The 72,089-nt window shown below is 36.9% G+C and overlaps 2 protein-coding genes across 3 annotated transcripts; one reads left to right on the top strand and one right to left on the bottom strand.

Moving 5' to 3' along the window:
• Positions 1–14,316: 14,316 nt before the first annotated feature.
• On the bottom strand, positions 14,317–19,889 carry gask1b (golgi associated kinase 1B). Of its 2 annotated transcripts, none has more exons than XM_079249767.1 (4): positions 18,987–19,889; positions 17,728–17,945; positions 15,509–15,735; positions 14,317–14,770 (listed from the first exon to the last, which is right to left on the bottom strand). In XM_079249767.1, the coding sequence occupies exons 1-4, from the start codon at positions 19,864–19,866 to the stop codon at positions 14,563–14,565; spliced, it is 1,533 nt and encodes a 510-aa protein (XP_079105893.1). In that variant the 5' UTR covers positions 19,867–19,889; the 3' UTR covers positions 14,317–14,562. The 2 variants fall into 2 exon arrangements, with proteins under 2 accessions (XP_079105893.1, XP_079105894.1); XM_079249768.1 differs by having other exon boundaries at positions 14,603–14,770; positions 17,828–17,945.
• A 1,823-nt stretch (positions 19,890–21,712) lies between these two features.
• Positions 21,713–25,840, top strand: tmem144b (transmembrane protein 144b; the record flags this gene model as incomplete). The annotated part of the gene is made up of 11 exons (XM_079250056.1): positions 21,713–21,884; positions 21,992–22,114; positions 22,582–22,681; positions 22,823–22,903; positions 23,034–23,112; positions 23,293–23,372; positions 23,796–23,914; positions 24,118–24,237; positions 24,904–25,001; positions 25,449–25,502; positions 25,757–25,840. 11 exons carry the CDS (start codon positions 21,713–21,715, stop codon positions 25,838–25,840), a joined length of 1,110 nt encoding a protein of 369 aa, XP_079106182.1.
• Positions 25,841–72,089: the final 46,249 nt, after the last annotated feature.

The following is a 72,089-nucleotide window of genomic DNA, read 5'->3' as shown; positions in this document are numbered from 1 at the left end:
GTCTGTTCAACACCTCTTTCTGATTTTGTATCCAGGCCATGAGTCATGATCTGTATCACTGCTGTGTAATCATGGTTAGCATATCATTTACTTTTAGGATCTCTGAGTCCTCTTGGCAGGGAACTTTGGTAGAAGCTCATGTTTCAAGCTAAAATTTATGACTTTTTTTTTTTTGGTTAATGACTTGTGTCCTGACCAAGGTCACAGTTTCCAAAAGCATTTCCCCCACATGACTGTCTCCTTCTGCATGACATTGCCAGAAGATCACCTCTTTCATAAAGACCGACTGGTGTTGTCATGGAGTTGAGCAAACATTGCATGAAAACAAGACAATAAATCAACATCATAAATAGCGGTTTATATATTATGATTTAGCTCTGTTTAAAGTTGAAATTGGTGTTAATATATTTTTTTTTTAATATGAATATACCTTTTTTTTAAAAATGGAACAAAAAATAGAAACTAAATAGATCTTTTACACTCTCTGACTGTGTTTCCTTGGAAATGAAAGTTGTTTTTTTTTTTTTGTTTTTTATTTCTGCTCAGGATAAATAAGCAATTTGAAAGTTGGGAAATTAAAGTCTTGCCCAGAGCCAGAATGAGCAGATTTTCATTCCAAATAAACAACAGAGGGAAAAGAGCAGGAAAAGAAAGGTCAAACATGTTGCTTCTGCTGTCTGGAACAAGCTGAGACATGAAGTTGGACAGAAAGAGTTGATCTCACTACATGCTTTTGAGGAGACATTACATTTATGGTCAAATGGTAAATTAGAGTATAGATGCTTTGTTTAACGTGTTGTTTTAGTTCCTTTAATACATTTTATTTAGCTTTTATTGTGTTTCAGTTCATGTTTTATGTGTGTGTTTCTGTTACGATGGTATGTATACATTTTTAGTCTGTTGACAGTAGTTGTAATTTCCATTGCACTGTTGCTACCTTTGTCAGGACACTCTTATTAATGAGTCACTTAGTCCATATTCCTAGTTAAAATAAAATGAAATAAAATAAAATAAAATAAAATAAAATAAAGAAAACTGTAAGAATAGGCTCCTGTAATTCACTGTAAATTTAAAAAAAGTTGGAACAGAAAATGAATGGATAAAATGAACAATACCACTCATATCTCCTTGCAGTTCTTGCAGGGTTATTTGTTGTCTTAGCTGTGAAACACGTAAAGTAAAAGCTTTTTGTATGACCTCCCCTCTTCTATAGGCCATGAAAGAGCACAATCCAAGTTTAAAGGACTGCTGCTGGGACAGTTGCCACTCCAAATAGATGAGTTAGGAATGAAGTAGGTGGAGCAAGGGAGGAACGCTTGGTGTTTCTCTATTTAGGCCTTTTACAGCTTCAGTTAGTTACTGCACATTGTCTCAGTCCGACTGTTGTACAGTCAGTTTCGGAATTTAGCTTTTTTGGTTTATTTTAAACTGTTTTTTCTTTTCTTCTGAGATCTTATTTGGCACATGGGATGTTTTTCCACCGTAAAAATTGGGACATATAGGCAACGTATTGCACTTATTGCACGTACACATCCACACACACACACACACACACACACACACATCGATCAGTCTGAAGCAAGTTATGTTTTAACTCCTATGAGGCCAAATGTATCATACCTGATTCATAGTTTTTAACACATTTTGCATCATTGTATGGTAAAAACTTTGCTCAAAACCCTGTTGAACACAATCTGATACTATTTTCTGACCCTTGAATAGATACCAGGAAGCAGAAGATGGCACCATGATAATTTTGACATATCACATGGTAATAAATGGTAAATATCCCCTTCCCATTTTCTTTTTCTTTTTTTTCTTTTTTTTTATTATTGCTACATGTTGTTAAAAGGGCAAATAAAGACCTTAAATAAAAATAAAAAAATAAACTTTTTTTTACAGGTTGTGTCGCAAAGGGTCAAAAGTCTCATAATCACTAAAAATTGGAATAAAATGAATGTATGCAAAGAGTAAGGTAAACATTAACCAAGTGCATGTGAAGATTAAACCATTTTCTGAGCATGTGACAAATGCTCAGCTTAACCTTTTGAATGATATGAGTAATGAGCTTCAGTGATCTCATTCAGAATTTGCTTCATACTCTGCATGCCACATTTGTCTCATCATAAGCCCTCTAAATATAGATTGAGACATATTCAGTCCACAACTGCTTGATTGCCCCCATTTATTTCTGGGAGCAGATATTTCAAATGCCAGTCCACTGAGATGCCCCTCCCTGTTTTATTTAGTATGCACCCTTGCCAGATTTGATATACCTCCATGGTTTCAGATGTCTTTACTCTAGTATACATTTCCTCTGTTTCATCTGACTGTATGAAGTTAGATGAAAAGGGGGAAGTGGGGTGTGTGAGCATGCGCGTGTGTGTGTGTGTGTGTGTGTGTGGGTGGGTGGGGTGGTATGCCACCAGTACACAAAGTTCAAAAACATACTCCTCAGTGGCACAGATAAAAAATACACATTTATTAAAAAAATAAAATAAAATACATTTTACATATGGATTGTACAATGTATAGTTTGTTTTGTTTTTTTGTCCAGCAAGTAAAGCAGCAAAGTTGGGACTTTACATGCTCTTGTGACTTCATTTTTGTCAAACTAAACTTAATGAAGGTAATTAAGAACCACACACTTGTCCACAGAAAGTCTCACAGTTAAAGGCACCAACCTGAGAAAGAAAATGTGCATCTCTGACGGTGCATAAAGGCACCATAAAAGCCTTTCTATCAATAATATAGAGAGAAAAGGTTGGAACCACCAACAAGGCCCAATTACCAATAAGAATGAGATTCAGAGCTCTTTGTGGAGATGAAAAAATCATCAGTGCTGTGCTGTGTCATTCGGGGCTTCATGGCAGAGCAGTTTAAAGGAAACCATTCCTCACTAATGGCTACATAATGATAAGCTGATGGTTTTGGCTGAGTAAACCATACACAGACCATTGTCTCATCAATATGATTCAGAGTAATAGCATTTCGATACAATGGTTGTAGAATCCCTCTGTGCTGTTTGACACTGGGAGACTTGTCAAAATGGAGACAAAATGTAGATGCAGAAGAATATAAAGCAGTCCAAGTAAAGAGAGGCTAGGAAGCCTGACCTGGGTGAAGATTTCCATTTTTTAAAGACAACAGCCTGAGGTGTGCCACCAAGAACACAAATGTGTGGCTTCATGGAAATGTTTGGGAGCTACTGATTCAGAAGGGTAAGCAGAAGAGAAAAAGATGTTGAAGGAAGAAAAAACAGAGGCAAGGATTTAGCAGACAGAAATTAACAGCATGAGCTGTTTAATTTAAACGAGAAAAAACAGGCAACCAGCTGATACACCGGTAGGAGAATAAAAAAGCACCTGCAACATCTTCAAGAAAACAAAAAAACTGCCAATCAACGGGAGCACCTTGAAAAACACTGACAAGCTGGGAAAGGACATTATTAATCACAACAACAAACACATCAGCAAAGATAAAGAACATGAGCATAAATGTATTTGTTGTTGATTAAACACACAGGATGCCACAGTGGCAGGATCAGAATGCAGGTTAGTAAATGTGGAGGCAAATTAATAGTGATTAAAGTTATTATGCAAAGCACCTGCAATTCCAAGTTACCTAAATGTGAACCTTCTAACAGAAATTAGTGTTACTGTACCTTTGCAGAGAATAGTACATACAATGATAAGTTGGAGCCCTGAATCCGAGATAAATCTGAAACATAAACTGGGGATTACTCTGAAGGGTGAAGAAATACCTCAGCCTATAGAGCACTCAGTTTGGAGGAACTTCGGTTATAAAACAGCTTTAAAACCAGTGATGTCTCTTTAAGTTTCAGGGTCATCTGTGATGAATCTCTATTGTTATTATGATGTGTATGTTGATTACTGTATGTAAAGTGCCCTGTGACAACATTGTTGTGAAGTGGCGCTATACAAATAAAGTTGAATTGAATTGAATTGAATTGAATTGAATTGAATTGAATTGAATTGAATTATTATTATTATTATTATTATTATTATTATTATTATTATTATTATTATTAATATTAATAATAATAATAATAAGAAGAAGAAAGACAAATGTTGTAAGGCTGAATGATCATCACAAATGCAGTGTGTATTAAACCCACAGTTGCATGACTTTAAATTAATATATATTTTCCTTTCTTCATCCTGGTTCACAACCTTGTCATCCCTTGCATCAATGACAACAACTCTCTTCTCTTCAGTCACCCTCAGAAATGTATCCACGTCCTTTTGATGGTCTGGAAAGCCGCTGTTGACATTATCATCAAAACCCACGTCTTGGTGACATCACCCTGATCCACAGCAGCTGTACTGGCTTTTAATTAAATCTTCATTCACACATTCAAGGCCTAGACACTGTGCATAATAAATGTTTTGTAAATGCATAATAAATGCATTATAAATGCATGATAAATGTGACTGTTCCATCAAATGAGTCAGAGATGCATAGCTTTAAATGTTAGATAGTGGTTTAGTGCTACTTTAAAGTATAACATCTCCAGAGTCAGGTGTTCTTGTTTTCTGTAATTATCATAAAACTACATGAATAAAATACCTCGAACTTTCCCACTGACGTTCCAAAGAAACTCAGGAGAGAAAGATGTTATACTTTAAAGTGTAATTTAATAGAAACAAATACAAACTCAATGTTCCTCACCCCTACTGACGAGAAGGAAGTCTTAGAGGCAATACGAAAATGTAGTAATAAAACATCTCAGGATTTTAATGGGATCGACATGAGAACAATTAGGAATGTTGCAGAGGCTGTAGTTAAACCATTTACACATATATGCAACTTATCATTTGAGCATGGACAATTTCCTTCTCAAATGAAAATTGCAAAAGTAGTTCCATTATTTAAAGCAGGTGATAAACACACCTTTACAAACTACCGTCCTGTCTCTCTCTTACCACAGTTTTCAAAAATACTAGAAAAATTATTTAATTCAAGATTACATACTTTTATTGAAAAAAATTAATTGCTCTCTAATAGCCAATATGGTTTTAGACAAAATCGATCAACATCACTTGCCTTAATTGAATTAGTGGAGGAAATCACAAGGTATATTGACAACAATAAATTTATTATGGGAATTTTTATTGATTTACAAAAGGCTTTTGATACCATTGATCATAGCATATTACTAGATAAATTGGAAAAATATGGCATTAGAGGACTACCACATAGATGGATAGGGAGTTATCTGAGGGACAGGCATCAGTTTGTCCAGGTTGAACAGTATAAATCTAATTGTAAGAATATAAAGTGTGGTGTGCCTCAGGGCTCTATTCTCGGGCCAACACTATTTTTACTTTACATTAATGATATTTGTAAAATATCTGAAATAATGAAATTTATACTTTTTGCAGATGATACAAATATTTTATGTTCAGGGCATGACCTGGAGAAACTTCTGAAAGATGTTAATGAAGAAATGTATAAATTAAAAAACTGGTTTAATATAAATAAGCTGTCATTGAATGTAAAAAAGATGAAGCTTATACTGTTTGGTAACCGGAAAAAGGATATGCCAATACAAATAACCATACAAAATACAGTAATAGAAAGAGTACAGCAAATTGTGTTTTTAGGTGTGGTTATTGATGAAAAGATGTCTTGGAAACCCCATATCTGTTACTTGCGCTCAAAAGTTGCCAAGTGTGTGGGTGTGATGAAGCGATGTAGTCTGATACTGAATCAGAGTGCTTTGCTTATCCTTTACCATTCCTTCATAATGTCATATTTAAATTACTGTATCGAAGTGTGGGGAAATTGTTACAAATCAAATTTGTTACCATTGATCATTCTCCAAAAAAGAGCCATTAGAGTTGTTCATAAAGTTAAATATAATGATCACACCAACCCACTTTTTCTTAACACATTTAACTTAAAATTACATGATGTGGTAAATTATAAAATGGCACAAATCATGTACAGAGCATCAACAAATTCTCTGCCTGTCAATATTCAAAATTTATTTCAAGATAGAGATGCTCATCATGCATATAATTTGAGAGGAAGTCATAAACTATATCAGACAAAAGTAAGGACAACTCTAAAGGCTATGTGTATTTCTGTGAGGGGAGTCACTCTATGGAACAACTTATCTGAGGAAATGAAAACTTGTAAAAATCTTTTGTTGTTTAAAAGTATGTTTAAAAGGAAGGTAATGAGTGAGTACCAGGAGGAGATGAGGCAGTGAAAACTTCATGGCCAGGCACATGCACCGAGTGTCAAATTTCTGTCTATGTATTATGTGTTAGAAGTGTATTACCTGATTATGTTTGCTGTGTAAAACACATGGTTGATAACAACATGTTAAAATGTATTGAAGTCATGTGATCGGGAAGAGCGGGGGGGCGGTCGGGAGTGCGTTGGGCCTGTCTTTGTCATTGTCTTGTCTTGTCTTGTCTGAGGTTTTGATTATTGTGTAAATTTTGTAATTCTGTTTTGTGTTATGCTGCGTGGTGTGTGAAGGGGGTGGACTAAAATAAGCATTGCTTCTCCCATCCCCCTTTTCAAACCAAAATTGTATAAAAATTTTTGTAAAATTGTTTTTGTAAAATTGTTTTTGCAAATTGTGAATTTGGTTTGAAACAAATGAATAAACAAACAAACAAACAAAGACTCTTGTGTAACTGACACCTCGGGTGTCTTACTTAAGCGTCCTTAAGCAACACGTTGAATTAAAACCAACTCCATGGAGAAACTGGCTGTTCCTCTAAAGCTGCTTCTGAACTGCAGACCTCTTCCAGAATCAGAGATTTAAAAAAATAGTAAGCAGGAAATGTGGAGCTCAGATCTGCATGCCACAATGGAATAGTTTTTCCTACAGCTGGCGGCATACACTGTGCATATATTCCCTGTAATTCTATCTTGGATGTCATCTGTGATGCATCCATTGCCCTGAGGTAAGCTGCAAACATATTCTTGGGGTTCATCACAGATGACCCTGAAACTTAAAGAGATATTTAGGTTTTTAAGCTGTTTTCTATCCAAAATTCTTCCAAACTGAGTGCTTTACTGGTTGAGGTATTTCTTCACATACACATTTATTTAAAGTGGTTTTTAACGATCACTCACATTGAGTGCCAGTGCAACACCTCTGGTCCAGCTGCTTCCTTACCTGAGTACTGTTTTGCTCAGTGCTTTCAGATTTGAGCAGCAGCTAAATGTTAGGGAGCAAAAGGAAATCCCATTTTACATATTTTCCTTTGTAAATGTAGAAAATAATGTGGAGCCACTGTGTCACTTATTTTACACAAAAAGAGAGAAAGATCTTTCAGGCCTACAGGAAATATTTTTAAACAAGCTTATAATAGCTGTGTGCTTTGATTCCACAAGATTTCAAGGTGTGCATTATGCTGCATTTTAGTGAAAAAGACAAGCATTGGCATGACTTTATCTCACTTATGTTGACATTTTTTCAAATTCTCTTCTTAAGTTCTTATCAGCACAAGGAGAGCCTCTTTCTAAAGAGTTAGAATAAACATGGCAGGACACTTTGTTGTGTCTTGTGGCTTTTGTTTAAACACACCACAGTCAGGAATCATTTTTCAGATTTTTTCCCACCTGTGGAGCGTTCTGACAGTGACCACCCAGGTGCTGTCTTGTAATAACTTCCCTCCTCTGTGAACATAAAGGCAGTGTTATGTTTCAAAGACTTTAAAGGGTCCAGGAATGATTAGGGATTTTTTTTTTTTTTTTTTTTTTTTTTACAAACTAGCGTATTCTTCTAAGTCTGAAGGAATAATACAACTTTCTTTGGGTAAAGCACTTTGGTTATTGAACTGAATTCCCTAAAATTCCCCAAAATAAAAGTTTGGAAAAGTAGCCTATGCGCTTGTCCTGCAAAGATGAGACGATTAGAAGTCAAGTTCTAACTTCAACTTAGTGTCATCTAATACGTCTAATTTCAATTATGAGTCATCAGAAAAAAGCTGAAACTTGACATGTGTTTACATTCTACTTTGTGCCAACTATTTTGCTCATCTTCTTTTCTGCTCTGTGACTGTTTTATTTCACACAACTCTCAAATAACAGTGTTGTCACTGACATATTTCAGTGTCCTTTATCAAAGGTCAAACAAATCTGAGATTTAGTTTTTAAAAAAATACCCAGTTAACACTACATTTCAACAAGTGTTTGTTATTTAAGCATTTTAAGGCTTTCTATCTGTTCAAATAAAATCCTGATATTATTTATGATCATTGACTGACAAAATCACAAACCAAAAAGTATTTGTAACTAGAACCAGCTACTATTGAAATAATAGCAAATATGAATGCTCATTTATGGAACTATGCTGAATGATTGAAATGAAATTGCGTAAGTATAAAAAAATGAAAAAGGAAAGCACAACTTAAATTTTTACTAGTTGGCCCACATTGGGATTTGAACCCATGACTTTCTGCCCCATGGGCATTCACATTAATAATAAGATATAAAGAACAGGAATTCAATAATGTGAATGCCCTATGGGCATTCACATTAATGATTTTCATATACTTTTAGGTACAATGACCTCTCAAGCTTAAAGTTAAGGTAAGAGGAAATAAACATTTTTTTCACCCAACCCACCACCTGCTAGCGCTGTAAAAGTGTCAACAGCTCACAGATGTTTTGGTCTTTCTGAGAGCAGACGAGAGGCAGAGCAAGATGTTCCTGGAGAGACACCTCCCTCTTGCGCGATATAACTAGGAACGTTAGCCCAAAGTCACAAGTTTTGTGACAAGTTGCAAGTCGACAAATCAAAAAATAACTTAATCTGGCATCACAAACTGCATGTGTGCCATGAGCCTGTGAGAAAAGTGTATATCGTGTGAGCCCAATGTTTTATGCATTACACTTGAAGATGCATCAAACAGCTCATTAGCTTAGTTTATTTTATATAAGCAACATCCTCTGTCTTGGCATAATATAAAATCACATTTTTAGTGTTCTTTTTTTCTTTTTGCAAAGATTAAGAGTATTTATTTAGGTGTGCTGAAGCAGGAATACACTGAAAACCTGCAGGACTGCGGCTTTCACGGGACTGAGTTGAATAGTCCTGCTGAGTTGCTGGTCTTCATCTGTATCTCTCACACATGCAGGGCTGCCAGCTATCACACACTGAGTGTGAGATTTGTGATTCACATTTTTCTCACTCACTCACATCACAGAAGCATTGAAAACTGATGACTTGTGTCTACCTAATAGCCTTTGGGCGCAAAAGTAAAAGACTGACAGCACATTTAGAGACAAGACAGAGCAGCCCTGCGCAGCACAAGTGAGGTTTTTGGAGCAGTGATGATGAGTGAAAGTGAGAAATCCTCTGTAAATGGTTGCTGGTTCATTTTGATGTCAGAACTATCAGAGCTGTGACAGAAACTTATCAGCCCTGTGCCAGTGGCACTGCAGCATCTTCTCCCTTCTGTCTCTACCACGAGTGTGTATGATCTGTGCATGTGAGTTCATATGTTAATACCTCATTGTATTTTTACATTTTTCTCAGTTTTTTTAAATATATTTCTCTTCTATTCATTTAAATTCTTGGCCAGACTGGTGACCTTTCCACGATGGACCTGGCCTCTTGCTTAGCAGCTCTAATGACTGCATTAAAATAAGCATAGCATAGCCAGTGTGCGATGGATGGACTGTCATGGCCCTTCTATTAAACACCGACAACAATACTTTCAGTATAAGTATATGTCCAAATCATATACTGGTAAGCATAGACTGTATGTAAAAAGACGGACATAGCCTCCGAGATGTCACCTGTGGGTTTCTGAAGAACTAAATTGAAGCTCGTGGGCAGGTCCTACTGTTGCCATTTTGGCTGCGTCATGGATGCCGTCGCTCTCGGAAAATACAAAAATGGACTAAAAATAGGTGGAGCTGAGATGGGGCCTGTGAGTGTGGGCGTAGATGACTGACATTTATTAAACTCCAAGCTGCCTGTAACTTAGAGCTAATCCACAACTAAGGCTAAGGCGTTCTGTTAGCCAGCTAAAATATGCAGTTTGCAACACTGCCTTCTCACCACCATATATTAAGTAACTGTCAATCAAAATAACACATCTCTGTTTATGCCTAGGTTTAAGATTAAATAAAATCTAAACGGATGAGTTATAATAAATAAATGAATAAATAATTAAATCACCCACTCACAATGTTTTGAACCAGGCTGTAAACATGTTTATCTCTGCTGTGAAGTTGGTCTTTTTAACATTGGCATCTATGGGGATTGACTCCCCTTTGGAGTCCCCAGTGAATGAGGAGTGAACTGAAATTCTTGGCCTTTCCACAAATGCTTCGCTTCTAACGGCCAGAAGTTGCTGCTTGGTTGTCAGACATTATTTAAAAAGTACAACCAAGGCTACAGCCTTAAGTATCTTCTGAATTAGCCTGACAAACAGCGGAAAATGAGCAGAAAGCAAGAATAAAGCCCATTTTAAGACACAGCTTTTGTCATCTACATAATAGATCAATATCTAACTGTAGGATCATCAGACCAAAAGAAACTTTCCTAGATTCCCTAGAACTTCTGTGGTTGATGCCTCGCGAGAGGATATTTTGGCAAATAAAAACTGCACCATAAAATAAAATATAATAAAACATATATTTAAAAAAAACAAAAATAATAAAAAAAACAAAAAAAAAACATCTTGAATATAAAAAAATAAAACAATAAATAAAGATGATTGATTAAATAAACGTGTTAAAAAATGTTAATCACTAAAAAAAGTACATTTTATTAATTCATTTTATGCTATTTTATTGTTTGGTTTTTTGTTTTTTTTTATTATTATGTTGAATGTTGGCTTCTCTCTGGGTACTCAGGCTTCCTCCTGCCATCCAGAGATGTGCCTATCAGGTTAATTTATCCGTTTAAATTCTACCTAGGACTGTGAGCAACTCTGCAACCTGTCCAGGGTGCACCCTGCCTCTCACCTGCTATCATTGCTGAGATTGGCTCCTGCCTCCCCTCCACCCTGAATTAGATTACGCGTAGAAAAGCATGTGTGGAATATTTTTTCAATGCAGTATTTATTTATTTCAGTATAAAATGTTTCTCCATATTTTACTCAGTATTAGTGCAGTATTACTAATATGCAACACACTGAGTGGTGGGTTGTTCTCAGATGTGTCAATTATTGGTTAGGTTTCCTCTGGCACAGAAAGCATAAAATTTAAGGGGACAAAGATCTGTTTTTGTTGAAATGTCAGTGATTGTCATGCGCAGCTGTTTGTGTTTTTTACTAGTCTATTTTTGTTTTTCATATGCAGCCATTTGTCTTTTTCATGGTAAAATCTGTAGAGTGTAATGTGGATCTGGGTTCATTTGATTTAATGATTTACAAGTCAACACTTTTGATCCAAATTCCAAGGTACGGTACAAAGATCCTGGAAAAAATAGTTCAAGCAAGCTACATTTTGAAAATACACAATTTAAAAGTCCAAACCCCTTTCTTCAGACATACGTGTGAAGAAGATGCATAAGTCACCTCCAAAATGCAGAAATGTGTCATGCTTGTTCCCGAGGATTCACGAACACGTGCACCATATTTTGATGTAATGCCATTCATACCTTAACACAGGGTATGAATGAAAGTTCACAACAGCAGCCCACTGAAAAGCCAGTTGTCCGACTCTAACATGCAAAGTAATGAAAAGAACCATCATGATCCGTAGGAAACATCACATCACAGATCTGTTGATACGACACCATCATGGAAAGCTGTCTGACCAAGGCTGACATTTGACAGAAGGTGCTTTGAGGTCTGGAGGATATTTAATGTTTACTACATTAAGTCTTTACTAGACTCGTGGCAAAGATTACAAAGATCATGAACGCACAGCCACTATTTCTGACATCAAGTTATCCAGAATCATCATTCATTCTTAGACAGCTACCTTTTTTTATTAAAAAACTTGGACAACTCATCTGCCTTTGAGAGGATTTAAAGAGAAATAGTTCCTGTAATGAATCCAAATTGGATTGTGGCTGAATTTATGAGATTGAAAAACATGAGATCATTGTCCTCTGAATCCATATGGCAACATAATGAAACTGGGTTTAGATGTTGTCATTTGTTTTTGTTAACCCTGACTGGCTCTAGTTAACTTTCAACCAATTAGCATCCAACTTCCATGTACAAGGATCTCTGCACACATCTCATTTGTTTTTGCACACAAGTACACAAACGTTTCTAAACAAAAAAAATAAAAAAAATAAAAATAAAAATGCTTCTACCGGCTTGGGATAATAGAGGATATTTATCTGCAAACATGTTTTTTCAGTTTCATTTCAGAAAGATCTGCATTTTAGTCTTTTTTTTCCAAGCTGAGCTCAATAACATTCATTAGTCGGGAAATGGAAAGCATGATGTAAAATTGAGGCAAGAGCCACACTTTCAGAGATTTGCAAATTTGTGTAAACTTTAAAACTTTGAAAAACCATTTATTCTACCTAAATATTACTTTTCAATGTTTGACATAATAGCCCCTTTACTCATAGTATGTTTTACATGTGGGAAATGTCTGGAAAGACTATTTGAAAAACAAGACAGTATGACACGATTGCTGAGCTTTTAAAGTTATCTTTGGACTGAGCAATGCTGGTCATTTCCTGTGTTTTCAGACTTTGTGAACTTCAGGAAATGGAATTTAGAATCAGTCAGCATAGCTATAAATCTGTCTTCCAGTATTCTAGCCTACATGTTTAGGCATGTGCTGATTGAGAGATTGAAATTTGCTGTTTATAAAGACTTGTTTGTCCATTTGGAGTGAAACCATTTGACCTGCAAAACGGTATAGATATTTTTTACAACATTGCTATTTTACTGAGTGGAGCTGAATTTGAGTGGAGGGGTCAAAGGTCAGGAAAGGTCCAGCTCCAATGCTTACCTATGTGTCTGCTTGTCTTTGTACAATTATCTCAAATGTAGAGATCATCTTTAGTCTGTGTGTGTTTTTGTGTGAGAATAAGCATACACATGTATGAGAAGTTCCGGTGTGGAGCAGGCTGGGAACCGAAGGGGTCTTTCTAACACACACACACAGACATGGAACCTACTGACGCATTAAAGTGAGTGCATAGAGGTTAAAACAACAGCCCAATGAATGTTTGGCAGGAACAGGAGACAATAACCCCCCAAAGTCTCGTCAACTCCAATCCTCAAAGCCCAAAGCAGACTGTTTACGACAGGATGAGTCAGACAGCTCAGATATCCAAACCAAAGACTATTTCTGACTCTGTCATACCAAGTGGACATATTGCTTGTAATATTTCCAGCTATTTGATAGCAACATTGTCATCTTAGTAAGAGTAATCATATAATCACCCCGAGTATAAAACACCTCCAGGTTTCAACAAGAGCTATCAAAAATTTGGCCAACAAAAACTTTCATTGATCATTTTAAGTTCAAACTTCCACAATTAATAAAAGAAAAAAAAAAAAAAAAAAAAAGTACAAAGCAAATAAATATGAATCATAAAACAGCCAATAACGACAAACATTATTATAGTGAAAATAAAAATGAACTCATATTGAACTCTTTTATTTTTTTAAAGTTTGTCTTCGTTAATTTACAATAAATGTGTCCGGACTCGTAATGATAAGTAACTCAATCCCAAGCAGACCATTAAACATAGCAGGAGGTGCAATTGTAAAATGTAAAATGTTTGCATAATATTGTAATATGTTTACACAAAAAATAAATAAATAAAGGAAGACACAGTGTTAAAATTTAAATCGGGTTGCACAGTAATACAGAATGAAGTTTATGCCCAATAAGCTTCATTATTTTGACATAAAAAAGATTTTTAAATAAATCTGCTGCACACTCAGAGCATGGAAGACAATGGCTTATTATTTAGGGCATTCCATTCATCCAATATGATTGTTCCTGCTGGAGGGTTTAAGGAGGAGCACAACTTATAAATACAGCAGATTCTTTACATAATGATGACAGCCCACTGGCCTCTGGGAGGAAAATGAATGAAGCCACAGTCAAAAAACATTAACCTCAGTTGTTTTCTTCTGCAAAAGAAAGTAAAAGTATCTGGATGCTAATTTTTGTTTTTCAATATCCAATGCAAATAACAGTTTTCCTTCATATATGAGTGACATGGTTTCCAAGTAATCTGCAACACTGTCAAAAAGTTAGTTTAATCTCAGCAACGTCTGATATGCCTTTAAGTAATACAAACATAATATAAATACTGTTTTGGGAGGAGGACGGGGGGGGGATGGGGGGGGGGGGGTAGTTTGATTTTATACTTACATTTATTGTGTTCATATGATAAATGTTTCAGGTTTGGTTCTTGTATATGCAATTCATGTGTTTCCTTGACAACAAAAAGGAAAACAAAAATATCTGTCGACCATTTCTATGTAATCATACACATTTTGGTGAACCGGTGCGTGAAAAGATTAGTCCACGTCTCAGTTTTTTGACATGTTTAATCATCAAAAAAACAATGAGTAAACCATTTACTTTGTATGTGTCAATGATTTAGCCACTTAACTTGTATGAAGTTTGTCAAGAATCCATTGTGATGATTTTGATCCCATGAGCGTTGATGTAAGTGAGGAGGACCTTGGCTCGCCTTTCAATGACATCGATCAGCTTGTCAATGCCCTGTCTGCCACCCTGGCTTTGCCAGTACATTTCATCCAGGAACAGGGACTGGAGAAGTTTCTCTCTCAGCTTCCTGCTCTTCAGCACAGAGACGGCCTGCTCTGGAAACCTAAAATGACAAAAAGAATCAGGTCAAAAATAAACTTTTAAATCATGTACACGGGTACAATCAAGGCAATGATCTTCAATGATGCTGACAGATAAGGCCATTGTGTGCAGTGGCATAGCAGCAAAAATGTGATGCATTTTACCTCTTCATAGTAAAAAATGCACAGGAAATAATAATATTAGCAGATGTTTAAGAGCAACAAGATAGATTGATTGGACATCAATAACCTTGGTTAAAATATACTGTAGAGTCAATGAAATGCAGACTAATTTTAGATCTAAAAATGTCCAGTGTGTTGCAGTTGTCATGACATTCTTTGACTTGGTGTCATCATTACTAAAATTTAACATTGACCTTCAGGCTTTCGGATTTAAATGTCAGAACAGGAGAGCTTGTTTTGCCAAGGATCACAAGGATCAACAAGAAGAAACAAGCATCCTTGCCAAACCACAGATTTCCTGCTGACTCCCCAGTGGGGTGACTCACTGGTTTATTGATCAAAAGATGGATGAAATGAAAGTACTATATCTGTGGTGTGGAAGATCAACAGGAAAAAAAAAAAAACATGATTATTGCACACACTCTCCTCCAGAAATACAAATGCCAGATCTAAATCTAAATTAAATGGAGATTCTCTACTAAACCGCAATTAATGTCAGACTTGTCATATATGTACACATCATTTTAAAAATATCCTAAAGATGAATTTATCGCATGATGGATGTTTTGCAGTCTTACTCCTTGATTCCCTCCAGCAGCCTAAAGTCCAAATTGTCCTCGTTGCGGTCAAAGAATCCCTTGTTGTTGGTGAACACCAGGTGTCTGGAGTCATACTCCCTGTGGATGACGTTTCCCAGGTAAATGTTGTTCTGGTCCCCACATGCAGCACGGTGGCCATGCTCAGCACACTCGTCTTCCTGCCGAGGTCTGAACCCACAACAGCTCTTATCCAGGCGGTTGTGAATCTGAGGAGCAGTTCACATTTCTTCAAACATATTATCAGAACTGATTTTTTTTTTCTGTTGTTGTTCAGAATATTACTAATGTTATCCTCTTCTTTTACCAGATCTTTCTTGCTGACAACAGAATTGTTTTATCTCAGGATGAGGCAAAGAAAAGGTAGCAAAGAAAACATCTAAACATCTTCGGTGTGGTCTTTGCAGTGGCAATTTGGCACTAGTGCTAGCACTTTATTTGACTGAAATCAATCTCTCACAGAGACCACCAGAGTGCTGAAAAAAATATTAGACAGGGAATTCTCTTAATCTGAATAGACAGCATCTCTTCTAGAATAACACCTGCTTCATCAATAGGGAATAGTGACCAAAGATTCAATCAGAAACTACAATTTTTGCACTTAAATCAAAACTATCTAATTTGAGGAGGAGATTTCAGATGGGGATACCAACATAGGAGAAAGCAGTGCCTCAGAATTTACTTGTAGGTTTCCATTTAAAGGCTATTTTAAAAGAACCCAGTAAGAGTAACATGCATATGTTTTATCCATGGCAATAACAAAAGAAAGTTAAATCCATCCATCCATTCATTCTGACATAAATACTAGTCATCATGTTTCTATACCTACTTAATCAAATTCAGGGTTATAAGGGGGGGCTGGAGCCTATCTACCAGTTGCTATCACATGAGAGGAAGGGTACAGCCTGGACAGATTGCCACTGTCAAGTCCATCACAGAGCCCAAACTAAATCCATCCTGCTGATCCAGGCCGCATTTAAATCAAGACAACATTTATCCAGCAAGTCCATCCTCTTAATCCTGCATCCATTCAATGATGCTTTTAGCTGGACATGAGGTGTTCTGGTCTTGACATATTCACCATTTTTTTATCATAATGGGTAAGTCAAACCCAAAAACATTGTGACAGACAAAACCATCCAACAATACTCCTTCATATCTGCTTTATTCATTTTTGCTTTTGTTTTTCAGTTTAACACCAGCTTCTCAACTTAAATTAGTGTTTCTTTCAAAAGAGATTTTTCATTTAGAATGAAAAAGATTTGAAAGAGTTTATTATTGGAAGCATCCTCTGTGTACATGGATGGAGGCTGACAGCTCAGATTAGGGCGACTTCTAGTGGCACTCGGTAACTTGTGTTACATGATGATTGGCAGTGAATTATGAATCAGTTCTGAAGTATAAAAGAAAAATAATTTCAATAAAGCTAACTGGATGCCTCTCAAAATGAATACGAACAAGGGCCAAAAAAATAAACTTTGTATCCTGGTTGGTGTCTGAAGTGTTCACACTTTGTTACTTGCAAACAGTTCATTAAAAAGTGTTAAAATGTACATTTATTTTGGATTATGTTTATTTGTTCAACAACATGAATATGTGAATAATACAGTCCAACAAGATCTTTTGCAGTTCATGTGACTCTGTTCCTCTTATTGTGAAATATTATTCTCTCAATATTTATGTGTCTATTTTGCAAAAACCCTGAAATCAAACAGAAGTAATCTTCACAAATCTCTGGTTTACACTAAAGAACACTGTTTATAACCAATGTAGCATGTCTTAAACTGTTCAGGTAAATTTAGTAAAAAAAAAAAAAAATGCAGTCAACAGTGTCCTTTTTGTACTGAAAGGATTGGGGGGGAAAGAGAAAAGAGATGTGCTTTCATTGCCAAAAAGTGATCTACAGCGACCTCCCACATGGGAACCAAGACATCCATATCCACTCAGCATGTGGAGAGTATACTCGGGAGAGAATTCAAATAGTTTCTTAACTATTACCAGCAGTAGGAGTACAGTGCTGAGGATGGACAGCAGGGTGAAAGTTTTCAAAAGCCACATGTAACACCGTTGGAATTAAAAAACCCAAACATGTTAAACTGCAGCTGCAGTTTGCTATAATTTGGAGAGATGTGGAATTTATGACATTTTCCTGTGATGTTAAGAGGAAAGTTTGATTTTATATGTCAAACAGCCTAACTTACCTGTAGCAGGAAGTCAAACAGAGCCAGTTTGCTCCACTCATAGTGATGAATTGTTGAGCAGCCAGAGTCAGGCTTTGGGCTGATGTTTTTATGCCAGCACCTCTGTTTAAGAGCTCTCTGGTACTCCCCCCATGTCAATCTTACAGTTGCCATGGTTGCAGCAAGGCCTTCTGGATACAGGGATGCATCCCATGACACTACTGGGCAGGGCTGGCCATCTAAAGAAAGGAAATAGGGATTATATGGTCAAGTTTGAGCAACTTTTAAAAATCGAAACCCAACTGGGTCGTGGACACACTTTTTATTCAATTTAACACAAATATAGACTCATTTTTCTGCTCTGAGAAATGGAGCAGAATAACACAGAATGTTTCCCAAGATAACACGTACATGTTTCCACAGCTCCTCTCCTTTGGTAAGGGCTTTCAATACACCAGTGTAGTAATTTTGCTCACATGATGTATCAACAAAAGAAAAAAGCATATACATAACATTTCCTGTAACATTTTTTTTTCTGATAAATGGCCAAAAAAGAAGCAAAACAGCAGACAAACTTAGATTTGTCAGCCCCAGGCCCAAGGTTGGAATGATCTATATTTCCTGTTTCTCTGCTGTGTATTCATAAATATTTCATATGAGTATGATATAAAAGGCATATGCTGACATTAGTTGCAGACGGTATGATGGTGATGGAAGGGAGAAAAAAGAAGAGTAGTCTTACTGCCACTTGTGCTGTATTGTTCACATACAAATCTCTATCTTTTGGAAAGCATCATAACGTATTTCCTCTGAGGGTGGAAGTGTTTCTATTTTGGGTTGCAACGGTCATCCTTTAGGTATTTTTTTTCTGTTTTGGAGGAACATCACAGCTGTTATATGTTAAGTCTGGTTAAACAGACCTGAAGCAGTCCTAAAGCACAGTGCCAGGCTTAATAATCATTTAGGATAAGTATTGGTTGCAGTAAGTTATTTAGGGATTACCACAACACACAGAACAATTATATCATGTGATCAGTCTGTGGGAAGAATATTAATGCCCAATGGCAAATCTCTGCAAAGAATGTATTAACTTGGGCATTATTGCTCATTATCAGTTTGTTCCCCAATATCAGAATCTTTTAATGAGTTTATTTGCCAAGTTTCCCACAGCCTGAAGAAATCAAAGGTTCGAGCTGGAAAAGGTCATTTATTACTCCAGACTAAACAGACAGTCAGACAATGAAAAAAAACTAAATTTGGCCTTGTGCCTGATGACCTACCGTGTAAGAGGCTGAACTTTCTGCTTACCGCGGGCAAAGTCCTATTAAGCCCCAGCACCCTGTCCAAATGGAAAGCGAGTACCTCCGTGTTATCCACGGGGCTGTAGATGATTCCACACTGCCCTCCGCATACATCTCTCCTTTTTGAGTGTTTTTGGTTGGCCACATTGGCACTAGTCTCACCCTCAAATATCAGAAGTGATGGAGCGTCTCCACGGAAGAATTCTTTCATGCGCAAAACTTTGGCATCTGCAAGAAAGCGCATGCTTTTCAGATCATGCGCGCTGAACCATGGCGGTGCCCTTTCACTGTAAATTCGAATTGAACTCATCTGCGAGTCTACAGTATTTAAATAAGAGTTATGGATTGCACTCAGCGAGTTATAATCCACATCACCAGTTTCTTTCCAGGACGTCTCAGATGCAAAGTTAGTTTGGCTTGTGTCCCGCTCTGAAGTGCGAGGTTTGTTTTGCCTTACTGACTGATTGATCCTTTTTGGTCTTTTTACTTTTTTTCTCAATTTTGGTCGGATTGTTCCTCGTATATGTGCTGGTTTGAGACGCTTAGATTTCAGCGTTATGTACACCACATTAGATCGAGTCGGGACAACAAAGTTAGCAACTGTCTGCAAGTCAGCAGAGTCTGGCAATGCGCCGTGAGTGTCCAAATGATAAAATCCATGCGTGTGCAGGTCCTTGTATTCATCGGTTCTTCTGCCACGGTGTTGCTGCGAGTGTCCAAATTGAGAAGGCACGAAAAACAAGTAGACCAGACAAATAATCACAAATAAAAAAATTTTTTTGGAATGAAAGCACCTCCGAAAGTTGCTTGTTAGTTTTAGAAGAATGCTGCACAGCCAGTGAATGCGAGACTTCCCCATTTGAATTCATGTCATTAGATGAGCCGAGTGTCTTTTTTTTTTTTGACCACTAAGCCCGAACTGGGGAGGAGCACATTGCTTCCTAAACTCCGTTTTGGTAGGAAGGCTTTGTGACAACAGAGTGTATTGACATATGCGCAGAGGATGGACCATTCTGGGAAACTTCCCTTCACATCTTCACAAATAAAAGCCTAAGGAGACTTGATTAGGCTTGTAACTATACATATATATACACACACACACATATATATATATATATATATATATATATATATATATATATATATATATATATATATATATATATATATATATATGTAAATATATGTATACATATGTACATATATATGTATACATATATATATACATATATATATATATATATGTAAATATATGTATACATATATATATACATATATATATATATATATATGTAAATATATCTATACATATATATATATACATATATATATATATATGTAAATATATGTATACATATGTATACATATGTACATATGTATACATATATTTACACATCTATACATATATATATATATATATATATATATATATATATATATATATATATATATATATACTGTACGATGCAAGAATATAAGAGTCTTAACACACTAGAATCACTTGCATGTGTATCTTAATGCTTTTCATCAGGCTTTAAAACTAAAAGCAGGGCTACAAAGGCTAAAAATCGAAAACAAAGTATGCAACTTTAAGGATCGAAGATAACTTTTCCGATTCCCGCGTTTCAGGCGACATCTGGTGGTTCCCTTCACCTCTTTAATGAGCTGATGGCAGGACGGTGACGTCGGACGTCGTGGAGAAGCTACATGATTTAGGCAGTTCATTAATCCACAGAACTGAATAGAAAGGAAGAACTATTAACTGGAGGAAACAAATATTTCCTCTTGGGTTTGGAAAATACAGATAAGGGGGTAACAGCACATACAAAGGATTTCCTGATCTCCCTAAAAACAAGTTAAATATAGACCTATTGTATTGTGCCAGAGTCATCAAACTTTTACAGATAGTTATTTTAGGAGTGAGAAAGTAGTTTCAGAGGATCTAAACATTAGACAGTGTACATTTAAACATTATCAAGACAACTCATTAAACAACAAATTCTTTCAAAACCACCAATTATTTATCTTTGCATTTGCTTCGTGCGTCCTCTGCTGGTTTACATGGCAGATTCACTGCGCTGATTAGATAATTAGAAGCACCTGGGTAGCCTACGTTTTCTCCACGATTCAGACGCACGCGGCTCCTGGCAGTTTTGGGGTCTTTTTTTTTTATGTATTATTACTATTATTTTTATTTTCCCATTGTGGACCGGTGACACCTAACGATAAATATTTCATTCTGTCTTTCTATCCCCCTCTCTCTTTTTAAAATGCTCCAAGTAAACAGCTCACGTCTGATTTTATTTGTTGGGTCGTTATTGATGCTGAGTTGCCATGGAAGTAAAGGTAGGCTCTTTTCCCCGCATTTGTCTTTTATTTAGCCGGATAAACTTAAAGATTTATTTTTCAAGAATGATGTATGTGCATTAAATGCCTTAAAACGCACAGATTTAAAAAAAAAAAAAAAAAAAAAAAAAAAAAAAGTCAATTTATGCATGTGAGTGATTTCCATAACCAGTAATAAAACACAATGCTAATTGGTATGCAGTACGTAATTTGATATACTGATCAAAGACTTACAAAAATAATGATAATCACAATCGCATGTGCATAAATAATACCATAACTGATGTAATGAAAGTGGGGCTGAGGGGGTCTGGTGTCTTTTTAATTTAACTCTTGGGTGTTAAACTCCTACAGAAACCATGAATGCAAATGATGGAGGCATAACTACTGAAAGTTACTCTGTGGAAACACTTCACTTCTACAACAGCTCCAATATGTCACATTTTGCTTATGGGTTGACAGCCAACATTGCTGCCGTAGTGTTATATGGCAGCAACTTTGTTCCTGTCAAGAAAATGGAGACTGGTGATGGTAAGCATTCAGCAATTAGTGGTTTAGTTCTTGCATATCTAATTTTGTTTGTCAAGAGGTGAAATCTTCATGTGGTAAGATCTCTGTGCTTTTCTTCTTTTGTTTAGGTATGTTTTATCAGTGGGTAACCTGTACATCAATATGGGTTGTATCTCTGGTTGGAAACCTGTTGCTACAGTGTCCCAAATTCTACCCTCTTGCAATGGTTGGAGGTGTGATCTGGGCTACAGGTATAGTCTCATTTGCAAATAAGTCTCTCTCTTTATCTGCCATTTTGTCATAAAGTGCAGCAGATGGCTAAAAGCATCAATGAAGAAGTCATTTTGCTGCAGTCCATCTTCCATTTCCATTATAAATCATTTAAAAGTGGATGAGATGCAATATTGACGTCTAAATATTAAGTTAATAATTTCACATAGCTGGATAAAGTTATTTCTGTGGTTGCTAAAAGTATAATGACAAAGTGATTATCTGTGCTGGCCAGGCTTGAATGAATCTGCAACAGCAAATTGATTTCACGGAAACTCATTCAAATTCTATACAAGATCAATTCAGGTTGATTGCTGCAGCTTACACATCAAAACTGTTTATTGCTCCCAAAGTATACTAAAACTTGATGGCATATAAATGTGGAGTTCAGGAATTGACATTTCTTGCAAACATCAGCATGTTTCTTTTTTCTACCGATGTGGTTCAGGGAACATTGCAGTAGTTCCAATTGTGAAAGCCATTGGCCTCAGTCTTGGAATTTTACTCTGGGGATCCTCCAGCATGTTGATGGGCTGGGCCAGTTCAAGGTGAGTCAGATTTATGCTTGATCTCCTATGGGTTAATGTTTCTTGTCTTTTTGAAGGCAATTCTTTTTATAAAAGAGATGCAACCTATATAATTAAGTTTTTATATGAAAATATCAAACTGGTGTCAACTGTCTCTCTCAGATTTGGCTGGTTTGGGGTTGATGCTCAGGAGGTTTCTCGACCACTGTTAAATTACTGTGGAGCTGGGTTGTGTTTGCTTAGGTAAGCTGTACATTTTAAAGCATTGGCTCTCACATATTCATTGTTGATTTGTGTTTTATCTGTTAGTCTTGTATTTACTGTCCTTTTAAAATGTAATTTCATGTTATACATGTTGGGTTTTTGTTTTCAGTGGCTTGGTCATTTTCTTTGTGAAACCTGATGTGGAGCTCCATCTTGAGTTGGAGTCCATTCCTTTGCTCATTGACAGAGTGAGTTTAAGTGAGCCGAGTCGATGTTCTTTAGCTCTCTGTTTGGTATGCCATCATCTAAATGTGAAAGTTATTTTGTTTTTTGCTTTCTTAATTTTTAATTTTGGGAGCTTTGACTTCTTTTTATGTGTTCTGGCATGTTTTCAAATACACTGACCACTAACTGGGCTGTCTTTGCAGAGAACCAATTCAGGAAGTTATGCACCACATTCATCTGTGTTCTGGTTAGATGTCATCGGACCAAAGAATAGACAATTTATGTGAGCTCTACTTAGTGGCTCACAGGGCTTTATGCACAAAAATAGTTTGAAAGCTAAATTGAATTTTATGGATATTTTTTTTCTTGTCTCGACATTAAAATTTAAATTAAGGCTTGCTTCGTTAACTCCAGCTGTCTGCCAGCTTAGTTTTTTAGAAATAAAACGTTTTAAGACTTTTTAAGGCATTAGTTGTTGAGAAAAATCTGAATCAAGGAAATGTACTGATTAATTTTAATTTTTTTTTATAAGTTGCACCAGCAACTTGAGTATGTTAAGTTGTTTTTGTCCTAAATCTTTGAAAGGAAATGTTGAAATTAACATAGAAATTGAAAAAGGTTTAAGCAGACTTAAATGCATCTTTTTGTTCAGTTTTTTTTTTTTTTTTTTTTTTTTTTTTTAACTGCCTTGTTTTCCTTTCAACAGTGGTTGTCTTCTTGCTGTTGCGGTAGGCGTTCTGTATGGTTTGTGCTTTGTACCTGTTCTCTACATAAAGAGCCATTCATCATGCCATGATAGCGTTTACTATGGAGCCAGCCTCTATGGTATGATCTCATTCTTTGATAACTCTTATTTTCTGGTGAGCCTTCAATGCATCATTATTCTCTAATCAAGCAAACAATGAAAATTAAATTAAAATGTCATCTCTGCTATCAGAACAGTTACCACTGCTTGTTGATAACATAGGTTATTCAAAAGCCTTATTTAATAAGTTGATTAGTTTTTTTTTTGTTGTTGTTGTTTACAGACCTGGATTATGTCTTTGCGCAGAGCTCTGGCATTTTTGCTGCAAGTACGGTGTACTTTGCTGTGTACTGTGCTGCCATGAATAATAAGCCCAGGGTTTACTCCAGAGCCATCTTGCCAGGTACACTTTCATACATGATTCTTTTATACATCCATCAAACTGTATACATCAACTAACCATTCTTGTTCAAGGTATGCCAGAGTTTCATGTACTCAGTGTACAATAAATAGTCAGAGATTAAAGGGAAAAACAAAATTGTCATTGAATTAGTTGCTTCATATTTTCCTATTTTCCCAGTGATCTTTGAATCTGTGTAAGACGGGAACCATCACTTCTGTTTGCAGCAAAGCTGTCATTTCACTCTGTGTAATTCTTCCATTATAAATTCAGATGTGTTGTACACTGCATAACCCTACACAATCCATCTTAAGCAGTTTTGAAACTGGGGATTCTCTTCCCATTTTCAACCAGATCATTATTTTTTTCTGAACCACTGATTTGTTGTACCCTGAAGGCTCCAGACTGTCTAATAATAGCTCCAGTTTGACCCTTATGTATACAGGAAGAATCAACTGTTGTGGAAGAAATATAGTACAGCAGCTTCCTACAGCTCAGCTGCAAATGCAGTAGTCATGTTTTCCAACTTTACAAACTGAGCATACTCTTTGGCTTTTAGATTAAAATTTTTGTATTTATGAGCAACAAGCCATGCACTAAACTGCTCAAATGGTTACACACACACACACACATACCCCCCCACACCCTCCTTTTTCTCTTCCTCTTCAGGGTTTTTATCTGGATTGATGTGGACACTGGGCACATACTGTTGGTTCCTGGCCTGTAACTACTTGAGTTCTGTCATTACCTATCCTATTGTCACTGCAGTAAGTAAAACATGTTCTGAAATGGGTCTGTATGATGAGAGATGGTAATATAAAACATGAATATACTGGCATAAAAATCTCCAACAGGAAGTTTCAGACTTGATTTTTTTTTTTTTTTTTTTTTTTTTTTTTTTTTAAATGTTAAAGCATTTTCTGAACCTTTAATATGTAAAGTTCACTTGCATTTAAGCATCCTAGTTGTGTTCCCCAAAATGTCCGCTTATAATTGAGCTTTGTGCACACCTGTGTAAACTTATTACATCCATATTTTCAACCTGTCTTGATGAATGATAGCAGTCAGGTCAAAGTTCTGCTTTGTTTTATAAGATGCTAACTTTTGCAAGAATACTTGGTAAAAGCAGAGTAGGTGAATATTTGCGATTCTTTGTCTATGATCCATAAACTGCTGATTTTTTATTTTTTTTTGTTTTTAAATCATCTTTGTAGGGCTATGGTCTGGTTGGGGCTCTGTGGGGATCTTTGGTGTTTAAAGAGATTAAGGTAAGGATTATTCCAGATCCTCTTATTCTCTGATTGTGTAATGGTGATAATATGGGCCAAATTTGAGTCAAGTGCAGTTTACCATTTTGTTGCATTAGATTCCAAGTAATTTTAAATGTATCTCAAGAGAAGGGCATTTCCTTTTCTTTATTCTTTTTATTTTGGCCTTCTGTTTAGAGGAAATTGGTTTAAATACATGTTATTGATTAACTGGACAGAAATCCCTTGCATATTCTATTTTTTTTCTCCCCTAGGGTTTAAAAAACTGCTCAATCTTTTGCTTGGCGTCATGTGTGGTGTTGATCGGCTCCTTGCTGACTGCTTTTTCAAAGCTGTGATGGAGTACAGAACTGTTAAACCAAAACTTCTTTGTGGAAACTGTCATCACAACAAGGAAACTTAAGAGTGCTGTATGTTCTATCTATATTTGAATCAATGAAAAGCTAAATATAATGCAGTGACAATTTGAAGGTTGTCCTGTTGGAATATCGCCACAATGAATGCATTAGATATATTGTATAGAGTTAACAGAAAGGCACTTGTTATTAGGATATTAACACCCAAATCAATTTTTCAAATGCTGAAAGGAAATATTTAATTTTGATATGTTTTAAGTTAATTATTTTTGCAGTCGTGTGCAACAATTGATTTGCAAATCAACCTGAACCACATGAATGTGGCTTTGCCATCCAAAAAAACAAAAGCTGAATATGTTGAATATATATTGCAATGAAATGAAATAATTTTGCCAGCAGCACCTTGTTACAACACACAAGATGTCAGATTTGAGGTCTGTCTTTAATGTGTGAAGTAGATGATGTCGTCCAATTTAGAAAAGAATAGTAATAAAAGTGTATGTATAGAGGGAGGTGTATTTCTGTAATATGCTGTATTAATATATTTGATTTTGCCTACAAAATTATGATGCAGATAAACTTGATGAGCAGCAATTGTTTCACTGGCAAATGATGTACTTGTGCTTGTAGTGGACCAAACTACTTTTTTGATGCTGTTTCGTATTTCCTTTGTCTTGCTAAAACATCTTTTACTGAGTCATTGGCAATAAACCTTTTTAAGATGCCATCTGATGTGTACTACTAGTTTTGTATTTTAGGTTTAATACCACCTACATTATTACTAATGTTTTCTTAGAAGCCAAAAAACAAAGTGAAATGATGTGGGTTTGTCCTTAAAAAACCTAAGATTTCAGGAGCCCATATCAAGTAATCGTCACAGAAGCATTAACCCAAACTTATACAAATGCTCAAAGTCCTACAAAACATAACTGAGTTTTACTATTAAGCAATGTAAAGTAGATGTCATACTGCATAATCAGTTAGGTGCAGGAAATAAAACATATTTAGCATTAAGAGGTGCTCTGTTATTTTTATATCCTGCAAATGACAAACAAAACCCAGTCACAGTTCACTGTTCTTCCAAAATCCTTTCTCAGTTGTTGAAATTTAGAAAAAAAAAAAAAAAAGCTTTTTTGTGACTTTTGATGAAGTCTTAGGAGAAAACTAGTTTCCAACCTCAGATCACCCCGTGGAATAATATTTCTTTTATTGTTTGGCATTTACGCTTCAGTAGACGGGGCAAAGAAAAGACACAAACCAAATGGAAATCAGAGCTGATAATGGTCCCAAGGATAAGGGGTGATGAAATTTTCTCTGCTGGTTGGCATTTAGCTGGGATGCCTTTGTGTCTCACTCTTTTATAACCAGCACACTTTTATCGTTTGCTGATGGCATATCTTTGACATAATTCTGTAGGAAAGTATGAAGGGGGTGGAGTTTGCTGAGATGATTTGAAAATGATCCTGAAAATCTATTGATATGGTATAGATAGAAATTTATTCTTCCCTAAAGGTTTTGGTTTTTATCTAAACAGATGTGAATGAAAATAAATGGGAACATATCTTTTTTTTTTTCGGTATCATACTCGGATTTCACTGCTTACATACACAAATTCAAAACTTCTGAAGGAAAGGTTTGCTGTTGTGATTTTTTCTGTTATAGTTTCAGGAGCACCATCTCAATTAAAATGTTTATGGTCTATTTAAAATTAAAATATCTACTTAAAATTAGCTGTATACTGTTAATTATAACAGGAAAAAATTCATATACTAGTAGTTTTTTTTTTCCAATTTTGCTCCATAAAATCAATTTGCCATTAATCTAAATCTGCACTGTGGTTTGTTTACCAAAGAACATAGAATGGTTTCTATGGCAAAGTATTTTAAGTTGCTATTAGGCTTGTTCAATTGTTGACATGAAATTTTCTATTGAAAAGTTGTTCCAAATATCAGTATTTCTATCACACACACGATTAACTTTCCTCATTGTACTTCAAAAAGAAATGTGGTCTTAATAAGCTTTAGCTCACCAACCAAAAACATCTAATGAAACAGCCTATACAATTTTGCTGAAAAAAACTGCTCTCTCCATGGAGAATGAAGCATGAAATTAAAACAACTTTGGTAAAACTAGAGCATTGTTTGCCACACATCATGAAGTTTAGTGAATAACTGAGTTGAAAACTATTTTAATAGCGTCATGGTTCTTTAACAGAAACATGATTATCATACACATAACACTCTCCCATCTGTAAGCTAAGGACCGCTGTAGCAAGAGCAGAAGTGGAGGAGCGACCGTTGGGGTGTTCCACTCCAGGAAAGTCCAGTCAAAGTTGAGTGGCAGTCCCCTGGCTGGTGTACCCAAGCATTTGACTGTTGGCAAGTGTTGCCTTTGCATGAGCTTTATCCGTTTGTTCAGAGCCAGGGAGCAAGACTTCTGAGAAAAAAAAAAAAAAATATATATATATATATGAATAAATCCTGTGATAAAATAATAAACAGCATTAATTAACCTTTGTAGTAGACAGGGTATCCAAGACTGTAATTGTTAAATTGCAATGTGGTGTTTGACAAGATTGCAAGTAGCTCATGTTCATCCCAAATTTCCCAGCTCAAGGTCAAGTTTAAAATCTTCCATCACTATGCAAGAATTTGTAATTGCCTTTCACCCGTAAATGTTTATTTCTAAAGCCACAGCAACTCCTTTTGTCTGACTCGCTTTGAAAAAAATTTGACTTGTATTAATTTCTTTTTGACTCGATGCATGCACGCAGACAGCAACAGATGCAAGACTCGCATGCAGATTCTGCAATCAGATATTAGTTTTTGGATCATTTTGCATCAAAACTGTCTAAGCTTAGAATTGGAAATAGTTTGAAATTTTCATTGTTCATTGAAACAATTCTCCTGTTTTGACCAGCTATGAAATATCAAAAACCTTGCTGTGAAGACCTAAGAAAGCTCTTAAGGTCTAACAAGGCATCATAAGAGGAAGATTGCTTGACTTCTCAACTTTAACAAACTGCTTGCTGGGTGACATTTGATGACAGCTGGAAAAACATTGATGGGCTGTCCTCTCAAATTGCACAGAAGGAATAAATGTAAAGGTAAGCGGTGGTCCAGGTCAGCTGGGTTTAAACATTTAAATGGTGGCAGCCAACTGGCAGGTAATGACAGATCTAAAGAAAAATGCTGGCATCTGTGAAACAGGCAAATCAAAAAGACATGAGGATGAAATGGCTCATGCTGTGACATAAATAAAGATGCTAATGCTTAGATCAACTTCTGAGCAAAATGAATAATTAATGGAAAGCATTAGCTACAGCCTGTGTGAAAAATTTTAAACTGTCAGTGTTAGACTGTTGATGCTTCTTTTCGACATTTATAAACACTTTCTAGCAAGACGCAAGTCTGGGTCCGTATTAAACAGATTACTGCCCGATGCTACATAAAAATGTATTCCCCATTAGCAAAAGAAATTTGGTATTGTCATTGTGACAGGTGGGTTTAATACATGCAAAAGTGAGCTCAGGGTGTCTTTACCAAACCTGTCTACTACTGACAACCAAGAACCCCACATGCATGACAAAAATGAAAATGATAAAATCCAATTTTTCAAAAATCATGGTGGGTAGGTTACATCAAAATAATACAACCAGTTTTATTAAACTTTATTGTTCATTGAATATTAAGATAAATAGGTAGATAGAAAATTATGTCCATTAACCAAACGTGCATGCCACTATTTCTGCATCACCCAAACATTTCAGTGTTTTGTTGAAAAGAAGCTCGATATTTCAAATCAATTCTTAATCAAGCAAAGCTTTGAGTAGGCCCTATGTGAGATTTCTTACAGCATTGTAAACAAAAAAGGAATAAGACAGACTATAACATGATTACATTTTATTCTAAAGAATATTTCATTGATAATTTGAACATTTAATAGGCATTAAACTAAACAGTAATTATAGGGTAGATGACATGAAACGTGTTTAATGTGTTGACCAGTTCCAGTTCTGTATCACAGGTTACAAAATGATGAATGCTGCACTCCTCACTCCTAATATCTGTATGAAATCTTCCACTTATTAAAAACCGTGCAGACACTTAGTTAAAAGGTGGTTTGTCACTGCTGGCTGCTTTGCTGAACTGAGGTGTTTTGGTTTTTTTTACCACAAAAACAAACATGAAAGTTTCATCAATTGGAAAAGAGTCAACTTAGGTGCCATCACTAAAGTAAGACAACATATAAGCAAAGAAGAATAAGATCATCTGCAGCCTTTTTTTTTATTGGAAAATCCCTTGTCCACTAATTAAACACTCCACAACTGCCAAGTTCCCCTGTGCAAACCAACCAGTGTGCTGAGCAGCACCTCCTATACATTCCCACCCTCTCAATTCAACAGGCCAATCACAACAGATTTCTAAAAAGAAAAAATTAAAAGAATTAACAGAACACGATTATATTGAAAACAATTCACATTCAGATATCCAGCACATTGATAAATCATTCATAGATTCATAATAACATTCATTCAATCCTCAACACTCACCTTTCTGTCCCCAATCACCTCCACTCAGTTATTCAGAAAAGAACAAGACGACCACACACACACTCTGCAACAGAACTGATTGTCGGCAGGTCATCTCAATGAATAATCTTCTTCCACAGAAGAGACATTATGGCAGGAAATGACTGACTTTACTAAAAGTGTAAACATAAACAGGAGGATAATAACCATGAGTCAAATTCACACACAAGCACCGCCACCACGCTTAAGGAGCTAGCTGTCTAACTACCCGTTTTAGTAACATTACCACAGCTTAATCTACTTAATGATTTACATTTATGGTTTTCTTTACAATCAAGTCTTCTGAAACACCTTAAATACTTGTAATAAGTTTGTTGTCCTAATCCTGGTCAGGAATGGGAGGGCTGACATGTTGAAATTGTGAAATTCATTTGGAGTGCAATGTTAGCTGTCTAGTTTTCCACTGGACTGTGCAAATAAAACAAATGGTCTTTTTAGAGGTCACCTTTCTGCAAACTTCAAAAAGGACAAATTTAAATGAACAATGTAATTACTGTTCTGCTCATGTTTATGACATCGTGATTAAAGGGCAAATGTCTGGTGTGGGCATTGCCTTGAGATTTTAATATTCTTTGTGTCTTGGCTTTGAGAGTTTGGGATTCACTTTTTGAATACTGATGTGAAACATGTCGAATTCTTTTTTTGGTCTTACCTGTAGACGGGGCGCTTTGTTCATTTTCATGCAGTTCATATAAAACAAAGAGTCTTTTCAGGGTACCAAGGGACTTGAAGATGTTGTTAAATCTACTTTTTAGTGGGAACAGCTGATGCACCCAAGGGTTCATTAAAGTGTTATTGTGATATCACCCTTCTATCATCACATTGTCTTTTTTGTAATTTCCCTGAAAGACCAAAGCTGGTGTTCCACTGATCTCCTGCAGGAAATTTTTCCTGTGGTCTCACTCGAGTGGGTTTCAAATTATGTCTATAAAGTAATTTCTGTACCCAAAAAATTGTTATTTCGTTAAATATTACATTTACTGGAATAGTTTAAATTTGTAGTAACATCACCAGCAAATCACAATTACTCTTGTTTAAAAATATGACAGGCAGGATATTCTACACTTCGTTTCTTGTTTTATTACCAAAACTCTTGTTTTAAGGACTAAAGCCTAAGTTCACATACCTTTATATAGAAGACAAGTTGAACTAGAACCAGCTATTATTGAAATAATAGCAAATGTGAATGCCCATTTATTGAACTATGCTGAATGATTGAAATGAAATTGCATAAGTATAAGAAATTGGGGAAAAAAAAAAAAAAAGCAAAACTAACATGTTTACTAGTTGGCCCACATTGGGATCCAAATCCATGAATTCCTGCATTGAAGCACGCTAACTTAACTCACTACACCACTAGCAGTCTTACTTGGACAAAACAATTTTTCCATTTGCCTTTTTTTTTCACTTCCAGCAGGGTGTATTTAGAGGGATTGCAAAAACGTGTGAGGTTGAACTAAACTCCGATAAAGATGTGACAGACTTTGTTCAATGTGAAAAGCCTTCTTTTCTTGTGTTTAAGATTTATCAAAGTGTTGAAATGTTGCAGGGAACATTGTTAGAACAAATCCTTCATACTTAACTTTGACATTTGCAAATAAATTAATTTGCTCCTTAAAATGCGCAGCTGAGACCAACAGTTAACATTGAGCAGCCTGCAGAACTGCATACCATAACACAAGCAACAGCTTACAAACAACAACAGAGCTTTATGTTAAATGCTGCATTTGAACCCGTCCCTTGTATGTGTACCTGAGTATCAGTGCACAAAATGGACCAATCGTTGAGCTGACTTCCGTTTTCTCCAATCACCGGAGAGGATTTTAACATTTGGAAAAAATGTGAATAACTTGAAAGGTTTACATGTTAGAAAGACCAAAAGTCACAGTACATATCTCCTGAATGAGCTGAACAGTTTGATATTTGAATGGTTGAAGTGAGGCAAAAGGTGTCGGAGGAGTAACGTGCCAAACACTTTGCAGGAAAGACAATGGGGACAGGAACTTGATGAACCAGACACTGCAAACTAGTGCAGAGCTCCGAAACCCCCGAAACCAATCGCAGAGCTGAACTTTTGCAACGTCCAATGCACAGTGGGTTTGAAAGACTTTCATCCAATCACAAGGCCTAATTAATTTTTTACAAAATGCTAAATATCTAAAAAACTACAAAGATTTTAAAACGACAAAAGTCGTAGCACACATCTCCTGAAGGAGCTGCAGGGTTTGAGATGTAAACGACTGGAGTGACCTGAACGGAGCAGGAGGAGTAGCACGGCAAAGTTTGGCGGAATAATAATAAAAATGGCTGAACAGGATCTCAATAATGTGAATGCCCCCATGGGCATTCACATTATTCATTGGGATATTATAATACTACATTAGTTGGGTTGGGTATAAATACTTATTTCTTGAATCTATTAGATATTGATATTGGTTCATGTTTTTTCTTGGATACTACAAAAGTTTTCTGGTAACTAAATTTATGAACCACTGAGCCTGTTATCATGACCTTAAAAATCAGATATCAGAGAATAATCAGATAATTGTAAATATTGGATCAGACACTTCTGCATGCACTTCTGAAAAAGGGTGCCCCAAAGATTATTGTCTACATCAGCAATTGTTTCCCCCTAAAAACAGCTGAGGAAAAAATTAAACTTTTTATATTCCTGAGCAAAGATTCACTTGAAATATTCCAAAAGTTCAAATTTCAGATAATGTGTTGATGTTAGTGAAGCCTCTAAAGAATATAGGATCTTTTGCAGATGCTGGGTTGGGATCAGTTGGAGACTAGTTGATAAACAGGAAAAGCAGAGGAGTTGACTATAAGCCAAGTTTGCAAAGTACACTGAGCCTAAAGTCAGAGTTCTCAGACTTGTAAAAGAGGTTTCCTTTTTTACCATGACAGTTCCATCGTGGTTCAGATTCACATTTCTTTTTTAATTTAAATAGGCCATACAGAGAACCATAATTTTAGCAATTTATTTCCCGTTTCCCCAAACACATTCTGAATCAAGGGGAGCATGTTACGTTATCAGTACCACTTGCCTAAGCCTGAGAGCTGTCTGCAGCCTCTGAGACTCTACTGTACACAGATTTAGTTGATGATGCTTAAAATATATAAATCTTTCTGTTTGGTCTCAATTTGATGCCAAATCTCTTTTATGCTGTTGGTATTTGTGCAAAAAAAAAAAAAAAAAAAAAAAAAAAAAAAAAGAGCGAGAGAGAGAGATTAGAGGATTCATTTGCTTACTGGTATTTATTCCAGAGGTCCATAAAATTGATTTATGCAGTAGAGCAAATCTTGAATTCTTTAAGCACAACATTTAGTCAGAAATGTCTGACATGTAAGAAATAAGTGGCAAATTATGAACACGAATTATAGTTCTCACACTTACAGCAACAAATTTGCATTTTGCCTTAATGTTTTCAGTTCTTCACATTTGTCGACTACAAAATGTTTTTCCTCCTCCATAAAAATAGCAGCACAGTGCGGGCAAGATTTACCTAGAGACTGGGGTCAATCTGAGTCATTTTCTGCTCTTATTCCTAATTAAAATGTGGGTGGTTTTGTTCTTGAATTATTATTGATTAAACCAAACAAAGGGATCACATTTGAACTTATTATATCTGATTAGACTGCTAATGTAAGGAAGGCCAAGATGTGATGAATCAGCTTTGGATTGGTACTGTTTCCCAAAAACCCACGGCTGCAGCCTGGAGAAAGGGGTCGGGCCTGGATATTGGGTGGAGTTGGATGTAAAATGGGCGTGGTTGGATGTAAAACGGGCATGGTTGTGGTTAGGGTTAGCAAATGCTATGCAAATGCACAGGGCCTCATACACTAGAGGGCTCAAAGCTAAACGTTTAGCGTCATAAAGAACTTTAATTTTAATTTAACTTTAACTTATTTGTCATTACATCTTAATACAAATAAATGTGGCATATAACAATGGAATAAGTTAAAATGATCAGCTGAGGATGGTGTTTTCACAAGGTGAGTCAAAATGCTTGGACTCCAATATCATGCAAGGAGGAACATCTGCTTACTGGAATGATTGACAGGTACCCATTTTTCCTGCGAGTGAGCATACAAATGGAAAATTTACCAAAAATAAGAACTTCCACAGAGAAAAAAATATGAAAATGGAGGGAGAAACACAGTCAAAGGATAGATGTTAAGGTTATTTGTGATGTGAGGTGGCGGATCTGGCAATGCAGATGTTTTATAAGTTTGTCAACCACAAGTCTTATGTTGGAATGACTAATGTCATGTGACCGTAGAGCAAATAAATATTACAGCAAGGACAGGAAATGTCCAGACTTAGGATAACAAGATTTTAGATTTATCTGGGTACAATTAGTGTCAAAGAAATAATCAGAATTCTACAATTATCACTACTGTCACATCACTTTTCTTATGTAAAACCATTTGAACACTCCTACATGTGTTTGAGTTTTATTTATTTCTATTTTGTTTATGCCAACTAAATCTCCTCTGTTGGGCAGCATAAATTAATCCTACGTGTTATTCTGGATAACTCCCACACCTTCAAGACGTGAGGCAAAGCGTCCCAGTTAATAGTGCAGATTGTCATTCCAGTAGAAATATTCTTGCCTTCCTTCTACATGCATGTGCTGCTTTGAGCATGACAGCGTTGTTCATGTGGTTCATATGTGATTCAAGAATATTTGTGGCCATTTTCCTTCAAAAACTTGCTGGACATTTCTCTGCTGAGAAAGTGCAGTTGCTTCAGAGACACTGTCCAGTTTTCTGGGTTTCAGTGCTCTTCTTGATTGTGTAAACATTTATTCCTACAAAGTCCAGTATGGGTAAAATCCAGCATGGAGCCATCTCTACATACCACCCTTTACACAATAAACTTCCAGGTGATCTGATTCAGAAAGACAGGAATCTAAAAATATAACAAGGTATAATTTTGTGCAGTCAAAAGTTATTATCTGTAGCTTAAAAGCAAAGAAACACTTATTTATCCTTTGCTGAGTGTCTGATTTGAAAAACAATAGGTCATTTACTTATGGGATGAAGCAAAGTAAAGGGAGGAGCGACTCCAGGAGAGGCTGAAAATCCTGGTAATTCTAGGGTTAAACGTGCTTGCTTCTTAACAATTGCATGCTGATGACTGAAAACCACAGTGATACTGTCCGTTACAAAAGACATATTTTGTTTTTTCTTTCTCACCTGTCTAATATAGTGTTCAGTGAATGCATCACGTTGCTGTAAGACCAACCTGAGTTGTACAAAATTACAAAATAGCAAATGACATGATAACGTTCAATTTCAACATCATATTAAATAAATATTAGCACCATTTAATTAAACTGCTGAGCATTGACCTTTAGCATAATAAGCTCCTGCAGGTGCTGAAAAATATCACATATATATCTTCCTTTTTCTGCTACTTTTTATGTTCTGCGTTACAGGCCAATGAGATCACTACTACTACCACTACTACTACTGCTATCAAGGATGACCTAGTTTGGAGGGGATAACTCTTTCTCTGTCTTAGTGTCCCACTCTGGCAACCTCATCTGCAAATCACAGGGAACCAAACCAAATGACACCTGCAGCAGCACCAAGTGGTATAACTTAGTTTCTGTTTTTTCTTTTCAAAATCGTTCCAGTGAGTATTTTTGCTTTTCAGCCAACAATCCAAGTTGCATCTCTGTGAATAAGACGCCAGAATCAAAGGATGAACTGCAGGCTTGAATTTTTACAGACGTGCTAAAGCTGAGTCTCCATTCACCAACTTGCGCTCCCCTCTGGATCCACTGTTTAAATGTGGGTCACTTCATTCCAAACCAAACCTCCTGACGCCATCAGACATGAATGCTGTGAAAATGGTTGATGCATCTAGTTAATTAACTTATCTTCCCTTTAAGGAATTAGATTGGACCAAGTCTATCAAGCTCTATCAGATTCAGAAAAACGTCTTTCATTCTCTTCAAATTAATTAACACCACAGTTTAATTAATTTATTTTTTACTCCTCCTCCAGTTGTTCTCTTCTGTATGAACTCTAGTTGATCATATTTGAATAATTTTAGGTTTTTTTTTCTTTTTCTATTTACCTCAGGAAAAGGAGATCATGTCTTTTCTTTTTATCAGTCTTCCTGTTTGTTAGTGCCTCTATGCAAAATGTTTTTGATTTTTCTGTTTTCTTTTTGCTGAAAATGGATCTTGGTCTAACTTAGATTCTATTCAATTTTAGGGGTGATTTGGACTGAACTGTGAACACAGAATTTAAAAAAAAAAAATCACAATATAGGTGATAATGAGCAGAATAGCGGAAGTCTGCACTCGATGAGTGCTTTTCTGTTTTTTTCTTTTTTTTAATTCTTATTTTATTATTCATATTTTATCTTGTGTGGAGCATGTGACGTTGATAATGGCAAAAGTTCTTTAGTGTGCCTTTAAGGCATAAAATAGAGTGATTGGAGTTCCCTGGTTTTTATTCAATGGTAATAAACATAGATCTGTTCAGTTCAGAAGTGACAAAAGGGTGAATGCATAACAGAACACAGTGTATGGATAATTTTATGTGAGTAAACTCAAATGTATTTGCAGAACTCAAAGTTTCCATACATAATGTAACCATTTCACCATTTATAAAAGTTTATATTGCAACAACAAATGAATGGAAGATCAGAAATATACTTTTATGTTTATGTAAAAGATGAAATGATAAAAGGAAATATCTTTGTCGTATATTCCACCATATGTCTTCTTTTAGACTTGTTGAAATAAAACCTTTTGAATACATGTAACCCAAGAGTGTCTATTTAATTTCATTTTGTATGTATGTATGTATGTATGTATGTATTAAATTAGGTTATTTGAAGAGAAATCACATCCTGCAAGTAGTCCTAGTGCAACATGAAAGCACAGGTACAGCTCAGGATTCTGGTGAGTTTCCCTTTGTTACACCATCTGAGATTTAAGATATTTGCAGTAACATTGATGCTCTTGCAGTTGACCTTTCCACAGAGTCACAGGGACTGGGGTCAAACAGTCAGATGCTGCCCTGATAGAAATATCAGAGCACTTCAGAGACTCAATATTTAGAATTATCAGTTCGTTCTCTAAGAAAAAGTCAATACAGCGTGAACAGTGTGCCTTTATATTGAAAATAACAATGTGCCACATTTCTGATGGAGTAAAGTTATTAGACTACAGAATTTAGGTTAACGCTGTAATTAAAAGTGTTTTCTTTAATTTAAGGCTGATTGGCAAATTAAAGCCCTATCTTCCTAAACCTGCCCTCGAAAGAGTCATTCACCTGCTCATTATGTCACGGTTGGATTATTGTAATTCTCTTTATTTTGGCGTTGATCAGTTAACTTTGCACCGACTGCAGCTTGCCCAAAACGCTGCAGCTCGGTTTCTTACAGGAACACGATGTCATGATCACATCACCCCTGTGCTCGCTTCTCTGCACTGGCTTCCAGTTAGTTTTAGGACCCAGTACAAGATTTTATTGATTGTTTTCAAAGCCTTAAATGGTTTGGCTCCCTCGTATCTGGCAGAGTTGTTGCATCATCATGCTCCAGCTAGGACTCTTAGGTCCTCTTCTCAACTTTTACTTAAGGTCTCATTGGCCAGATTAAAATCCAGGGATGATAGAGCCTTTTCTGTTGCTGCTCCTAAACTATGGAATAGCTTTCCGCTTCACATCAAAGCGGCTCAATCTGTCTCTGATTTTAAGTCTGTTCTTAAAACCCACTTCTTTGCGCTGGCATTTGGTCATACCTGAACTTTTTCTCGTGTATTTTAATTTTACTTTTATTTTAGATTTTTATTTTGTGTCCAGATGTTATTTATTTTTTTAATGTGCAGTGTTTAATTTTAATTTGTGGGATGTGTTGTTGTTGTTTTATTGTTCAGCACTTTGGGCAGCTGCCGCTGTAGAAATGTGCCATATAAATAAACTTAAACTTGAACTTGAACTTAAATTTAGTTAAATATATCTTTAGTTGTTTGATGTTAACTGTGGTACATCAAATCTAAAACATTTAGTGGTTCCTTTTTCTCTTCGGAACAGATTCACATGAAGTGAGGTGTTGTGAGATTTAAAAAAAAAAAAAGTTTTAAAAAAAGGGAAAGTCATCACACTAAAAGCTGCTCCTTAAAAACATTTAATGTTACATTTCAGGAACCTGTCCTACTTTATAGATGGAGAGAGCAAACACGTTTCCAACCACAGACTGTCAGCTGATGCAACCAGGTGATGAATCACTGGTGTGAAAAGAATATTTCAAAAAGTTTACAATAAATACTTGATTACCACAAAACAGGAGTAATGAACTAATAATAGAAATTACATTTAACAAAAAGAGTTACATATAAATGCATTTGCTGTTAAAATTATTCAACCCTCACTGAAAATTACGCAAAATATTTTGCAAAATTGGCACTATGTACAAACGAGCAGCTATTTGCAAAAAGAACAGAAATGCCACTTTTAATGACCACTGCATTCTCAAAATTATTTAAACCCTTAATGACAAACATTTTTAGTATTTAGTAGACCACCCTTTTGCTTTTATGACCTTTTTGCAAAGAGAACAGCATCCCAAAACCTCTGGCTTATTTACATAGAGTTGAGCAAATTGGAGATGACTTTGTTTGTGCTTTTGGGTCAGTAGTGGTGTATGTCTTGGAGTTCTGACCTGAACGCTTTCTTGAGAGACTGAGTTAGTAGCACATGCGCATCGTCATTTTGACTCTGTTTTCCCAATCTGACTGCCTGAACAGTAAAGTAATTCAGCCTGAGGTAAACTTTGTGGTCCAGTGCTCACCTCTGGGCAGGAAATTTCAAAGCAACATTCAGAAAGACTGGCACATTATTGATTCCAATCTTTCCGTATCCCTCCTCATGTTGTGTTCAAGAGACCTACTTGCTGCCAACCTTTAATCCTGCTGTATTATGTGCTTATTTAACTGATGAGAGGTTATGTTAATACAAAGGGTTGCACACAACAGTCCACCTCTAATTCAGTAAAAGCTGCAAAGTTGTGCAAGCAGGGAATATTTTATTAGTCTGGGTTAAATGCAAATGAAGGAATTTATTGACCTAATCAGTTAGTTTGTTTAGATAGCACTGATGATATGATTGCAGCTTTTTATGGTCACTTGTTAAATATATGAAATACCTGTGGTTTTTATTCATAACTCTTTACGGAGTGTGTGGTTGTGTTTGTTTACATGTTAATGGCATTACTTACTTTTCTGCATGAAATATTTGGTAAGTCATGCTCAGTTAAACAAACTTCCACAAGCGAAATGCTGCCTGAAAATCTTCAGAACCCTTAAAGTAGCCAAGATCAGGTGGAGTTGCTATTGACCAATGTTGGTTAACATAGAGTAATAAACTTTGGTGATCACTAAGCCCAGGACACGCTGGAGGGATTATATCTCTCGGCTGGCCTGGGAATGCCTCGGGATCCCCCCCCCGCAGAGTTGGCAAATGTGGCTGGGAAAAGGAAAGTCTGGGCTTCCCTGCTTAGGCTGCTGCCCCCGCGACCCAACCCCGGATAAGCAGCATCGAGAAGAGACGAGACGAGACGATTACTAAGCCTGTTTGTGTATATATGTGATTATATGCATATGTGCATGAGCATACGTGTGCAGTGTATGACTTGGGATACCCTGAGTGAAGGTACTCCTGGCATGACTTATTGACCCAAGTAAGGTGTGATCTGTTGGCCAGCATCAACGAACCACCAGAATCAAATAAATTGAGCCATTGAGTGGCAAACATGTGAACATATCAATGCACATTACTTTTACATTACATTACATTACATTTATATGCATTTTCCTGCCTTTGGTGGATAAATTGTCATAACATGCTAGATGATGACAGTTTAATAATAAGTTTAATCTCCTTCTTGATGTACAAAGTGTACCATCTAAACCACAGATGTCAAATTCCAGTCCTCAGGGGCCAGTAACCTGCAGGATTTTTGTTTCCATGTTCCAACAAATCTGACTGAAATTAAGTTGATAAGAAGTTGCTGGATCCATTTGATATGAATCAGGTGTGATGGTCTAGGGAAACAAGAGTGCATTTTAAAATTCTAGTTTCCAGCTCTAAACAACAAACAACTTCTATCAGTCACATTTTGCAGTGTCATGTTCTCAGCTGGTTGCTGGGGTCACATGATCAGTGTCTGCTGGGTGTGAAGCAAACATGGCTGAACACCAAACGAGAGCCTTGCAGTGGTTCCTTCTCTTTGAAACTACCTTCCTCTCAGTCTGATATCTACAAACCCAGGGATTTTTTTTTAAACCAGCTAAAACACATTTTCGGCACCCCATGATGCCTCTGATGTGCCTTGACACTGTGGTTCTAGCACTCCAGCCTCACAGCAAGAAGGTCACTGGTTCGAGCCTAAACTGGGGAGAAGTTTGAACAGTGGCCTTTCTGTGTGGAGTTTGCATGTTCTCCCAGTGTATGTGTGGGTTCTCTCCAGGTGCTCTGGCTTCATCCCACCCACAACACATGCATGTTTGGTTAGTAGATCACTTATACGCAAGTTGCTTTGTATTAAAGAGTCTGCCAAATGACTGTAGAATAAAGCAATTTTTCCAAGCAGCAACCATAGAGGCAACACTTTAATAAAATGTATAAATGAAAGTGAAGCATGTTGTTTCTTAGAAGGGCCATCGTCTGAATATATGGTAGTTGTCATTGCTTTGCGTCTGCAGAGCGGTGATTACTGATCACACACAGATGCGTCTCACCTGTCCAACTCTGCATGCTTTTCCTTAAATCATTCCATCCCTCTGCAGCTGAGCCAGACTACACCCACCACAACAATAATGTCTGATATTGTTTGCACAGAGTATGTCAGTGGCCGGCGCGTGTTAAAACATAATAATTAACAGGTAGAAAAAAGGAAAAAAAAAATATCCACCAAGCCACAATGGTCCTTTTGAAATCAGGGGGGTCAGAGTCAGCCACACTAGCCTTGAAATAGTAAAAGAAAAAAAAAAAAGAAAAAAAAAGATTTATTCAAAGAAAAAAAAAGATAAAAGATTAGAAAGGATTAAAATCCCTCCTCCAGTCCTTTAAAATGCCCACCAAGTTTGGGGTGGTCCTCTCCTCTGCAGTGACTCGTGCTCAAGCTCACCTGCAGGGGTGAGGGTAAATGGCAGTCTGCAATTCCAAGGAGGGAAACCCTCCTGCCTGGCCCTGCGGCAAGCCTCTCCCTCTGGATCCTAAACTTGGCCATCATACTCACGCTTGTTTCTGAGCCAGGAACATCCAGAGGCCCAGGACTGAGTAGTTGCGCCATAGGATCCAGAATGGCTACTGCACTTCATGCTCCTGGTCCTGCCGTCACCCAACCAAATTTGTGTTACATCTCATTCAGAACTGCTCCTTCTCCAGCAGTTCTCTCCATCTGCTCCTTCTAAAGCAGTCCCTTCCATTTCCATCCTCCTGCGCTTCTTATGTACTGCAGGGCAATTACTGGTGTTGCTGCTTAACAATCATCTTTGTTAATGGGTCTCCAGGGGGTGTTAATAGTAGCAACATAGGTTAAAACAATGACATGCAATAAGAACACAGCAATAAAAACCATGCGTTTTGATCTCTGTCGCCAAGTATAGAGGGTAAACTTTGAGTCTGTCCTCGGACCCATCTTTCATTACTTCAAACTTTGAGCTAAGCCACGGCAGAATTTCATAGGATGTTTTGGACCGAACGGGAGGATATGTAGTTGTATAGCACATAGCAAACACAGCTGACTGATGTTTTACAGTTACATTGTTGAGTATTGGTAGAGTGGTTTGCCTTTTGTCGTTCTGATTTTGAGATCAAAATTTAAGCTGAGTTTTGAAACCCACACTTTCTGGTTTCAGCCAGAGGAGTATTGACAGATCACAAATCGCTCCAATTACAAGGTTTGTTTAATGATACATACATAAAAATAACAGTGAAACAGCAAATGTTAGTTAGGTAAAACTGAGTTTATAACAAAATAACTAAGGTCACGAAATACATTTGTGATTTGAACAGAAATATCAGTAGACATTTTTTGGCTTTGTTGGTTCTTCAACTGCCAGCTGACAGAGCTGCAGATTGTGTGTTTATTTGCATATATATTGGGAAACAAGATCTAGGGCCTGTACTTTAAAACCTTTAGGTGATCTGGTGGCATTAGATGATCAAATATATATACACGTTTATATATTTTTAGGAAGCTGAAAAGGAACATTTCTGTAAAAAAACCAAGAAAAGCTGATGGAACCGACAGCCACTAATGTTAGTGTGAATGCATGAATAAATACATTTATCATTATAACCAAATTCAGTAACGTTGGTGCGAATGTCTAAGATTGCATTTCACCATCTAAATTGCTAAATCAAAGCTGATTAATTCTATGGGTTTAAAAAATATTTTTTAAATCACTTTTTAAGATATGTAGATTTGACAATGAGTATGCATCATCTGATCCCCTTTTCCCAGTCTGATAAATCTAAAGTGAGAAAAAGACAAATAAGTCATCAACTCTAAAGTAATGACTTACTGATTAATTAAAGTAATTTATGTTTGTTTCCATTTTTTTTTTAAAGTCAGCAGTACTAATCTTTATAGAAATCACACTGCCTGGGGCTACACAAGCATTAAATATTTCTTTCAATGATGCCTTTGAGTGAAAGCCAAACAGAGCAGTTTGTCTGTTGGTCTTACTACAGCTAGAGTCAGATCTGTCCGTCTAAGTACCAATTTCTTTGTTTTTTTATCAATTTTTTTTCTATGAGAATTGATTGGTCAAGGACATGCGTGTAGATGAAATCTTGAAACCTTCTCCACAGAAGGTTGCATTTTAAGCAGGAGTTGCCATGGCTATATTCTACAGGAGTCAGTGAACCAGCTTTGTGATGCTGAAAATGCAGATCTGAATGGGGCTGACCTCTTCAGGCTGCAAATCTTGCTTTGTAGTGCGGACCCTTGATCATATGGGTTTGAACTACAAACATGAAACATGAAAATGGCACAACTTTTCACCTGTGATTATCAGCCAGATTGCATCTCAGCACCAGGTATAACTGGTCCTGTTAGAAAATGAACCACTTATTGGTCATTTTAGTTTCAGACTCGATTATTCATTTTAGTTTAGAAATCTCCTCATTGTGTACACTTAAAATATAACAAGTGTAGCTTGCAAGAAAAAAAGTCAGCAATACAGGATGATTATTAAGTAACTTGTGTTTGACAGGTCATTATCCTGGGAACATCTATTGTTTAGATATTCTAACTCTGATTCTCCACTTGGTCATAAAGCCATGTTTCAGTTAGACATTTCATTGTCATACTGGTTGCCACCACCTTTCACATGCATATTACATGTAATAGAGAGGAATGGTATTTACTTATTTATTTATTTATTCAGTTATTGTTCTACTTTTTGTTTATTTTGTTCAATTTTTACTTGTGTTTACCATATTTATTTGACTGTGTTTCAACACAGAAAGGGTGCTGCATTCAATCTACTTTGCTCCCCTCATTGCTTATAATTATCAAGAAGCATCTCTCGGATGAGGGGCTTTTTAAAGAAACCTTTTCCTTTTCAACTGTTTTTTTCATTCATCAATGTTTGTTATAGATCTGAAGAATCCCTGACTAGTAGAATTTAATGACGTTATTCAGTGACATTTCAGTAGCAGATGGAAATGGCACAGCAGCATAGAGGTTGAATTCAGTGTGAGTAGCATGACCCTGAAACCATGAAAACAGTTAAATTTTTTTCTGTTTGATATTGCCGTTGGCCTTAATGAAAAAATTACCAATCAATCTGCATCGATTTAACAAAATGACCCCAGAAAGACTATCTGCATATAGCTGCTGCAAGTTTATGGGGATCCAAACAAATAAAATATGAACAAAAGAAAAAAAAACTGTTTTGCAGAAATTACATAAGTATACATCCATTTGTTGAGAACTATGTTGCCTGATGATCTTCTTTGCACCCCACAATATTATAATAAAGAAAATTAATAATATTTAATATGGTGAGGAAGCACTCTTGCAGAGGCCAGTCTCAAAATAATTATATTTGAGACTGAAGCAACAATTTTGGAGAAAATGACTAAACTACTGTGTTTGGAGATAATTATTAATACATACTGACACAGACATGGTTTATGTGTATTAACATCTTATATGCATCTGTACCTTCCATTTGGACTAGGGTCCCACCGGCACCAACTTAAATCTTGCGGCAGGAAGCGGTCTAGTATAGATACAACCTCAGAACTCCAATTTGCTATTCAAAGGATAGTGATGCTGCAGAGGCTGATAGCAAAAGATTTACATAAAAAAGGCTGGAAAATATGAAACCAAAAAAAAACAGAAAGGTAAATTATGTTGTAACATCCAGTAGTTTACCTTTATGTTCTGTTTATCTGCTGTTTTATTATGAGAGTTACAGATGTTATAAAAGTGTGTGTATGGCAAGAGGATGAAAGAAGCATGCTAACGCATTTATCGTGTTTGTGACAACTGGGAGAAAGAAAGTTTAGAATTATCTATCTATCTATGTATCTATTATCTAGTATCATATATTTATATATATATATATATATATATATATATATATATATATATATATATATATATATATATATATATATATATATATATATATGTGTGTGTAATGTGTAACTGTCCATGTAATCTTATTTTATTTGGCCTATGCAGGTTGGCGACAGGGAGACAGAATTGGAAAATTTGTCCTGCACAGAGCTTTTCCCAGGAATAAACCAAGGTAATACAGAACTGTGTTACAATTCTTAAGCTTCCGCTTTGATCAGATCCTTAGACCTGCATTGTGGCATAGTGATTCACTCTGTGTCCATCTATGTGTGGGTTCTCTCCGGGTTCTCTGGCTTCCTTCCACCATCCAAAGACATGCATGTCAGGTTAATAGGTTGGTTTGAGAGTAATCATTTTTAATGCAATAATTCCGAATTTAAGTATTCTCCTTCGGGTTTACATGGATATAGCAATTCCAAATTGAAGTTAACATGGAAAACACATCTATTTGCCTTTACTTAAGTTCTAATTGGACAGGGAGTGGACATGAACATCTCTACCTCTACCAGAAACAAACAAACTCCACTTCTCCTGCTTCCGCTTCTTGTCTTTTTAGGCATAACATGAAAAACCACACAATAAATACCATTTTCGCTTTCATTTTGCTTTTAATTTTGAAGTACCAGCTCGACACAAGCATACTACCTCACTCTTTTCAGTAGCTGAGGAGGAGAAGGAAGATAAAGTAGTGGAGACAGAAGACAGAAGACCACTTGGAGTATGTGCATCATCAGGATGGGACAAGGTATCGGGCATTCGCAGAGCAATGTGCATTAACTAATTGGATTTAAAATTACAATAAACCAACCATTTACTTCAGAATTAATTTTAATTCTGAACTTTCATTTTCATTAGGGAATGGGCATTTCATATTTCTTTCACTTTTGGAATTAAAGAGTTCAAACTCTCGTCTAAACTCAACCACGAAGGATTATTATTCTTACTAAATGAAAGATGCCTTTAAAGTTGTGTGTCGGTGTGTTGACTCCAATATATGAATAATAACTGCACATATTTGTTGACTGTAATAAAAGATAAAAACTCATTAGAATTCATGAGAAGATTAGAACTAAAAACTCAAGAAGACACTAATTTCTCTGTGAATAATTACAGAGACAGATTAACTATGTTTACTGCAAATGATAAACATGCTTCCATGTTTCAGGAGAAAGAAAGACAATTAAAACACATATTTCAAAGTCTCAGTGTGCATCCCAAATGTCTATGCAACCTTGTTTCATTGTAAAATAGAGTTCATTAAAGAACTAAACTTAATCAGTGACCAGATATTCATATTCTTTTTAGTGTGCTGAAAACAGAGTAGGGCCCTGGGCTGTGCAGCGAACTGCAGAGCAGCAGAAAAGAAGCCACAGGAGACTGAGGACAGTCTTTTTCAGAGGAAAAGAAAAGATAATAACTTGTCTTTTCATCTCACTGAATCCAACAGGTTGTGAATAGAAAAACCCCCACAAAGAGGATAAAGGGGCGATAATCTTAACTGTTAAGATGATTTGGAGAACGATGTTTCCCCATTCAACTCAAATCTGTTTCCTTGCTGTTGTAAAATCGGAGAGTCTGTGTGACTAAGAACTGCTGGGATTAGCTCCAGCTCCACTGTGATAGGGAATTGGAAAAGAGACTTAGTCAGTTGTTTATCTAGACTTTGAAATGAACATTTCTTCAGGTTAAAAGATTTACGACTAAAAATATGTCAAAGGACCATGTAACTAATTCATACTGAACGACAAAATTTACACATTGTTTAGCAAGTTCTTTGGGAATACAGACCCACAGGAATGGGTGCTGAACTGGTTAAGAGTGGTAAGACATGTCCTTAACAATATCCAGCAACTCTTGAGTTACCCTCATAATTTTTCCATTTCACATACAAGCAAAGATCTCTGCTCTATATTCAACATTGATGTTACATGTCTTGTTTTGTAACCCGTTGCAACTGTTCTGACTGGCTCTGCTCTTTTGTTTCTGCTAACATGTTTGGTTTAGCACACTGTCAATGACTCTGTTGAAAGAGCTAGTGCATTTAGTTAGACATAGCTAATGATAAATGCTACATTTTTTTTTTTAGCATCCAGCATTAAAGCAAGCAGAATGATGATCTGGCGGCTGTGTCCTGCTGAACAAATTTGCTTTGCAAAGAGGAGCTTTAGAGATGTACAGTAATGATCACCTTGATAATCTGGGTTCTTATTTTATTTGTTTGTTTATTTTGAATAAGTGTTGGTGCCCCCTCGCAACTGTCAACAACTGCTTATGCATTGGGAGATTAACAGTACTTGCAAAGCACTTTTCATGTAATATGTTGACTCTATGTCACTTTCACCCAGTCACACTCATCACTTCTACAGATGCTATATTAATTTTACCTAAAGACCACCATTACCTGGGGCTGGGTCTTCAATCACAATCTTAGGAGTGTAGAATAAAAGATGGGCATCAGAAGTTATTTAAGGTTGAGTCAACAGAAACACTGATGGCACAAAGAAATTATTTTCCAACTTCTGTGGAGTTACTTATAATGGTAAACATTTTAATCACTAAGTAATAGAGCTTGTTTGCTTAGCTTGCATTATTGTTTTATTTTCTCAGGTGACAGAATGGTTGTTCAAAGAGGAGGAGATGATGAAGTTGGTGTGCTTTTGTACTCAGTTATGACTTGAGCTAAAGAAAATAAATAGACAATTATTCAGTAATATGGCATACTGGACTTTTTACCTGACCTTTACACAATAATATACATGCTAAGAAGGCATTTTGTTTGGTACAACTAGCTAAAAAAAAAAAGGACCTATGATATCTTTGACGTGGTTTTTAATTAAAATGAAAATTGTTCTGTAAAACTCAACTTCCCCTCAAACATCACAAATTATGTGCCTCTGCAGTGAGCCAAAGTGATGTAATAGATTTTCTTTTGCAAAATTATTATAATTAGGCCCTGCAATAAACTGGCAACATCTCCGTGGTGCACCTGCAAATTGCTGTGATAGGCTCCAGCTTCCCCATGACCCTGAACAGGAAGAAGCAGGAGCAAAATAAGCATGGATGGATGAATTATTACAGCCATAAAGATGATGCTGTACGTGCAAAAATGTGTTTTCCTCCAGGGTTTCATTAATTTGATGAATGTAAGTAGTGTATTTCTTGTAATGCCTAAGATGTAGTACAGTGTCGGATGCAAAAAATCCATTTATTTGCTGACTACAATATGAATCATAACATCCCATTGTTGCCCAGCTGCAGTGACAATACATATCATTACTGTAATATAGATGTCCCAGCTTACATCTGCTGTAACCATGTTGACCGATGTGACCTCAAACCAGTACAGTACAAACAGCTGGAGATTACAAATGCCCTTTAGCTATGTTCCACCTTGCATCATTCCCTGAATAACTCCCACGTCTATACCCACGCAGCTGAGCCAACGTCTCTAACCCTTCAACCACAAAGAGATTTACCATTGGCAGAAATCTCAAACCATCCCCCATTAGAACACATCACATTTTATATCAATTGGTCCTCTTTAATGTGCAGAATGATAACACTGTAGCTCCTGTGTATGAATGGATGTATAGACCAGATTTCATTCTGTGCAGTCATGTTTCTAATGTCAATGCAACCAAATTCAGACACATGCATGCTTTAGTTCTGTCAAAGTGACAACATTGTAACAGCATTGACATAAGATGCACATGCAGCTCACTCTTGTCCTGTTCCTCTGGAATGTTTTTGTCCATTTATTCACACAAAGAAAGGAACAAAATCTGTTTTTACTGCGACAATAAAATAAACAAACCTAATAACCACAACAAATACAGAAAACAATATGACTCAAAGCTTCCTCTCTGCCAGTTTTCATATGAATGCAATATTGTCACTTTTTTAAAAGAAGTTATTTTAGTTATTTATTAATTTAACCTCTGCCAGTGAAAATATTATGGACACATTCTTTTTAGGAGGCAGAAGACAGGTTTTTACTATAAAGTGATGCAAAATGTCTTTGAAAATGCGTGTATCAAGTTTGTCACACTGGGCTCTGAAGGGACAAAAGTAACAGTGTGAGCTCCTAGAATTACATTGACAGACAAAGTGTATGCACATTAAAAAAATCAACCTTAAAAGATCTAATGCAATGCTGTGCTACGACGAAGCTTGGTTCTGTCTTAAGTGTTGATTAGAATAATATTACCTCAGTTATTTGATTTTACCACATTGACCTTTTCTTGTCAATGTGGATGAGCTCACATTATTTTTTGGCATTAAAACAATTGTTTAAAAGGCTTCTCAATATTAATCAATGTAAGTGTAACTTGTTGAATTGCTCCCTTCAATATCATGGACAAGGTTATAGAATGTTTACCATGATTTTTATCATCTTCAAATTCTGTTCTGAATAATATTACCACATCTAGTAAAGCTTATAAAGACGTGTATGTGAGGAGAATATCTGTATGAAACTGAATGTATGTTAGAGTGAAAATATGTGCAAGCGTGAGAAGTAATTTTGGGCTGTATGGCCCCTCAAGCGGCATTCAGTTGTTATGTTGTGAAGAAATGGAGATTCAACTTCTACTAAATGTAAAACACTTAAAGCCATGTTAGAACCTTTTTCTTTTCTCATGCATCTATGCATGAAATCTGCATGACAACTTTTAATCATCTTGCTTTTAGGTATTTAATTTTTTTTATCATTTTTTTTTTTTATTTATATTGTTTATATTATTTTTTATTTTTATTTTTAGTTATATTGTGATTTTTGCTATTTTTGCTGTCTTCTCACAGCACCTGTAATGCTGTTAATTTTTTTAATACATATAAAGCATTTTAAATTGTTTTGTGCACAAAATATGCAATATGAGTAAACTTGCCCTGCCTTGCCTGGCATTGCCTTACATATGTGAGTACTACTTCACATACTGTATATTTAGGTCATTTGGACATCTCTTGGTATCACATCATCATAAAACATACTCACTTTACATTATATAGATGTACACTAAATAGTGTTCGGAGATCTCCTTAAATAAGGCTGTTGTACTTGTTTACACAATATTTTTTATGGTGTTGAACAGAACATGTTGAAGCCTTGTCAATCACAAGAAACCCCTTGAAAAGTATGCTGAAATTCATGTTTATTGCTATGTATTATAGAACAGAATCATCTTCTCTTTTAAGTGGTAAAACAGATGTTGAATGTGTTAGACTAAAATGTCAAATATACATCAACTTGGGCAATCTTACAACTCCAAAGTAAGTCCATCAAAGGATGTGCAACAGATTTAAGGGAATATCCATGAGCTGAATGCATAATAACATCATGCCTACAGGCACAACCTGCATGTTTATGCATATACTTTTGGGTAAAAAAATATGCATGTATATCAAATGTAAGAGGGAGAAAATTGCGTTTTAAATGGGAATGATGCAACACTTTCTACACATGGTCTTGATAGGTTTAAAAATGTAAGTTTTAAAAATGTAAGTTTTTAAGTTATTTAGGTTTTGAAACTGCCTCTCATTCTTTTATCCACTATATCTACAACTATGCCTGAAATTTGCCCATTTTTACCACCAGAAAGAGAAAGCCACTTGTTGAATTTAAAGGCCTAACCAATGCATACTCAGTGTACTTCAGCCGCTTCATTAAAAATGAAACAATTAATTGCATAAATGACCATTAACAAAGTATTTTTGACAGCCTCAATACTCCTTTAGGTGATTCATTCCACCTTTATTTTATGCTACCATGTTCTGCCTTAAATACTACTTGTATATAAATAGTTAATACCATGGACAGTGAGAATTTTCATCCCAAATGTATTTCTCATATATATGCACATGTAGTTTCGTAAGTTAAATCATGGGCATCTCCATAGCAACTGATTCAGATCAACTGGCTTTTGACAGGTGAATGAAGGAAACGTGCTGTAGCTTGACAAAGTTGGTTTAGCATAAAAAGTACAGCAAGGCCAACATAAAATAGTTCTTATACTTGCAATACTTAAATCTTGCATATTTAGTACATTTTGTAAAAGAAAGTAATGAACATTTGCAGAAAACAAAAAGGTTGAGTCTGTGGGACCATGGTATTAACAACATTACAGTGCATTACACAGCTTTAATGCACTTTGCAAAGTCTAGGCCTCCACAACGCACATCTTTCTTAATGAGTCTATTATGTTGCCTTAGCTATTTGTCCTCGAGGTTATTGTCCCAATTTTTTTTTTTTTTTATTTGTTATTGGGGAAAATACAACAAGTACATCCTGATTACTGATTATTACACTGAGCAGAATAAATATAGAATACAAGAATTATAACGTGAAAAAAAAACTAAACAGTAGTATAATGTAAAATTTAAAAAGGGTAACTGTAAAACAAATAAACTGAAGTATGGATGTTTTCTTCTAGAAAGCCATCAAATCACATTAAGGATTTGAATTTTCTGAAAAAAAAACCCAAAAAAACAGTGTACTACCCCTGTGGATGTCCCATGTTGCCAGAACATTTACAGACAATAGGCTGCATACCTGCCTATGCCCCGGCCCCACATACTCTCCTTTGATGGTTGCTGTTCTGTCTTCTGCAAAGAACACAGACATTCAACCTCATGAAGATTGCTGCTGTGTGCATCTGTCTGTGTGACATCAAGGGGGGGGCCAGTAGCTGATGCTGTTTTTCAGCTGATGGTTGTGTGTTCGCATCAGGGAGGAACACTACACATACAGAGCGAGGTAATGTGACTGGCATCACAGCTCAACCTGTTTTCATTTTAACCATCAACCTGGTTGATAGGGGCAACAGGGAAAACTGTGTAGCATTGACTTGTACAGAACCGAAATGTGGCTAAAAATAGTTTTTGCATGCAACATTTACGGTAACCTAACTTCACATTACAATCAAACATTGCTTTGACATGTAAATGAGACACAAAGCAATTTGGCGTTAATGAGGACAGCCATATGGCCTCTTCTGGTTTTCCATCAGCATTTGTAGGCACAATGCAATCGCCAATGCTTTCAGCTGAATGTCACAAGTGTCATGCTTCATAGCTCCTCTATGTTTGGAAGAAAGGATCAAAATCCATGACAATGAGGTGCATGGAGAAACTCTGATTTATTTCAAATACAAAGGCTACTGCTATGGCATGCTTAGAGACCAATACTTGAGAACAAAAAGACAAAGACAAGCTTTGTCACTGCTCATACAAGTCTTACATTTTCCTGGATAAGCAATTGAAGCATATAGATCAGGATGGGATTGAAAAAGATCTGGCAAGTGAAACCATCTCTCACCTGACGGCTTGGCACCTGTGCTGCTAGTAATGATGATGTGATAGTGTTTCAGGGTAAATCTACTGTCAGGACACGTACAAGTAGTGTTTGAAACATCCGGATCCACTTTGCTTTTCACAGACTGACTTCCTGCCTGAACGATCTGGTCTGCTCTACATTGACATGGTTATAGAAAGCACAAATAGAACAGCATGGTATTTTTGCAATGCGGAGAATGATGGTGCTTCAACACACCTGGTGGAACCACTCCAACTCACGAGAGTTACGGTGCAATCGGCAGCGCTTTATGTGGAACCAGGGGCTAAGGGACTTGTATGATGGCTTACCATCATAGATACAGATATTATGTTTTTTCGTCTTCAGGTATGCATTTAGCTACTTCCTTTGCGAACTCAACATTCCTGTCATTTCCTAAACACCAGCATCATGATCCATTGGACAAAGTTCAGGTTTCCTCCACTTATTTCTCAGATCTACAGTTCTCCTTTTTACAACTTCAAGTCCTTGAACTTGGCCCTCCGACTAAGAGAAAACCTATTTAATTTTCTACTCTTGTCTAAAGTCAGCTTATCTGTCAGCAGGGAAAAATTTCCAACAGGTTTCTACATCTTCAGTGAACACGTAGGAGCACAGTTCAGAAAGTGCAATAAGAGAGAGAAGGATGGCATATTCAAATCAAGGAAGAAAATTTTGAAAGGTTCTGTTGTGATACAGATTGGAGAAATCAGACCCCTTCAGTTTTGATAAATAAGCCCACTTCGAGTATGAAAAGAATACAAATTCCAAAAGGTATTCAATCTCTTGAAGGCTCAAATATACTAGATTTGCATCTTGGCTGAAAATGTTGCATAAAACATATTTAAAACAAGAAAAAATGTAAATGTTTAGTAGTAGCTGATTGCATATGAATGAAAACTTCACATTTAGATCTTATTTATTAACTCTCAACAAGAATAAAGTTTTCACATTTATATGAAATGGTCATGATATGTATGTAGGCAGTTGTGTGTGTTACGTCCCAGGGCCTCTGAATCAGATCTGACTTCTGCTATTATCATACATTTCATTTAGGTTTAGTCTACACTGGCTCACAACTGATTGCACAACCATCCCATAAAATATCGTCTGTTTTCACAGAGACAAACTTCAGCTTGTATATCTTGCTGGATGATAGTCCTGACGCTCGTGGCTCTGAGCTATTTCAGTTTTATTTGCTTAAAAGCTGGGGTAAGACAGAAAATGCAGCCTACACCAGTATCACAAAGAGTTGATAAGACATATTTTAGCTGTCCCAGTTTTAAAGCATTTTTCTGTTTTCTTTCAAACTTACATAAAAGAAGTTCCAGCAGTATAAATAAAAGACATACTAACCATAGCTCTGTGCATATCTCACCTCAAGCTCATAATGAATACCAACTAAAACTGAATTTATGCAGTTTTCGAAGGACAGTTTCATAATTATTTTGTAATCACGATCGATTTTGTAATTCTAATCATATTTATTTATTGTACATTTTCAGTTCTAGTACAGTAGAGTTGGTCACCGAAAGATTATTTTCTTTTAAAAACAAATAGATTATAAGTAGTTAAAAACCCCTTGACAAACTTAATAAGCGTGTGTTCTGATGATATGATCAGTTTGTGTGCTAACTTCTAAAAGTTTTGATATCTGCAGGCCCCATTCACTTCACCATCTGTTTTTTCAAATGTTTATGTAATTTGAAATATTCAGAGAAGCACAACTAAATTTGCTTTGACAAACAGCTTCCCATGAGCAATATGTGTTATATATATTATATAACAAAACTGCCTAATTTTCCATTTAATGTAGATGTGAAGCTATTGTGCTTCACTTTGCTTTCATATCAAACTGAAAAAGTACAACACTCAAATGCTGAAGCCTAATTTGGCAAATTGTGCAGTAAGTAGATTTTTTTACCCTTCAGGACACAGAAAGAAATGCATGAATTTAACGATGACACTTTGCATATTTTGTGGTTTGCTAAATTACAGATGGAGTCATTAGAATAATCTTATCAAAATAAAGTCTCGACTTTTGTGGCTAAAATTGACATGGCCAAGAAAGCGAAGCCTTTGTAGTTTCCTTCTGTAGGAGTTTCTCATAGGAAAATGTTCATGAGGTTTTGAAACCATCCTAGTTGATGTAAACAAAATTTGTGCCAGTGCATTCTGGTTTGCATGCAGCATGAAATTAGTTGCATGTTTTGCAAGCATCTGACCTACTTGCAACATTTGCATAAGACTGCATAAAGACACAAATTAGCAGAAATATACATAATATACTAAATGAAAATATCTCAAGAAACCCCTTTTTAAAACGTAAATAATAATGAGTAATTTGTTCTAATTGATAAGCAATAGCAAAATGATGAGGCTATTCTTACGTGTTCAGAAGAATTACACATGAAGAAACTAAAATGAGGAGGGATTAATCTGATGACTGTACAAAACAGTGGTCATTAAGTTACAATATAAACCGTGCCTTTAGATCATCATTAGGGTTTCCTGGAATTTCTTCTGCACACCGTAGCAGAGAGAGCTTTTCATTTTCAGGCCATATTGAGGCTGATGGCTGATGGCAGGAATGATCTTTTGTATCTTTTAGTCTTACATCGGACCTGAAGAAGCCTCTCACTGAACACACTTTGTTGTTTCATCACTGTGTTGTGGAGAAGGTGTGAAGAATCCTCCATCATCTTCATCAGCTTGTGCAGCATTCCTTTTGGACAATCAGCTCCAGCGGCTCCAGAGTTACTCCAAGCACAGAACCAGCTTTCTTGATCAGTTTTGATTCTTTTCAAGTCTCTGGTTCTGATGCTACTACCCCAGCAGATGGCTGCAAAGCTGACTGCACTCTCCACACCAGACTTACAGAAGATATGCAACATCTTGGTCTAGACGTTAAAAGATCTCAACTTCCTTAAGAAGTAGAGTCTGCTCTGACCTTTCTTGTAGATGTAGTCAGTGTTGTATTTCCAGTCCAGTTTGTTGTCCAGCTGAACTCCAAGATACTTGTATTCCTCCGCCACCTCCACCTCCTCTCCCAGGATGGAAACAGTGCTTTGTTTATTCTTGTTCCTCCTGAAGTCAACAATCCTCACTTTTGTTTTGCTGGTATTTAATATGAGATGATTGTCACCGCACCATTTAACAAACTGACTGACCAGTTCTCTGTACTCTGCTTCTTGTCCATCACTGATACACCCCATAACTGCAGAGTCATCACAGTATTTCTGCAGATGACAGGACTCAGAGTTGTAATGGAAGTCTGAGGTGTACAGAGTGAAGAGGAATGGTGTGAGTACAGTTCCTTGTGGTGCACCAGAGCTGCTGATCTCCATCTCAGACACACAACCTTTCAGTCTCTCAAACTGGGATCTGTTTGTGAGGTAGTCATAGAACCAGGTGGTTGTGGAGGTATCCACCTGGAATTTATGGAGCTTGTCACATAACAAAGCAGGCTGAATGGTATTAAAAGCACTTGAGAAATCAAAGAACATGACCAGATGAGAGTGTGCTCTCTGGAGCTGGTATATGATGGCATCTTCAACCCCAAGTCCATTACGATATGCAAACTGTAATGGGTCCTGAAAGGTGTTTACTTGCTTGTTGAGGTGAGCCAGTAAGAGTCTCTCCAGGACTTTCATGATGTGAGATGTCAGGGCGACTGGTCTGTAGTCACTTGGTTCAGCTGGTTGTGTTTTTTTAGGCACTGGAACAAGGCAGGAGGTTTTCCACAACACTGGGACTCTATTTTGTCTCAGACTGGTGTTGAAAAGGTGCTGGAGAATCGGATATAGTTGTTTTGAGCAGGTCTTGAGAACTTTGGGACTGACACCATCTGGACCTGCAGCCTTGCTCTGGTTCAGTTTCTCAAGTTGCTTCTTAACCTGATTGCAAGACACAAACGAGGTGGAGGTCTCAGGATGTCCTGATGTGGAGGAAGATGAAGCTGTGTTCTGGTCCATGACTGAGCTGCAGGGTGACAGGTTGGAGGTGTGACATGAAAGCAGTGGGCTTATGGAGGGTGTGTGGTCTGTTGGGCTGGAGGTAGAGGGTGAACTGAACCTGTTGAAGCATATGTTCAGCTCATTAGCTCTGTCCAGACCTCCATCAGGCTGGTCCCCCTTTAACTTTAAGCCGGTGATCTTTTTCATTCCAGACCACGCAGCCCTCACGTTATTCTGCTGGAGCTGACTTTCTGACTTCCTCCTGTAGTCCTCCTTGCACTTCTTAGTTTGTGTTTTAAGTTGTTTTTGTGTTGCCCTCAATAATTCCCTGTCTCCATCCTTGAAGGCTTTCTTTTTGATGTTCAGCAGCTTTTTCAGGTCACTGGTGATCCAGGGTTTGTTATTCGGGAAGCACCTCACTGTTCTTGTTGGGACGATGCTGTCCACACAGGAGTTCATGTAATCTGTCACACACTCAGTCATGGCATTGATGTCGTCTCCATGAGGTTCACAGAGGACATTCCAGTCTGTAGCCTCAAAGCCTCCTCTAAGAGCATCTTCAGCTTCAGCAGACCAGGTTTTGATAGTCTTTGTGATGACTGGTTGCTACTGGGACATTGAACAATGGGCTTGTAGGCGGAGGTGAGAAGAACCAGATTATGGTCAGATCTTCCTAAAGGAGGCAGGGCAGAACAACTGTATCCATTATCATATTTGCATAAAATAAGTCCAACATCTTATTTTCTCTGGTGGAGCAGCTGACAAACTGCTGGAATGTTGGTAGAGTTACAGAGAGGGAGATGTTGAAGTCTCCGGAGATCGCCATGAATGAGTTTGGATGCTGTGTTTGTAGCCGAGCAACGACGGAGCTGATGACATCACAGGCTGTGTCTGGTGTGGTACCAGATATTATGTAAACCGCTACCAGAATAACACAGGTAAACTCTCTGGGTAAATAATATGGACGGAAGCTCACAGCTAACAGTTCAATGTCCCTTGTGCATATCTTCTCCTTGACAGTAATATGTCCAGGATGACACCAGCACTGCAATTCCACCACCCTTTAGCTTTCCGCTGTGTTGTCTACTGCGGTCTGCACAGACGTTTTGAAACTTGGTACAGACACATTACAGTCAGGGATGTGTTCATGCAGCCATGTCTCGGTGAAGCACATAATACTGCACTCTCTGTATTCTTTCTGAGAACTTGTTAGCATCTCAAACTCGTCCATTTTGTTAGCTAGCAAGCTCATATTACCCATTATTACCCAAATGGTTTAAATCTCCATCGCTTTCTCCTCTCCCGCTCTGCAACCTCGTCTCTTTCTTTTCAACTCCATCGGGATTTGATGTGTTGTTTTGCTGATAATCCTGATTTGGGAGAGTTTAATCGGTTGATCCCGATTGTAAACAAGTCTTTCGTTGCCATGAAGACTGATCATAACAAGTCTTGAAAGATTAAAAAATATGCAGAAAAATCTTCCTTGCAGCACACCCTCTGAACTGGCATGAAATCCTCAGAAAAAAAGACCTAATTTGATGTAATATCTATGTGATAAGAGTTTGTACTTCTAAAAAATCAAGATAGCAAGTCAGCGCTACTACAATTTGCTGCCAAAAGACAGATTTTTTGTTTGTTTTAATCTCTAATGCATTCTATATCTGTCTTATTTTGGAACAGTTTCCATTTAGTCAAGTTTTATCTCTTTTTATGACTATTTTAGTCGAAGAAAAGAAATGATGAACACATAATACTCCAGGGTCCAACATGTCCATTTGCTTTTTAAAATAAAGTACTTAATGTAATAGGAATGCTCAGCCTTCCCACTGCTTTTGCTCCACAGTGAAAATGCTGTTGCAGATTATTTGCTATTGCAAAATATCTGTTGAGCCCAATTTACGTCTGCTTCTATATCAGGCTTCCCTTGTGGACTTTTTATTACTGTTTCAGAACAGAAAATTCAAGACTATACCTTTTTAAGATGTTTTGCTTTTATGTCTGAATGCGATTTTAAGGTGAGGCAACTTATCCGCCAGCAGTACAAACTCTTTGTGATTGGTCTGCATTGTTTCAATCATACAATTGATATTAACTTGACAACTGGAAATGAATAATGAAAAATATAGAGGAAAAATGAAGTAAATAATAGCAAGCAACAACATAATAAAAAATGGAAAAAATAAAATTCTATGAAAATGAATACATGAAATGTTTATTTTATGTATTTTATGTAATTATTTTATGTATTTTATGTATTTGTTTGGGTGTATCCCCATAGTTTTTTTTTAAATTCTTTTCCAGATGTTTTTGTTTGTTTGTGTTACGGCGATCATTTCGTAGATTTCAAGCTATAATTTGGCAAGAATACATTGTCAAGAAGAGTTAATCTCCAGAGTCTGTTGCAAATCAAAGTGTGAAATGTGAGTCTAACAAAATCCAGAGCATGATGTCCTTAGCTGTGACCTGAGTGTCTCTATCTGGTTCTTTTTGTGATCAGATATGTTACAGTACTGGTGAGATATCATGACTTATTTTATGTTTGCTAAAATCTGACTGCAGACAATATTATAATGTGAATGAAATTTTCCACAAAGGAGCAGGATAACGCTCAACAATGCTCATTTATTCCTGCCCCCCTTTACAATCATGTTTTTCTCTTCCTTGCAGTTGTTCAATTATTCCCCTATTTTTCAGTCTTCTTTTTTTTAAAGACAAAAATAGCTGAATACAAAAAAATAATTAATGAATGTAGACGTGTACACAAACATACACATGAACAAAACTACATATATATGTACACCCATATATTCATACATGCACACATGGGTACCAACCTACACTTACAGAGACTAATCAATTACATATACACCTCGATAGGTAGTCACACACCTATCTATACATTTATACTCACTTACATTCCTGCCAATGCACATATATTTTCATCACATATACATACGCAAATGCATGTCCCCATAATGAACGCCTACATAAACACTTGCAGTTGTCCATACACGTGTGCATATACTGACATACATTCCTATTTATCCTATTAGTTTATTTATGTTCTTTTAATTTATACTTTCTAAATAATATCTCTTTGACTTTTTTTTAAATCAAGGAAAATAACTGAAGGACAAAATTAATTCAATTTTTTTCACACAAAGACACAGCACTGTATGTAGAAGTATTCATTATGGACACAAACAATCTTGAGAAGATGCAAAGAGTATGTAATTAGATTTTTTTCAAAAGACGCACTATGGCAGTGATTGACAAGCTCCACAATTTAATCTAACTTCAAAATATAGGCACTAGTACTTGTAATTGTTAAGTTTTCTTGTTTCATGAACCCATGAATCTATATAAGTGTCCGCGGACACAGTCTGAATCAGATTGAGATTTAAAGTCCAACAAGCAATGAGAGGAGTGTGAAGCATGGGTCACTCACATTGAGGAGTTGAAGGGGCTGGCTAATTGGTGACAGTTCAGCATACACAAATCTTCCGTTACACTTGTAGCCCTTTGCACTAGCTATATAATTTTCATTTGGCTTATTAGCCCTGAATGTAAGTCACGGACTCTGATTAATGAAGCCAGCAGGTTATAGACAAAAGGTCCTTTAAGTTAAATACCACTGACAGTTGCCCTGGCTCCAAAAACACATTCTTTCATTCAGTGTCTCTCATTAATAACTTGGTCTGTACACCTTCTTCACAAATAAATATGATCCTAATCCACTTCTTTCTCTCAGTGTGGTAGTTCTTCTAAAAATGATTTAATTATTAAATACAAACTATTTATCGAGTATATGTAATTTAGTCTAAACACTTGTCAATTATCACAATCCAGCTTCATCCTCTTATCTAATTATGATCAAATCCTGGTTGTAAAAAGGTCAAGAAGGTAAGAGCCAAACATTGAACTAACAAACCTGTGGGTGACAACATGTTGGCTAAATACATTTTTATATATTATCTAGAATGTAGGTACCCACAAATCAAAGCTGAGGTTCTGTTTGTGCTTTATTTCAGATTTGTTGTGCTGGATAGAAGTGAGACAAACGGATTCCTCAGGCTCTTACTATCTCTAGACAAAAATAGAAATACAGAAAAATGAAAAGAAAATGCCAACAATGTGCCCAACTGTTACAGGACACAGTATTATGCTTGTGTTCAAAGAATACATTATATTTTTTTTTATTCCAAAATGTTTTATTCATTCATTTTAGAAATGTCTGTTTGCAAGCAGAGCTTTTTGTGAAAGCCTTACAACAGAGATCAGCAAATTTATAACCTGCCAGTCCACTGTTGTGTCAATGTTTCCTGCTTCAACTCACCTGATTCACATGAATTACTCATTGGCAGGCTTGTGAAGAATCTGACAAGAGACTGTTGTTTCAATTTAATTTGCAACTGATGTTTTGAAGCTGACATCTAAAACCAACAGGACCTTGGACCTTAAAGACTGGATTTTCTTATCCCTGCCTTGCAAAATGTACTCTGATGGTATGTCATTTGTTGTCAGAGGCTGTGTAACATTTCCTGAACAAAATTTCTATATCATTGCTGGAAACATATAAGCACAGCCAAAAAAACTAACATTCTAATTATAAAAAATCCCAAAAACTAGAAGTAATGCAAGAAGCACAATTCTAAATAAATTTAATCAAGCACAAGTGTGATGCACTGCAGTCCCATGGATGTAAAGGCAAACAGCTGCTGAGGGTTAATTTGGCTTCTGATGAACTGCTCAACTAACAGTCCTTTGTTTTTACTAGCATATAGTAACTAGTTGGCAGTGATGATGGTGTTATGAGGTGAAGACGAAGAAAACATCTTTGCATGATAGAAATTGCACCATTATTGTCATGCATTTACCCCTGCTGACAGGCCAATGGGCTCAAACGGGAAGAGTTCCCATTTCAGTTGCTTCTTGCCAAGATGTTTCAGCATGAAACTACATGTTGTTCTAAGAAAACTGACGTAATGAAGACTTTGGTCCTTTGATGTTAGGTCTAATATCTCATCAATAGCAGATATTTCCCCAAAGCACTCTCTGCCACAAGAAGTTGGAATAAAGCTGTAAAACACATGAACAAAGAGTCTAAACTCACATGTGGAATTTTAGCAGGTTAAAAGCTCTGAAGCCATTTATGTAACATATATTACATGTCTGTCAATGTGCATTGAATAACAACATGAAGCATTAATTTATCTCTGGAAATCAAATTGCAAACATAAAATCCATAACACCTTTATTCAGTTTTCTTGCAGGTGTCTTTTAGAGAAGTACATAGAAACACCATGACTTTAGTTTAGAAACATAAAAAGAACAATTTCAAAACTCAAATACCTGCTTTCCTCACCGTGAATTAGAACTGTCATTTGTTTGGAACATGACTTAAACAGCAGGTGAAAGGAAATGTCTCTACAATTCATCATTATTATCTGCCTTTTTGCACCTGTGAATGTGTGAAATTAACTGTAACGAGGCACGGCGTCTGCCTTTGTGTCTCACTCTTTGCATCACCTTCAGCTCTTTTGCCAACTTGTTCAAATTTCAAAGGTGTTTTCATGGATTTATTTCAAAATACCACATTTTCCATAGTTATTAAGATGCTCTTTTCTTTGTTAAAAAAAAAAACGAAAAACATTTTTTAACCATAATGCCTCATTGAAGTCACAAATTAAAGATCTCCAATGATGCAAAGCACGACTTTTGTCTGAAATACTCCAGTACTCCATATTGAGTTCATGAATTGAGACATTTCAATTTGTTCCCTGTAAAAAAAGATTTCAGAAATTTTGATTAAATGTTGCCCTTTATGAGCTTTCACAATCAAAGAGCTTCTTATAATCTGTCCACCAGCAGTGCTGCTGCAATGCTACAGATCACTGCATATAGATAAATGTACAAAAGGCTGAGGTTGTTTCTTTGATCATGACCCTAAGGTCTCTTTGCATAGAAGTTCTATTACAATATGATCCATATCTCTGCAAGATTGTGCAGGGAGAGAGGTAAAATAATCATCATCTACCTTGATATTGTATTCCTATTTTCGAAGTTGCTATCATCTTATTAATTTAAGGAAAGAAGTAATCTATTCCAAGATATATATATGCTGAACTACTATAGTTTTAAAGTGTACCTTTGGAAGCATGATTGTAGCTTATTTCCTGATCAAAGGCCTGGAAATGTTTTAACTGTCTTACACGAAAGCTGACCTAGAGGTCATCTCTTCTAAAATGATAACTCTCTTCAGGGCTCCAGATGAACTTTTTACCTTTGTTGCATTGGCGAGCGTATTTTTTTAATTTGGGTGCACCAGTAAAAAGTTTAGGTGCACTCCATTTATACACCGTCACACTCAGCAGCTTATCTTAATGCATATCAGAGGTTATCTTTTGATCATAACGAAATTGAGAGCAGGTTATAGCTGCTCTCTGTGAGGTCTCTTTGTGAGTTCTACCCTGATGCCACATGCATGACATACATGCGCGCACACAGGTGACCACACTTCCATCAACAGACAGAAAGACCGTCATCGGTAATTAATCATCTGAAAATGAGAAAAAAATTCCAGAGTTTTTTAAAACTCTCCCAGGAATATGAATATGGAAACATCCATGCTCCTGGATTTTAGGTGATATGTAGGTACAACATTAAAACGTTTCATTTTTAGACAAGAGTGATGGTAAAGTGAGTAGGGTTGGCTACACAGACTACACCGTCTTTCTTAGTGTATGTACTATCTAGTCCAGCCATTAATTTTTCTATGTGAAACATGCCTCTAGTGCGAACACATCCATAATGATAAGATCCTTTGGGCTTCTAGCTAAGATCACATTTGAGCTAGATTGAGGGGTGTGAGGAGTTGATGGGGGCAAATGGTGTGGTAACATTTATTCTGAATTGCATCATTGCCATCAAAGTGGGTCTGTTTTCTCTGAAACCATATTGACTTTCTTTCAGTAATTTCTTCTTTTCAGTGACGTTATCTAACATTTGAACAAATGCAAGTCTGTAAAGATGCAAGTCTGTAAAAAAGTATTTATTCCAAGCTTTAGACAACAGAATAACTTTAACTATTTTCTTTTAATAAAGACTATATCCAGTTATGATTGATCAGTTAAAAATGTGTTTGCAATGCAGTCAATAACCTTTTTTCCATCTATGAAGTAAATTCCATTGCAGCCCAGTGACGTTTTGTTTTCAAATATTTTTACTAGATCTATGATTTATGTTTCTACAGGAAAGGGCATCAAATCAGGTAAGGACATGCCGTTACCATTGTATGGGGAGTCCTGAGTTGTCCCTACCCTTCTCTGTCAGGCACACAGCAAAGAGATCAACGTCCCTGCTATAAGTTCTGCCAAATAATGCATTTCAACTGACAGGGCTGGTTCTGCTATACATTTCTTCCCATTATGATTGGTTGTTCCTGCTGTCTGAAAGTGCTCATAATGCTGCCAAGCAACAAAGTTTTAGAATGTCAGAAGGTCAGAAGCAAAGAAATTAAAGGTGGAAATCAGGGGGTATTTTAGAGTGAGTCAATTTAACAGTTGCGGTTGAATCATTAACAATAATGATAATAACAGTCACTATCATTGTGTTATTTCGTCGAATGACAGAATCAAAACTGCAGTTTAGAAAGGAGATGATGATGCACATGGAGAGACAAGGACACAGTACTCAATGATGTGACTTGTACTACATTATTAATTGATTTTTTTTTTTTCAGTCCCAAAAGTTACATCTGAAGTGTTTATCTGGCCTTCACATGATATTGTTAAGACTTAAAACATTATTTAATTCATTTTTATTCAGATCCAAGATTAAAATAATAATTTTTATCATGATTTTAGATGAAATGAGAATGATATAGAATTAATATTCTCTGAACTATTGCAATTAGTCAAATTGATCATATATATATATATATATATATATATATATATATATATATATATATATATATATATATATATCAAATCAAATTAAATCAAACTTTATTTGTACTTTTCCTGCAGAAGCATATCCAAGTGCTAAACAACGTCAAAAACAGTTTTACACTTGAAAACACACATGCAGGTTCCCCCCCCCCCCCCCCCCCCCCCCCCACACACACACACACAACCCAATCCCTCCCCTGACAATTTATGCCAAAATAAAACCAACTAACTTCAGAATTCTGTCTCTGTATTTGGTTTGACACTGCTGCGAGGGTAAAACATCTGGGGAATCCGTCCATATCAGGAGCCGCCACAGGAATGACCAAGACCAACAGTGACACAGCCACATGGAATGCATCGGCATCGGAATCCATCGTTTTATTTTTGTCATGTAAGATGCACACTTTAGCTTGTAGGTTACCTACTTCATCTTCAGCAGTAGCAATGCACTCCTCTACTCATGACATACGTTCATTATAGTCTTTCATGCCCCTTTTCACATCTTGTAACGTCGTCACATTATCAAGTTTCGAGGAAAACTCGCTTCTTAAAGATTCCAGCGCAGCCAGTATTTGATCAGACTTGCTGTTTTCTGACTCACTTACCTCTTTTTATGTAGCCATTTTTTTGGTAGCGTCTTCAGCTTCCCTTCGAAGGTTGTGGTCAAACAGCTTTGTTTGTTTGGATGCCTGATTTTTTCCTTTGTTTCCTTTAGTTGAGTTAGGCATTATACCTTGAATTGGCCTGCTTTAGCATAAGCTGTATGTGAACAAGTTGTTTTAAGATCTTATTACTGCAAAACAAGCTCCAACACGTCTTCCTACATGGCTGCCATAACCAGAAATCCTTTTATGAATATTTTATGTACTGTTTACATATTACTTAGGTTTAACCTTTTTTTTTCTTATTGTTTTGCAGAATTATTGATTTAGTTATTTTAACTTGTGTTTCTTTATTTGTTCTTTTAAACTTTTTAACTCCAGTGTTTCTTTTTACTCATGGGGATCCTCCTTGTCAGAGGCTGCGCCTGTTTGTCCAGTGGGGTTGGCGTAGCGGCAGTTGTCCTGGCAGGGGTTGTTGGTGGGGGTTTCTACACTGGCCAAACGAAGATGACAGTAGCTTCTATGATGACCTTTTTCTTACACTTTCTACACTTAAGGGATCACATATAATTGGGGGTGACTTTGATTGTACATTGGACCCTAGTACGGACAGGTCGACTGGAATAGATCAATCACATGGTAAGTGTAGAGTTGCGAATCATAGATTGATGAAGGAACTTAAGGTGCTGGATGTATGGAGAGAGAGGAACCCAGAGACTAAAACCTACTCTTGTCACTCAGGCACTTTCAAAACTTACTCTAGAATAGATTTTTTTCTTAAATTCTACTGAATTACAGTTCAAAATCCAAGACTGCTCTTATGACAATATTGTAATTTCAGATCACACTCCATGTAATCTGACCTACAAAGAGGATAAATTGAGGAAAGACCGTCAGAGATGGCAATTTCAGCATAAATGGCTGCAAGACAAAAAATTTATGAAATACTTAGGGAAACAAATTGATGATTTTTTTTTTTCAAATTAATACAAAACAAATGACAGCATGTATAAAATGGGAAGCATTTAAAGCCTTTTTTAGAGGGTATATTATTAGTTATATAGGGTCTAAATCAAAACAAACTGCAAAAGCTAGGATACATTTAGAGAACAGAATAAAAAAAACTTCAAGATAGAGTAAATAAGGACAATTATCCTCAATTAGAAAAGGAATGATTGATTTTGAGAGCAGAATATGATAAACACTCGACTTCAAGAGCTGCGCCAAGTCTTCAGCGTCTTAGGCAAACATTCTACGAACAGGGTGATAAAGCAGGCAAGCTGCTAGCATGGCAAATAAAACAACTATAAACCAAACAGCCAATTACATCTATCACATTTAACAGACAAACCTTGCAAGATCCTCAAGACATTAATGTTGCGTTTAAGGACTATTATGAAGAACTGAATACAATAAAAAAATACAAGTCTGTAAAAATATATTTACACAACCAAGTACAGAACCGAAGGACATAAATACATTTTTACAGACTTTTGTAGTAAAACTATGCCTCTATCAATTACTACTTATTAAATTTTAATTACCTCGGAGCACCACTCATCACTTTTACTTAACTTAAGATTCAGGAGGATGAGAAAAACCTGAAATATACTTAATTCAATAAACACAGTCTCACTTAAAGTAGTAAATTCTCAGAACGAATGAACCAGAAATTGTACATTCAGAAATTATGACAAGAACGGATGAATTGATTATACATATTTATTACAATGATGGTAACCATACAGCAGTGAAAATGAGCAATGATGGAGAGGTTATTGGTGAGATGGTCAAGTGAATTTGTTTACAGGGATTTTCATTTATGATAGTAATAATGAGAGGTAAAAATGAATTGAATGAAATGGGGCAGAAAGGAACTGGTTGGAATTGAAGCAATTAAATCTGTATCGTTATTTCACTTAAATCTTTGTTAAAATTATACTTAGTGTTTGGATGAGAATTCAAATTTATACTTTGGTTAAATTTGATGTACTGTTGAACACCACAAGTGATATCAAAGCGCTATGAAGATCCTACTTTTTCCCGCTGGGTCAGTTGATGGAGCCGGCGGACCGGGTGGTTCTGTCCTGGACTGCAAGTCTCCGGGAAATGGACCTTCTGGCGTCGGGAGAAGTAGGTCTGGAGCTGCTCTGATGAACGGGTTGGGATCTCTGTCCAGCAGAATCCCAGAACCAAGGGCGGTGCCTGTCTGAGGGTAGGCAGTACTTGTACAGACGCAAAAATTAGTGGAACTGCGGTTCTGGTGAATTACTGATCTCAAAAAGGAAAAATAAAAATGTTCGCTGGGTAAACTTAAACAAGGCTTGTTTCGCCTCCAACACAAATATTACTTTTCTGTTCGAACTTATCTCGTTAAGATCTTACGCGCACAAAAGAAGAGAGATGGAGTAAACTTATGAGAACAAAGAAACAGCTGCGTACAGCGGAAAGTTGCGAGAGGGCAACGAACTTAAGTCAAAGTACAAGAATCACGGCGATCGAGAGTCAAGGGCCGAGAGAGAAGACAAGGGAGGACAAAACAAAAAGAAGAGAGAAGCTAAGTCCAGAGCGCGGGTCCATTTAACTGGACCCTTCCTCCTAGGTCCTGACCAATCGCAAACCACTAATAGTCAGAAGGCTGGTCAGTCTTACCCAATCAGGTCAGCTTTGATTGTTAACCAAGAGGGTAGGAGTGATTCAGGTCTTATTTCACTGCGGGCCCTGGTTCCTTTCTCCCATTTCATTAACATGATCATGATAATCAAATTATTAACTTTGTTTCCTAGCTTTAAGCATGGCAATCAACATTCTGGGGACTCATGCAGATGTTTTGTTTGCTTGAAAAGGGAACATTTACCAATAGTAATACTTTTACACATGAAACCCAATTGTTGCATATTTCACATATTTCTTATGAAGTGTGGATTAATCCATTGGCATGACTTGTCTTCCTCAGCCGATGAATCCTGAAAGAGTGTTACATTCTTATCCATTCCTATTATTTGCTTAACAGGGGTTCCAAACTTGGAAAGATATATCCAACATTATGTAGTAAAGTGTTCATGATTGATTCTGATGTGTGATCAGTTCAAGGATTTAAATCACATATGAGAATGAATAAAAAGGGAAACTTCAGTCAAACCTATCAACAAAAATCATGTAGGCTACATTAAACCAGTTAGTGAAAGGAGATTTAAGACACAAAGAAGTGCATCTGGAGTTTCTTCCTGTGGGAAGAGGGGTGGATCTGTCACCCAGAATGTATATTCGGGGAGGATCAAAGCAGAGTTGCCGGGTCTCTCTCCTGGCGCCGTTGAGTCTTATCTGGAGGTGTAAAGGTGTCATTTTGACAAGAGCCAGTTGCTTAGTTCGATGTGACATTCCGTATCTATTGACCTAAGGGACTGTAAATTGTGTTAGAGGTTTTGTTCAGACCATCTGGTTTGGGGTCTGCAGGAGGTCCTGAAAGAGAAATCTGGAGGTAAATGTGAATTGTGTGTTTATCTGGGGGGAAAAAGAAAAGAAAACTAATACACCCAAAGTTGTCCTCCTCTTTCGGGTCACAAAAGGTCATTTTCTCCAGTCCTCTAGGATGACACCCCCCTGACTGCAAGAGGAGATCAAGAGCCCATAATTTAATCCTGCCAAGGAGAAAAAGAAAAGGAAAATAAAAGTTGTTTTATTCCTCCTGGAAGAGCCTTGGAGGCTACACTTTAGACATACCTAAGCTCTCAAATGAGAGCAAAGATGATTTGAATTTAGAAATCACCTAAAGAAGAAATAGGGCTTGCCATCGATAATATGAAATCTGGAAAAAGAGCAGGAACAGATGGTCTACCAGTACATTTATATAAGATTTTTAAAGACAAACTCTTGATCGCAATGCTGGATAGGTTTAAAGAAATTTTCCACTCAAATTATATTCCTCCTTCAATGAATACTGCCATAATTATCCTTTTACCAAAACCAGATAGACCTCCAACTAAATGCAAAAACTTTAGGCCAATTCATTTGAATTGAACTGAAAATTACTTCCGAAGTGCTGGCACAGCGTTTACAAAAGTTCTTACTAAATATAATTGATCCGGATCAAAATGGATTTGTTATGGGGAGGCAAGGCTTTCACAATGTACTGAATGTACATTACAGAGAGTACTGAATTCATTACAGTAAAGATACATCGGACTCGGCTCTCCTATCATTGGATGCTGAAAAGGCATTTGTTAGGATTCATTTGCCATATCTCTTTCAGGTTCTGGAAAAATTTTGTTACAGCCCCTAAACAAAACAATAGTACGGCTCGAGAGTAGGAACCATAACATATGAGAGGCACCACTGCCAACAATCAACATTTAAACAAAGTTTATCAAAGAAACCGACAGCAACCGAAAGAGGAGGGAGCCCCAGCCAAAATAAACAAAAAGGGAGCCGCCACAAACCAGCCAACATCAGGAGAAATGCATGACAATGTGTCAGTCAAAATGTTATCCTTACCTGTGATGTGTCTGATATCCAGATTAAACCCCTGCAGAAACAAAGCCCACCTCATGAGCTGCTGATTAGAAGTGCGCATTTGACCGATGAACACCAGAGGATTATGGTCAGTAAAAACGGTGATCGGACAGATAGACGAACCGAGATAAACCTCAAAATGCTTCAAGGCCAACACGAGCGCAAGCGCCTCCTTCTCGACAGTTGAATACACCCGCTGATGCCGATTAAACTTCTTAGACAAACAAACCCTATAAGGATGCTGTTTAATAGGAGAGGCATCACCCACATCTATGTCATGCTGTAAAACGGTAGTTCGCGATGATACGTCAGAGAACAAAGAACGATGACATTCAATGAGACCGATCACATCCCTTTGTTGAACGTCAGACAAATGCGCAAGGTACGCATCAAGATCACCTAAAATTCCAGAGTTCTGTAAACGACCTCGCAGCAAGGCCTCGGACGGCACATCAACGTCAACGTCAACGTCAGCACCGGACAGCTCCTGAGGGGAACACGGCCCCCTTTACCCCACACGGGGCCAAAGGTGCTGAATTCCCGCCTGCTTTTCATGTCACGTAAACAGAAGACAGAGGCATGGCAGTATGTGGGCTACTCGCTGTATCCAAGCCAGGAAAATACTCCGCACACTCATGATACAGTTTCAGCATATTTATGTGGCACAGACGACTACGCCTGGTGCGGTCTGGCGTCGCGATAATATAGTCAGTGTCACTGATTTTCTTATCCACAATATATGGACCACAATAACGAGCCTGCAGACTGGAACCGGGAACAGGCAGAAAAACTAAAACCTCATCACCTGGTTCAAACTGTCGGTTCACAGCAGATTTATCATACCAGGTTTTCATCCTACGCTGTGCTGAAATAAGGTTTTGTTTGGCCAACTCACATGTTCGATGGAGCCTGAATCGAAAGGCACTGACGTAGTCGAGATTCTGAGGCTCATCACAAAGCCATTTCTCCCACAGCAACTTCAGCAGGCCACACACCCGATGCGCAAAGACAAGATCAGCTGGACTGAAGCCAAGCGATTCCTGCACTGCTTCCCGGGCAGCAAAGAGCAAAAGGTGAACACCCTCATCCCAATCTTTATCAAATTCAAGACAGAACGTCCAGAGCATGTTTTTAAGAGTTTGATGAAATCTCTCCAGCGCGCCCTGACTTTCAGGGTGATATGCGCTGGACCAACGATGAGTAATATTTAATTCCGCCATCACCTGCTTAAACACACGAGACATGAAATTCGTACCCTGATCAGTTTGAACAGTCTTAGGCAATCCAAACATTGAAAAAAACTTCACCAATGCCTGCAAAACGGCAGGAGCAGTGATTTTGCGCAATGGAATTGCCTCCGGAAATCGAGGGGAGGCGCACATCACAGTCAACAGAAACCTGTGACCAGCTTTCGTGCGTGGAAAGGGCTCCACACAATCAACCAGAACATGAGCAAAAGGGGAGTCTACAGCTGGAATAGGATACAAGGGATAAGGAGGTGGCGTCTGAGCCGGTTTTCCAGATACTTGACACACGTGACATGACTTACAGTACCGTCTCACGTCCCGTTTAAGACCAGGCCAAAAAAAATGGCGCAATATACGATCATACGTTTTATTAATCCCCAGGTGACCAGCCAAAGGATTATCATGTGCCAGACCCAGGATAACAGGGCAGACCACCTGAGGAACCACAATCTGGGTCACAACACTCTAGTCATCCTGCGTGGATGCAAACGGTGGAGTCCACTTGCGCATTAATACACCGTTCCTCAGAAAATAACCCGAGGACTCTTTAACAATGTCCTCATCAGACAAAACCAGTGCACGCAAAGGCAACAGGGAAGAATCCTGGCTCTGCTCCAATATGAGGCGTTGACGGGATAATTGCAATTCAGAGCTGTCAACCACCACTGAACCACTCAATGTAGACTCAGATGCCATAGCGTAAATCACATCAGAAAACACTTGTGATGAGGAAACGACTCCGGTAACAGAGTCTTCTACAGCAGCACTTAAGCAGGGACCACTCACAGGGCCGCCACCTAAATCCACACCATGAGCTGTCGAGCACTTGAGCCGGCCTTTTGCCATGGCTCGGGTAACCGTGGACACTGGAAACACGATGGGGAATCTTTGTTGGAGGTCATCAGGGCCCTCCGAAACCACAGGAACAGCCGTAACCTGTGGAGAGACTAAGATTTTCCCGCCAGCCAGGTCATTCCCCAGGTGAAAATCCACCCCTGTAATCGGGAACACGGAGCAAGCAGCCACAACTACTTCACCGGACACCAGAGCTGACTCCAGCTCAATGCGATGCAGCGAAACATTAACAAACCCCATTCCAAAACCTTGCACCAACTCACTAGATGCAAGCGAAGTCTTCTCAGACAGAGGCAAGACACTGTCCAAAATAATGGACCTCGAAGCGGCTATAAAATAGTCACGGGGACTTTCACACCCCCTGGTAATGAGACAGACCCTTTCATCATAAATGGGGAGTAAACATCACAATCCGAATTAATCTGGGCCGCTCCCCAAACAAAAGAGGATCAAACCAAAGAACCAAAACCGAAAACTGAACAACCGGAGACTCCCAACTCAAAACAACCCAAACGGAATGGTGGAGAGGTTGGCAGTGACCTCCCACGCGCACTGCGCAC

Source organism: Telmatherina bonti, assembly GCF_933228915.1.
Source record: "Telmatherina bonti genome assembly, chromosome: 12".
Classification (NCBI taxonomy): domain Eukaryota; kingdom Metazoa; phylum Chordata; class Actinopteri; order Atheriniformes; family Telmatherinidae; genus Telmatherina; species Telmatherina bonti.
Note: the sequence above shows the minus strand (reverse complement) of the source record. Positions and strands in the feature narration are given on the sequence as shown.

Excerpts from the sequence above, each read along its gene's own strand:
- gask1b (XM_079249767.1), bottom strand. The coding sequence starts at position 19,866 with ATGGGGAAGTCTCGCATTCACTGGCTGTGCAGCATTCTTCTAAAACTA. Across the intron at positions 17,946-18,986 it reads AAAGTTCAGCCTCTTACACG|ATGGCCAGCCCTGCCCAGTA; the intron begins GTAGGTCATCAG and ends TCCTTTCTTTAG. Across the intron at positions 15,736-17,727 it reads TGTTTGACTTCCTGCTACAG|ATTCACAACCGCCTGGATAA; the intron begins GTAAGTTAGGCT and ends ACTGCTCCTCAG.